We start from the raw sequence: 72,089 nt of genomic DNA, 5'->3' as shown, positions 1-72,089 counted from the left end.
AGACACCCATACTCTATTGAATTCTAGCATGTGCATGTATTTATTTCATATTATCGATCCATAGAGTGAGAGCGGTTTGAAATACAGGCAATGGATGCTTTTGCAATTCATATATAAACATTAATTAGTGCACTCCATGTTGTTAGTGTGAAGCACTTTATACATTTGTCACTTGCATGGATACATTCCAAATTGCTAGCTACGAAATAGAATACATGTCGAATTCAACATAAAGGGGGTTTCGAAGATTCCAATTCATAGGAAGTGCATTCATCTATTTGAACCCGAGATAATGGCATTTGTAAATCAGATGTAAAAGGGGGCATCAATCTTTGTTGTGAGTTTGAACATGCTATATATATTCATACGCATATCTAACTTTTTTTTGCAACCAAGGAGATTATATCTAGAACCATGCATGAACTGAGGTAAGTTGCATATTTTTCGTGTAGAATGTATATTCAAATGTACCCCCTCCATTCCAAAATAATCGTAGCTTTAGGATTTTAAAGAGTAAAGATTTTTGAAGTTTGACAAATCCTGAAAGTTCAATTCAAGAGAACCAAAAACGTTAATGCTTCTGCTCCCAAATATTGAACGAAGCGCCAAATAGGCCTCTGGTCACCCGAAACCGCGCGAGACTAATGTTTTGGTGGTAGGAAATTATTGTTCTGACTCTGGCCCGTGTAGCCTATCGGCCCGATGTCCAAAGGTCTAAACCGGGGTAGGTTTGTAACTTCACCAAGACGCCAGTCTCAACCGCCTCCGAGAAGCATTCATACGCCATGGGCGCCTACCCATGCGCTCGGCCAAAATCTATCCTGCCCACATTTGGGACACCTGACATGACTGTCCTACCCCCAACCCGCAATATGTCCAAAATTTTAGATGGGGGCAAAGTTTGTAACTTTCCCCAAATTTCAAACAAGCGCGTCTCAAACCGAAACATTGTTCCCCCTTAGTTCCCCGCCTCCCTCCGTTTCCCCATTCATACTCCATGGGCGCGGAAACGCCCTCTCCACCAGCCGCGAAACCCCAGCCTCCTCCGTCCTCCACCCCATAGCGGCCAATCCACCGCCGCCCTCCTCCATCACGCCGGAGCCGGTACCCTGACGTCGTCGTCCAACGCAACCGCAACCGCGATGCCCTCAAGGACTTCGTAGCTGAAGCCGAGGCAGAGCTGCCTCCATGACGCCGACGCCGACGTGCGCCGTACCAGAACCACTCCGACCACGCCGTCCTGCGCCTCACTACTGTGGCTCCACTGTCGCAACCGTCCACCGCACCGGAGCTGTTCCTGCTAGAGGTCAGTAGCCCGCCTGGATTTCAATTCAGGGTCAGTCGAACCGCAATTAAAAGAAGCAGCACCCGCTTAGGCGCGCGGAGCACCTAGTCCGCCTGTTCCACGGGGAAGCGGCGCATCGGTGTCTATCATAGGGGTGTGGGGCGCAGGAGCTGCTTGTGCCTGATCTGGAGGTTAGCGGGGCTTGAATGGATGGCCGAGGGGGAGTGCCAAGCACGGCAGTGCGGTGAGGTCGAGGGGAGGGCGCAGGCAGGGGAGGAATACTGGGCCGGTGGTCGCTGGCGTTTCGAGGAAGATCGTCAACACTGACTGGCTGGAGGTAGATGAAGGCGATCTGCCCGTTCTTTGTACATCGGACGATGTAGAAAAAATGGACTGACCTATTTGCTTTCAGTCGACTGTTATTTTCATAGAATCCTGTAGTAATTTAGTGTGCCATGCATGTTGTAGAGCTATCATATGTCTCCCGTCATTTATTTCTCATCGACCTGATATCTGCTACCTTTACACTGTACTAATTGTGCACACACTTCACCCATACTCACACTATTGTTTTTTTATGCATGGGTATTTCAGACTCTGACGCAGTGTTGATGAATGCAGAAAAGAAAAGACAGAAGTCACTCCAGTGTAATTCGAAGATAAGCACTAAGCGTTTCAGCGCTCTAATGGGTGCAGTGTCAGCAGTTGGAGACAGTAAACATAGCTCTGCAGTTGATGATCTCAATTGCCACACACAACCATCCCAGGTGCTTGCTTTAACTTCGCGCTGTCAAATGTGGTTGCATGTTGCATATGGTGTCTAGCTTGTATTGCTTCCAATTTGGTTAAATTGCATCTGCTTACTTTACACATTATACCTTTGATAATGACATGTCTTCCTGTTTTTGATACATACTACATATGTCTATTAACCATGTTCGTACATCAAACTAATGCTCTTTTGTATCCCTCATCAATCACTTATGATGAGACAATCACCCGAGTGGGTTAGTGTGAGACGCCCTACTTGTTTAAAGAGTGCAGTGTCATCCTCCCCACATGATTCTCAAGAAACAGCAAGGCTAAATGAAGATAGTCAACGTAGCTCTCTAGTTGATCACCGCAATTCCCCCACACCACCATCGAAGGTGCTTGCTCTTACTTGGCAGTGTGACATGTGCTTGCATGTTGCATATGGTGTCTACCTTGTAATGCTTCTAATTAGGGTAAATTGCATCTGCTTAGTTAACACATTATACCTGTGAATATGACATGCCTTCCTGTTTTTGGTACATACTACGTCTTTCTATTAACCATGTTCTTACATCAAACTACTTTTCTTGTGTATCCCTCATCAATGCTCCTAATTTGTTAAATTGCATCTCCTTAGCTTACACATTATACATGTGAATATGACATGCCTTCTTGTTTTTGGTACATACTACATCTGCCTATCACACCATGTTCTTACGTCAAACTAATGTTCTTGTGTATCCTGCGTCTATCGCTTATGATGAGACAGTCACGCGCGTGGGTTAATATGAGACGCAATACTCTTATAAAGAATACAATTTCATCCTCTCCACATGATTCTCAAGAAACAGCAAGCCTAAATGAAGATATTGAACGTAGCTCTGTACCTGAAGACCGCACTTCCCCTACACCACCATCACAGGTGCTTGCTCTAACTTCGCAGTGTGATATGTGGTTGCATGTTGCATACGGTGTCTAGCTTGTCATGCTTCTAATTAGGGTAAATTGCATCTGCTTAGTTTACACACTATACCTGTGAATATGACATGCGTTCCTATTTTTGGTACACACTACATCTATGTGTTAACCTTGTTCTTACATGAAACTACCTCTCTTCTGTATCCTGCATCAATCACTTACGATGAGTCACCTTTATTCGTTGCATATTGCATATTATTTCTAGCCTGTTGCCATGTATTGCTTCTAATTTGGTCAAATACATTTGTTAGGGCACCCTTTTAATTTGGTAGAGTGATATTGGTTTCATCTTTCATATGGTTTCTAGCTTGCATCGATTCTAACAAGTTCAAGCACCTTGTGCTTAGTTTACACTTTATACATCATACATGTCAATATGTCACGCCATCCAGTTTTTCATACATATTCCATCCTCCTATCATGCAGCTGCCTTACATGAAAGTAGTGTTCGTCAGTATCATGCATCAGTGAGTTCTGAAGAGCAAATTTTATTCCTTTTTCTTGTGGGTTTGACTTGACAAGGCAAAATCAAGAAAGAGGAAGGAAAAGAGTAAGGAAGGCGATGATGGTGGTCCTCTGCAGCAACGTAAACGGAGCATCTGTACCGATTCTCCTTGTACGGATAGTGCATTACAAGGTCCAAGTCTCCGCTCCCCTACTCCACCATCCAAGGTGCTTGCTCTAACTTGGCAGTGTGATATCTGGTTGCATGCTGCATATGGTGTCTAGCTCGTATTACTCCTAATTAGTGTAAACTGCATCTGCTTAGCTTACACATGATACATGTGAATATGACACGCTTTCCTATTTTTGGTACATACTATATCTGTCTATCACACCATGTTCTTACATGAAACTACTCTTCTTCTGTATCCTGCATCAGTCACTTATGATGGGACACCTTTAAGTTGGTAGTGTGATATTGGTTTGCGTCTTGAATATAATTTCTAGCATGTATTGCTTCTAGTTTGATGAATGCCACCTATGACGAGACAATTTTAACTTGGCAGAGTGATATTGATTGCACCTTCCATATGGTGTCTTGCAGTGTTTCTAATTTGTTGAAGTGCCTTCTGCTTAGTTACCACATCATAGGTGTGAATATGTCAAGCCGTCCATTTTTTCGTACATATTCCATCCTCGTATCATGACTTTGCCTTTCATCAGAGTAGTGTTCGTCAGTATCATGCATGAATGAGTTCTGAAGAGCGAATGATATTCCTTTTTCCTGTCGGTATGACCTCACAATGCAAAATCAATAAAGCTGAAGGAAATTGGCAAGGCATTGGATGATGGTGGTCCTTCCGAGCAACTGAAACGGAGGTTCTCTACAGATTCTACTCTGCCATCCTCCCAACAAGATTCGCAAGACAACGCAAGGCTAGACAGTCAACGTAGTTGTGTAGATGATGAGCACATCTCCCCTACTCCACCATCATAGGTGCTTGCTCTAACTTGGCACTATTATATGTGATTGCATGTTGCGTATGATGTCTAGCTTGTATTGCTTCTAACTTTGTTGAATTGCATCTTCTTACTTTACACATAATGCTTGTGAATATGACATGTGTTCTGTTTCTACATCAGACTACTATTCTTGCATATCCCGCATCGGTCACTTATGATAAGGCACCTTTAAGTCGCCACTTTGATATTGGTTGTGTCTTGCATATGATTTCTAGCATGTACTGCTTCTAATTTGTTGAAACGCCATACAGTTTGAACTTGGCAGAGTGATATTGGTTGCATCTTTCATATGGTGTCTAGCTTGCAGTGCTTCTAATTTGTTAAAATGCCTTCTGCTTAGTTACCACATCATAGGTGTGAATATGTCACACCATCCTGTTTTTCATACATATTCCATCCTCGCATCATGTGTTTGCCTTTCATCCGAGTAGTGTTTGTCAGTATCATGCATGAATGAGTTCTGAAGAGCGAATTTTATTCTTTTTTCTTATCGGTTTGACTTCACAATGCAAAATCATTACAGCTGAAGGAAATTAGTCCGACAGTGGATGATGGTGGTCCTCGGAGCAACTCAAATAGGGGGTCTCTATAGATTCTACTCCGCCATCCTCCCAACAAGATTCGCAAGACAACACAAGGCTGGACAGTCAACGTAGTTGTGTAGATGATGAGCACATCTCCCCTACTCCACCATCACAGGTGCTTGCTCTAACTTGACACTATTATATGTGGTTGCATGTTGCGTATGATTTCTAGCTTGTATTGCTTCTAACTTGAATTGCATCTGCTTACTTTACACATAATGCCTATGAATATGACACGTGTTCCTGTTTCTAGAACATACGTGTACATGATGAGCACATCTCCCCTACTCCACCATCATAGGTGCTTGCTCTTACTTGGAACTGTTATACGTGGTTGTGTTTTCCGTATGATGTCTAGTTTTTATTGCTTCTGATTATGTTGAATTGCATCTGCGTAGCTTACAACTTATACATGCAACGATCACTTACCCATAAGACACATTTAACTTGGGATTGTGATGTAGGTTGCATCTTGCATTGTCTTCTAGCTTGTACTGCTTCTAATTTCTTGAAATGGCACTTACGACGAGACACTTTTTACCTGATAGAGTGATATTGGTTGCATGTTCATATGGTGCCTAGCTTTCATTTCTTCTAATTTCATTGAAATGCCTTCCGCTTACTGTTTTTTCATACATATTCCATCCTCCTATCGTACGTGTGAACATGAAACGCTGTCTTTTTTGTATATATTCCATCCTCCTATCCTGCGCTTGCCTTACATCAAAGTAGTGTTTGTCTGTATCATGCATCAACCAGTTATGTAGAGCTAATTTTATTCATCTTCTTGTGGTTTTGACTTCATAAGGCAATATCAGAAAATAGGAAGGAAAAGAGTAAGTTAGAGGATGTTGGTGGTCCTCTGCACCGACGCAAACAGAGACTCTCTAGATTTGCCACTGCTACTGCTAATGAAGTTGAAGTCCCAAGTCTACATGATGAGTTCATCTCCCGTACTCCACCATCGCAGGTGCTTGCTCTAAGTTGACAGTGTGATAATTGGTTTCATGTTGCATATGTTGTCTAGCATGTATTTCTTCTATTTTGGTTAAATTGCACCTACTGAGTTTATACGTTATACATGTGCATATGACATGGCTTTCTGTGTCTAGAATACACTACATCTATCTATCATACCATGTTCTTACATCAAAGTACTGTTGTTGTGTATCCCGCATCAGTCACTCATGATTGGACGCTTTTAACATGGTCGTTTGATAGTGGTTGCATCTTGCATTGATTTCTACGTTGTACTGCTTCTAATTTTCCGAATTGCCACTTATGACAAGACACTTTTAACTTGGCAGAGTAATATTGGTTGCATCTTTCATATGGTGTCTAGCTTGCATTACTTCTATTTTCTTGAAAATCTTTCTGCTTAGTTTGCACATCGTAGCTGTGAACATGTCATGCCGTCCTGATTTTCTTACATATTCCATCCTCATATAGTTGTCTTACATCAAAGTATTGCTTGTCTGTATCATGCATCAATGAGTTCTGAAGAGTGATTTTATTCTTTTGTGTTGTGGGTACAGCTTGACATGGCAAAGTCAAAAAAGAGCAAGGAAAATAATATAGTAGGGAGTGATGTTACTCGTCGGGTGAAACGGAAAAGGTTCTGCCGTCGAGATTCTGCTGGTACTTATAGTGCAGTAGAAGGTCCAAGTCCACCGGCTAAATCTACAAACACAGTATCACCTGCTCCACCAACTGCAGCATCCGCTTCAACTATACCAGCATCTCAACTAGTTACTCTTTTGTTTGCTCTGGAACTGGCCAGTTCCCAAGCTGCCTTCACACCTAACACTACTTCCGAAGCACTGCTGACACAATAGGACTTGGCAAGATCAGATGAACCTCATGAGCATCAACACCAAGACGGTACCTGACCGAGTCAAGTTGCAGTTGCATGCTCCTTTATATGTACTCTCACAGTTTGATGTACACTAACACTTTCCATATTCGTTGTTGAACTAGCACCACGGCGCAAGCGGAAACAGACATCAGGGATAATGCTTGACAGATTAACAAAATCTAAAGGAGGAAGAATGGAGATCCATTTTGAGGCAGGTTTAAAAAGGCCACGTGATGCTACAGAGTCAGCCAAGTTAGTATCAGAGGCAGCCGTTGCCGTTAGGTGTCATGCACGTATCCTCCCAACGTGGATCCAGTACAGGAATGAGAAAGACAATACCCAGTTTAACACCTTCCTTGACCATTTATCCGTAAGTAATGTTATTCATCGCAATTAGTAATATTGTCTTGCTCTGTCCCATACTTTCTAGCTTCCTCCTAATAAGATTCACATTCTTTTTTCAACAGATGAGGTTCAAGTTGGATCCGAAAGATGATGCAACTAAACAAGCATGCACCCATGTTTTTCAGTCTACTCTGCGACAATATCGGTACCACCTTAGAAAATCTCACTTTGAAGGCAAGGCTAACAATGAAATCGCCCAAACATCTCTAGTGGAATATATTACAGATGAAGACTGGACAGCCCTCGTTAAACACTGGTCTGATCCAAAGTATCAGGTAGGCTATATGTATTTGATCAGACCACATATTGAACTTGTATTTGTGTATGTGCCTTACAAGTGTATCTTCTTCTAGGCTAACTGTTTGAAGAACAAAACCAACCGTTCTAAAGTGAAATTCCAACAGACAACAGGATCTCGTAGCTATATTGCACACTGTGAGGCTCTTGTAAATAGCTGATACTTCCTTCTTTTTTGTGCCATATTATCGTATCTATATTGACTTGTTCCAAATACATAGGAAAGCTCGTGCGGACCAAAAAGAACCTGAACCGAATGCAGTGCAAATCTTCAAGGATTGCCACACCAGCAAGATGAAGGGCATGAGCACACCAGTTCAAGCCGCTGTTGTAAGTCCTTACTCCTCCTGCCTTGAACTGATTGGTATTATGATGTGTTCATTTAACTACTTGGTTTGCAGCCAATGTCAGTTACTCTATTCACTTTTATTCATAGTTGTCTTAACGTATCATTTCACCTTACATGGTTTAAAAAAGATGAAGGATATTCTTTTGGTCTTGATCTGTAATCTAGTTGTTATGTTCACGTGCACACAATGATAAAATAGCATGTTTGTTTTATATTTGTTTGCCCATGATATGAATGATGTCATACTATGTTCATCCTACTTTAAACCATGTCTTTTTATCCTTAGATGTCAACGAATGTGAGGAAATAGACAATATAGTAGGCATGCTACATGGACATATGTTCCGAAAGTGATTTTATTATGTAGTTGGCACTACAATACATGCTAATGTATTACAGTAGTTCACCAAAATAAGTTATGTATAAACATTTAACCTACTTTGTTTGTTTTTGTCTCATTAGTAACTTATCTGGTACACTAATCTACAAGTTTAAACTTTCAGGAAGCTATGGAACAAATGATTGAACAGCCACAACCACCTGAAGGTGACGAGGCTACTACAGGCACAATGTCACCTCTTGCTGCAGTGTGTCAATATCTCTCCACTAACAGTGCAAAAAGCACCTTCCTGCGTAATTCTGGGTTGGTTGTCAAGGTAACCTCGTCCAAATCGCCTACTGAACAAAATCTTCCTGCTAGACGGAGTGATATATCTGTGCTCCAGACACAAGTCCAATCCCTAATGGATGTTGTTTCGGAAACAAGAATAGTGGTTGAGAAATGTCGTCAAGATATGAATGGTTTTGAAACCAAACTATCAGACATTCGCTTCGTTGTTCAAGAGCAATGGCGGAAAAAGGTGGAGATCGTGCTGCTCCATCAGATTCTACAGCCTGAAACATTAGCACTCACGTCAAATGATCTGTGCTTCTATACATCTGATGGTGCTTTTATCTGGAAGGACTGTAAACTTTATGCCAACAGGCCTTTTGTTGTATGGTTGGAATTTATTTTTTTGTGATACAACATTTATGATGCTGCCTCAGGCTGCAGTAATTATGGCGCTATTTTTGTATAGTGTAGGTTTATCTTAGTAATGTATTCGGCCGAAAGCTTTGTAGGTGCCCAACATGCCAACATTCGTCGGGCCCATTCCAATTGGGCTAAAAACGATTACGGACCGAAATTGGCATGTAGCCCACTAAAAATATTTGGGCCTAAATCAGCATAAGCTTTCGTATTGTTCTGGTAGGCTTGTGCCCATAGTGGGCCTTTAACAGGCATAAACATAATTTGGGCCCTCAGTAAAAATAGGCCGTTTATAGGTGTAAATATCTCGAGCCCATAAAAAACATGGGCCTTTAATAGACCGAAAGTGAGATTGGGCCTTGATTGTGCCAAATAACCCACTGGACTTAGCAGGCTGAAATGGTGGCCCATTTACGATGCGAATCTTTGACAGGCCGAAATTCGGACGGGCCGTAAATGCGCTGACCTAACACACGGGCCTTTAACATGCCAGAACTTCGGTCGGGCTAGATTATCGTCATTTTTATATGGGCCATTAATGGGCCCGATATGACGTTGGGCCACATATGGCCCATGGTTTACGTCCGGCGTTAACAGGCCGAAAATGACAATAGGCCGAAAGTGGCCCAAAGCTATAGTGGGCCTCTAACAGGCCGAATGTCAGACATGGCCGAATATGACCCAAATCCATCACGGTCGTTTATGGGCCGAAAGTTTTGATGGCCTGTAAATGGGCCCAAATGAAGCCGGACCTTTAATAGGCCGGAAATACACCAGGCCGTAATTTGGCCCAATTACTTAGCGGACTATTAACGAGCCAGAAGTGACCATGGGCCGCGTTGATGACAAGTTTAGGATAGGCTGTTGACGAGCCGATTTAACAGAGAATGTTGGGCCTTTAGCTGGGCCGGCCCATTGTGGTCCGCAAAATCTTGTGGGCCTTTAGCTGGGCCGACCAATTATGGTCTACAAAATCATGTGGGCCTTTAGCTGGGCCGGCCCATTATGGTCCGCTAAATTTTGTGGGCCTTTAGCTGGGCTGGCCCATTATGGTCCGCTAAATCTTATGGGCCTTCGGTTGGGCCGGCCCATTTAAACTTTGTGGGCCACTTTTGGGCCGGTCCACGTGTCAACATATCATAGGCCCATCTCGACCGTTGGATGAGTGACACATGTGCCAACGCGGAGCTGACACGTGGATCCGTCAGCCAATGAGAATTTTACACGTGGAAAATCGGCATTGGTCGTGGCTATTAACGGGTTATCGGATCCAAAATCTGACCTGATAGCTTAACGGCGTTCCGTTACGGTGGATGCCATGCGTCGGTCACCCTTGACGAAAGCACTTCTGTGACGCGCGATTTATCGTCATGGAAGTGGACACTTCCGTGATGATAATTTTGGCAATGTCATGGAACACTTCTACGACAGCACAGGTATGACTATCTTGATTATGTCATAAATTTGTCATGGATGTACATGCATGACAGAAAAGGCGACCTACTATGACAAACACGTATCATCACGGAAGTCTATTTTTTTGTAGTGTGGAGGAGTACGGCGATGTCGTCCCCGAGCTTCTTGAGGACGGTGAACTTGTTGGTGGTGGCAACGATCATCTAGTCCAACTGAGAGTCGTAGTTGGCGTCGAGGGCGGCCATCCACCAGCCGGTCGCGAACACTGTCTGGAGGCGATCCTCGGCGCCATGCCGTAGGCCGGCGTCGTGGACCATCTGGCACAGCCGCTTGCCGCTCGCGCGCATCACCGCCATGGGTTTGGAGTGAGCACTTTTGCGCTTAGTGCAGGTGCTTAGGCAAATGCTTAGGTGCGTACGATGTGGTAGATGCATTGGAATGGAGGGGCGCCTTTATATGTGTGCAAACTATATTGCATTCACATCGTGCAGCCTCTTTTCCCGGTCCTCCTCCCATCACTTCCCTCATGCATGCACGATGCTAATTGAAGGTGGATGCATCATTGGCCGTTCAACATCCCGGGAACCGCTACCCCTCCCTCGTCTACATTAAAGCCGTATCGGGAACTGCAGCGCCCGCTGTCAAATCGGATAGTACTGCATCGCCCGCTGCACGCCCGACTGAACACGCCTCCTCGCCTCCATCAAACCCCTCCGTTAAAACCGCATGCAAACCGAGAAACCTACTCTGGCCACACGTCCGTTCATGAGTGGGCTGGAATTAAATGCAACACCGACCGAGCACCTCCCATCCGCCCTTAGTTTAAACGAGGCCAGACGCCGGCCAAGCTCCTACCGTCCGCCCTCTTTTTAAACGAGGCTAGACAGACAGCGGGCAAGAATCGCACCCCTCCTCCGCTCCCCCATCTCCTCCTTCACCATTTTCTCCACTCTTCTGATGGCTTCCGAGGAGCCGTTCTCCGGCATACTTCCCGGCTGGGTGGCCCGCTGAGTCCTCCGGATATGGGTGAGGCCGCTTGGTGCTTCATCAACCTCGCTTTGCCCGACGGAGCCAGTTGCCGCCCCAATCCGGCGCGTGGTTCAGCAACTCGCCGCTCTAGTTCAGCTCGATGAGGAGTGGCGAGTTGCTCCACACCGGTACGGCGGTGAGCATGCTGGTACGGGCATCGTCGTTGTTGTGTCGTACTGCGCCACCAGTGTCTGCGGTGGTCGTGCCTCCCGTGTCTGTGGGCGCGCCTCCCATGCCTACGGCAACGCCATGCAGGCAGAGACAGAAGCCGGGTGTGTGGGGAGCGACGAGTCGGTGGCCAGCTTCTCCGTATCCGCCACCATCATCAAGGAGAAGTAAAACACGGGAGGCCGCTGCCACTTGGGTCCCATGAAGGCCACCGATGAGGCGACGATTGCGCATTCAGGTGGTTTCTTTGCTGCTTCATCTCTTCCGAGGACCTTCGTCGACCCCGCAAGTGTCTGCCGGACATGAGGAAGACAAAGGTATCCGCAGGCGGCCATTTAGATTAGGTGCTCCCTCTCCGGCTGGCGGGAAATATTTGTTCTAAGAATGGATAAATTGGATGTATCTATAACTAAAATAAGTCTAGATACATCCATTTTTAGGACAAGTATTTCCGGACGGAGGAGTATTAATTATACCAAGAGAGCCGGATTAGCAGCGCTTAGTTCATGTAAATGTAATGAAATCCATCATGTTTATATGAAGATCCAGCTTTTTTATACGAAATCCTGCATGCTTATATGAAAATAGTCCGTGTTTGCACGAATTTCATCTGGTTAGTTAGAGTTGTGAAAATGTATGCCGCTCGTGTTTGATGTCGTCCTCCGCTGAAGGAAGCGGGAGGAAATTTGCCGGCTACCATTGGAGATGCTCTTATGCTGGAAATAATAGAGTCACATCCAATCCATTTGAGTTAATTGCGTGTATGATTCTCCCTCTATAAAAAGTTAATTGCATATACATTGTACATATGACTTTCAGGGTGGCTACAGCTTCGTACAAAAAGTTAAAAAGAAACAAGTACATCCTTAATCTTGTAATCTAAGTACTCTATGGGTTCCACTGTCAGTACAGTAGTTAAAGAAGTATATATTAAATAAGTAATATATAATATAAAAATCTAAAGTTAAAGACATAATTCGAACTCTGGTCATCGCGTTGCGAGCATCCGGCGCTAACCAGTCCAGCACATTTTTGTTGCAGACCATGCTGGAGATATATCTCCATGTCTACTCTTTATACTCCATCCGTTCCTAACTATTTGTCTTTTTCAGATTTCAAATGGACTACCACATACGGATGTGTATGTAGACATATTTTATGAGTGTAGATTCACTCATTTTTCTCTGTATGTAGTCACTTGTTGAAATCTCTAAAAAGATAAATATTTAGGAATGGAGGGAGTAGAAAACAAAGTTGGTGATGATGGTGTGCGTGCCATCCTGCAATATAGGTCATCGGATTTATATCTAACGGATAGGAAGGAAACTGTGGCAATTTTGCAAAAAGATACACACACCCCTCTACACGTTTGCAAATAAGGCCTTCCCTCGTTCATCCTTTTCTCTACTCTTACTAGCAATGTGCCTGTGCGTTGCAACGGATCCAAAATATAATAATACATGTTCACAAACTTGAGAGAAAAACACTCTAGTTTGGTGTATATATCACTAAAAATATACTCGTATTAGGTTTCACTCAAAATATATTCCTTGTGGCTGTTTTGATGAGGTGGGGGAGGGATGTGGTTGGTTTCAATATACTAAGGGGTTTCTGCAAATTGGAGCAGAGAAGTGGGGTCTTGTTGCAAAAAGGCACGACTTACATCATAGTCATTAGATGCGGATCTGATGGTCAGAAATGATGGATGGCAGACACACCATCATCACCAACTGAGTCTTTTATAGGAGTAGAGATAAAAAACAGAGTTGGTGATGATGGTGTGCCTGCCATCCTGCAATATAGGCCGTCCGATTTATATCTGACGGATAGGAAGGAAACTATGGAAATTTTGCAAAATGATACCCACACCCCTCTCCACATTCGCAAATAAGGCCTTCCCTCATTCATCCTTTTCTCTCACAAGATAAACTACTCATATAAATGCATCTTGATGTTCCATGCAATGCATGGGCATCTTGCTAGTCTCTCACAAGATAAACTACTCATACAAATGCATCTTGATGTTCCGTGCAACGCACAGGCATCTAGCTAGTTTCTTTTAAAATAGTTACTGCGATAATTGGGTTGAAGTGATATATTTTATGTCTGCCCTGAATGATTTTAGATTCACTAGTAGTAACAAAGAAAAGGTTGTCTTGTTAATTAACAGAAAACAGGGTGAAAACTATCACATGAGGCCAACAAAAACAAAGCAAATTGGTTTCAGCGTCATCGTCACTACAACTGTACGCGCGTGAGAAGTCTACATATCGAGGGGCCTACGGAGAAAAGACGTATCGAGTGTGTCTGAGTGAGGCACAGAGACACAATGTTTGAGAGAGAAACCAATTGATAGATACAGATCAGATCGAGTTTTCACCCTTCTGCTGTCATTGTTGGGGTTGGGGTCGGGGTGGGGATGGGGAGGGAGAGAAAGACGTATTGAGAGTGTGCGCGGTATGCACAGAGGCACAACTAGTGAGTGCATGTATCTCTGTGTGTTTGAAATAGGAGTAGATAGATTACTATCTATGAGTTTGGTCTTCATCTGAAACAATGCGGAATAGTTTCACAACTCACGCCACCCGGAACACCATAGCGTAATGGTGTGTCCGAACGTCGTAATCGTACTTTACTAGATATGGTGCGATCTATGATGTCTCTTACTGATTTACCGCTATCGTTTTCGGGTTATGCTTTAGAGACGGCTGCATTCACATTAAATAGGGCACCATCTAAATCTGTTGAGATGACACCTTATGAACTATGGTTTGGTAAGAAACCCAAGTTATCGTTTCTTAAAGTTTGGGGCTGCGATGCTTATGTGAAAAAGCTTCAACCTGATAAGCTCGAACCCAAATCGGAGAAATGTGTCTTCATAGAACACCCAAAGGAGACTGTTGGGTGCACCTTCTATCACAGATCCGAAGGCAAGATATTCATTGCTAAGAATGGATCCTTTCTAGAGAAGGAGTTTCTCTCGAAAGAAGTGAGTGGGAGGAAAGTAGAACTTGACGAGGTAATTGTACCTTCTCCCTTATTGGAAAGTAGTTCATCACTGAAATCAGTTCTGGTGATTCCTACACCAGTAAGTGGGGAAGCTAATGATGATGAACATGAAACTTCTGATCAAGTTACTACCGAACCTCATAGGTCAACCAGAGTAAGATCCGCACCAGAGTGGTACGGTAATCCTGTTATGGAAGTCATGTTACTTCACCATGACGAACCTACGAACTATGAGGAAGCGATAATGAGCCCAGATTCCTCAAAATGGCTTGAGGCCATGAAATCTGAGATGGGATCCATGTATGAGAACAAAGTGTGGATTTTGGTTGACTTGCCCGATGATCGGCAGGCCATAGAAAATAAATGGATCTTCAAGAAGAAGACTGACGCTGACGGTAATATTACTGTCTACAAATCTCGACTTGTTGCAAAAGGTTTTCGACAAGTTCAAGGAGTTCACTACGATGAGACCTTCTCACCCGTAGCGATGCTTAAGTCCGTCCGAATCATGTTAGCAATTGCCGCATTTTATGATTATGAAATTTGGCAAATGGATGTCAAAACTGCATTCCTTAAGGCCTCGTTTGGTAGGAGAGGATCGAGGGGGTTTTGAAGGCAATTTCCTCGTGTGGCCCAGAAACCCCGCAAAACCGTGAGGGCCCATTTGGTACACGGGTATTCAATGGCCCAACCCCCTTTGACCCCCTCTTACACCCTCCTTTCCACGCGGTACATAACCCTCAAGGGGGGGCTCGCGGATTTGGGAGGGACGACACCACGCCGCCGCCGCCTGCTCACCGCACCGCCGCTCGATTCCTCCTCAACATGTCGTCGAACGACATCTCTACGCCGGCGTACCTCCTCCGCCATACTGGCCTTCTCCTCGGTGGTAAGCCCTCGCCTCGCCTCCCCTCCTCTCCCCTCGTCGTCTAGGGTTCTTTAATCCGCCCTGCCATGGTTGTCGCCTCATCTTCCCCGGCGAGCTCGCCAAGCACGACGTCTCCGAGGGCACCAAAGCCATCACCAAGTTCACCTCCTCTTAGATTGTGTCCCCTGTATCTAGTAGCAGGTTACTGTTGGTTTAGTGATTCACTGTCGACTCTGAATCTTGATGTGAACTGCAAGTAGTGGCAATGCTTGATGTGGTTATCTGCAAGTAGTAGTGGTAATGCTTGATGTGAACTGCCGAATCGGTGCCAATGCTTTGTTGGTTTGTTGGCTGCATGCTCATCACGGCCCGATTGGCCATGCTGCTGTATGCACTGGAGCGCGAGCGTTAATTGCTGCAGTGCCTGCGGCTTGACGCGTGTGAGGGGCGAGATGGGCTACCCTAGATTAGTAAGAAAACGACAAGAATACCAAGCCATTCTATTTGGTGCTCAGTAGCTGATATTGTTCCTTCTGAGTTTTTTTGGGTCCATAGTTGTCTAGTGTGTATGTGTAGCCTCTAATCTTTGAGTTGTCTTTTCCATGCGAAGCCGGGCTACTCAAGTGAGTTCACTGGGATTGAATTTGGCGAAGCACAACTTGTCCAAATCAAGGTATGTATTTATGGTTTTCCTCCTTGCATACTTGGATTTCCAGTATAATAATGTTCCCCGTGATTGTTGTTCCTATTTGCAATACATGTCCATGTTTCCTATTTGTATTATTGTATCGTCTGTAAAGTGCTACTCTGCTTTTGAGTTGTAGATAATCAGTGGTGGACTATGGGCCAGCAAAGGTGCGTCTTATATTATGGATCTCCAGAACCTGGGGCGTTCAGCTGAGAAAATTCTAGAGGTTAATGGTGATAAGTTCAATGTTTTGGCATCTAAGTTTTTGTCAACTTGGGTTGGTCCTGGAGCTAGAAGGAGTAAGATTATATTTCAAACTTGGAATGGAGACAAAGAATTTGAACCACGGTTAGAGAATGTAGCTGACGCAATTGTTACTGCAATCATTCCAGGGGTACCGGAATTGAAGACAACTGGAGAGGGTTATGTGCATCATCCTTTATCTGCTAAAGAATCAATTAAAGCAGCGGTTCCATACTTATCCAGAAAGTGGTACTCTCGTGCTGCCTTATTTTGGAGGAACATAAAGCAGGTTTCAGATAATGCCCTCCAACTAATGGTAAGAAGTTTGATCAGTGTCATAAACTCTTTGCATTTGTAGCTCCTTTCCAAAATTTTCTTCTACTGCTGGTCTTTGAAGGATCATGTTTGCAAGTAACAGAAGTGCTAGGTACTATTAAAAAACTGTTAGGTGATTCAGTTTGTTGTATGAGGAGCACATCTGGACATGCAAGCTAGCAATATCATTTGATTGATAAAAGGGATACTTATTAAGATAATTTTCCATGCTGAATCCCATTAAGCGAGATCTTGATTTTATGTTTTGGAGTTGCTCATTCATGACTGGTGTTGTACTGATATTTGTTTCTCGTTTATTAGTCATGCATATATTCTAACTAGGGGTTGATCTTTTCTTCCCATATATGAATGACAGGTCAGATCGAACTGGGATGACTTTCTCCACCTCATTAAGGATCTTCAATTACCAAGCATGGATCATCTTCTTTCGAACATTGGTAATGTTTTCACTTTGCTGCGAAATGGCCACATTCTCTGGTTCTTCCTCCTATAATGGTGCATGTAGAAATTTTAATAACTCTGTCTAGTGGTTGCTAAACTTCGACAGCAAGAAGCATTGTTGGCTTCTTATTTGGTTGGTGGAGATTTCTTGTTTTCCTCTATTCATGTACTGTAGATTATTATGCTGACAGAGGATGTAGCACTTACCGAGATCCAGTGATCAGTCCACGTATTTCCCTGAGTACCATCCCTGAGTGATCCAGTGATCCCAGCGATGTATAAATATGTTTTGCCTGAGTACCTAGTCCATTATGTTTTGCTTAGTATGTGAATCATGTCGATGTATAAATATAAATATTTAAAACATACTTTATAATGTATACAATCCTTCCTCTGATGCACAATGTGGACATGCTCCCCGACCATTGCTGCTGGGAGCTTGATGGCATCTTGCCGCGTGTCCTTCCCTTTTAATGTTGCTCCTTAGAGATCTACACCGCCTTGTATTATCATTTCGGACCAGTGATTGTTGTATCCTTGTTTCTGGAAGTGTCATGTCACTTCACCCATATCGTGTATCAAAACAGAGTTGGGAACATGGTATTTTTTGTTATTGTTGTGATTCGACACTTATGCATTTCATTCATCTAATTACTGTAACCTGTTCTGCCATTCCAAGCCATATATACTATTCAGAGAAATGTATACATTGTAATTGACTTTTCATTCTTGTTTGCATGGTTGAAGATTGGAGCAAGAAGACCGCTATGAAAAGGGAGACATCGCCTAACATGATCAAAAAGGAGATTTTGCATGTAGAAGTAGAGCTGATGAAGTGAAGTGTACCAGCTAATTCCTGACATCTCATTTGGGGACTGCTGTGAGACTCATGTTTACAACTTGCTCAACCACACTTTGGGCAAAATTTGATGGGTGTTTGCTGCGAAAGATTATGTTGTTATGATAAATTATGAATGTTGAGATTTGAGTTTCAAAAACATGTTGTTATGATAAATATGTAGTTGACGTGATGATATATTGATTTCAAGTCATTTTTATCAATTTTGCAGCAAGGATATAAGGAGAGTTAGTTACATTGTAAAGATTGGATTTTTAAATGTTCTACACCATGTTATGTCAACATGACAAACCCTTTCTACCAAAATAGAAATTATAAACAAAGAGGATTGTGAAAGGAAGGGTTTTGAGGATTCAAGGGGTTTTGAGGGGATTGGGTGGAAGAGGGGGATTCACCAAATCCCCTGAAATCCCCCCTCCCAAAACCTCTCAAATCCATTTCTACCAAATGAGGCCTAATGGATATCTTAAAGAAGAGTTGTATATGATGCAACCAGAAGGTTTTGTCGATCCAAAAGGTTCTAACAAAGTGTGCAAGCTCCAGCGATCCATTTATGGATTGGTGCAAGCCTCTCGGAGTTGGAATATACGCTTTGATAGTGTGATCAAAGCATATGGTTTTATATAGACTTTTGGAGAAGCCTGCATTTACAAGAAAGTGAGTGGGAGCTCCGTAGCATTTCTGATATTATATGTAGATGACATATTGTTGATCGGAAATGATACTGAATTTCTGAATAGCATAAAAGGATACTTGAATAAGAATTTTCCAATGAAAGACCTCGATGAAGCTGCTTATATATTGGGCATCAAGATCTATAGAGATAGATCAAGACGCTTAATTGGAATTCACAAAGCACATACCTTGATACAGTTTTGAAGAAGTTCAAAATGGATCAGGCAAAGAAAGGGTTCTTGCCTGTATTACAATGTGTGAAGTTGAGTCAGACTCAATGCCCGACCACTGTAGAAGATAGAGAGAAAATGAAAGGTGTTCCCTATGCTTCAGCCATAGGCTCTATCATGTATGCAATGTTGTGTACCAGACCTGATGTGTGCCTTGCTATCAGTTTAGCAGGGAGGTACCAAAGTAATCTAGGAGTGTATCACTGGACAGCGGTCAAGAATATCCTGAAATACCTGAAAAGGACTAAGGATATGTTTCTCGTATATGGAGGTGACAAAGAGCTCATCATAAACGGTTACGTCGATGCAAGCTTTGACACTGATCCGGATGACTCTAAGTCACAAACCGGATACGTGTTTTTATTAAATGGTGGAGCTGTCAGTTGGTGCAGTTCCAAGCAGAGTGTCGTGGCGGGATCTACGTGTGAAGCGGAATACATAGCTGCTTCGGAAGCAGCAAATGAAGGAGTCTGGATGAAGGAGTTCATATCTGATCTAGGTGTCATACCTAGTGCATCGGGTCCAATGAAAATCTTTTGTGACAATACTGGTGCAATTGCCTTGGCAAAGGAATCCAGATTTCACAAGAGAACCAAGCACATCAAGAGGCGCTTCAATTCCATCCGTGATCAAGTCAAGGAGGGAGACATAGAGATTTGCAAGATACATACGGATCTGAATGTTGCAGACCCGTTGACTAAGCCTCTCTCACGAGCAAAAGATGATCAGCACCAAGACTCTGTGGGTGTTAGAATCATTACAATGTAATCTAGATTATTGACTCTAGTGCAAGTGGGAGACTGAAGGAAATATGCCCTAGAGGCATTAATAAAGTTGTTGTTTATATTTCCTCATATCATGATAAATGTTTATTATTCATGCTAGAATTGTATTAACCGGAAACTTAGTACATGTGTGAATACATAGACAAACAGAGTGTCACTAGTTTGCCTCTACTTGACTAGCTCATTGAATCAATGATGGTTATGTTTCCTAACCATACACATGAGTTGTCATTTGATTAACGGGATCACATCATTAGAGAATGATGTGATTGCCTTGACCCATCCCTTAGCTTAGCACGATGATCGTTTAGTTTGTTGCTATTGCTTTCTCCATAACTTATACATGTTCATATGAGTATGAGAGCATGCAACTCCCGAATACCGGAGGAACACTTTGTGTGCTACCAAATGTCACAACGTAACTGGGTGATTATAAAGGTGTTGTACAGGTATCTCCGATGGTGTTTGTTGAGTTGGCATAGATCGAGATTAGGATTTGTCACTCCGATTGTCGGAGAGGTATCTCTGGGCCCTCTCGGTAATGTACATCACTATAAGCCTTGCAAGCAATGTAGCTAATGAGTTAGTTATAGGATGTAGCATTACGGAACGAGTAAAGAGACTTGCCGGTAATGAGATTGAACTAGGTATTGAAATACCGACGATCGAATCTCGGGCAAGTAACATACCGATGACAAAGGGAACAACGTATATCGTTATGCGGTTTGACCGATAAAGATCTTTGTAGAATATGTGGGAGCCAATATGAACATCCAGGTTCCGCTATTGGTTATTGACCGGAGATGTGTCTCGGTCATGTCTACATAGTTCTCGAACCCGTAGGGTCCGCACGCTTAACGTTCGGTGGCGATCGGTATTATGAGTTTATGTGTTTTGATGAACCAAAAGTTGTTCGGAGTCCCGGATGTGATCACGGGCATGACGAGGAGTCTCGAAATGGTCGAGACATAAAGATCGATATATTGGAAGCCTATGTTTGGACACTGGAAAGGTTCCGAGTGAGTTCGGGCATATACCGGGGTACCGGGGGGGTTACCGGAACCCCCCCGAGGAGTATATGGGCCCTAATGGGCTTTAGTGGAGAGAGAGAGAGGCAGCCAGGGCAGGCCGCGCGCCCCCTCCCCCTCTAGTCTGAATTGGACTAGGAGGGGGCGGCGCCCCCCTTTCCTTCCTCCCTCTCTCCCCCTTCCTTCTCTCCTAGTCCAACTAGGGAAGGGGGATCCTACTCCCGGAGGGAGTAGGACTCCTCCAGGGCGCGCCATAGAGGGCCGGCCCTCCCCCTCCTCCACTCCTTTATATACGAGGGAGGGGGGCACCCCATAGACACACAAGTTGATCATTGATCTCTCAGCTGTGTGCGGTGCCCCCCTCCACCATAATCCACCTCGGTCATATCGTAGTGGTGCTTAGGAGAAGCCCTGTTCCGGTAGCATCATCATCACCGTCATCACGCCGTCGTGCCGACGAAGCTCTCCCTCAACACTTTGCTGGATCTTGAGTTCGTGGGACGTCACCGAGCCGAACGTGTGTAGATCGCGGAGGTGCCGTACTTTCGGTACTAGGATCGGTCGATCGTGAAGACGTACGACTACATCAACCGCGTTGTCATAACGCTTCCGCTTATGGTCTACAAGGGTACATGGAAAACACTCTCCACTCTCGTTGCTATGCATCACCATGATCTTGCGTGTGCGTAGGATTTTTTTTGAAATTACTGCGTTCCCCAACAGTGACACCTAACCAATCTAGGAGACACCACTCTCCAAAAGGTAATAGATGGTGTGTTGATGATGAACTCCTTGCTCTTGTGCTTCAAATGATGGTCTCCCCAACACTCAACTGTCTCTCACAAATTTGGCTACGGTGGAAAGATGATTTGAGTGGAAAGCAACTTGGGGAAGGCTAGAGATCAAGACTTTTGTGGTTGGATTGGAATGCCTTGGTCTCAACACATGAGTAGGTGGTTTGAAAGTGTGTTATATCGACTAGAGGGGGTGAATAGGCGATTTTTATGAAAGTCTTCAAAACGTGGAAGTTATGAAGACTAACGATAGAAATAAACCTATTACCCTGCAGCGGAAGGTAGACTACACTAGGCAAGCCATAGTCAAGTATTCAATAGAGTGAAAGCACAATGACTAATAGCAGCAATGTAGTAAGGATCAGGTAGGAAGATGTTATGAAGCCAAACAGAACACGCAGTCACTCAGTGAAGATAAAAGATAGTGCAATCATACAATGACTTCACAAGGAGTAACAGTACGTAAAGAGAAGGGAAGGATGAAACCAGTGACTCATTGAAGACAATGATGTGTTGGACCAGTTCCAGTTGCTGTGACAACTGTATGTCTAGTTAGGGCGGCTAGGTATTTAAACCTGAGGACACACAGTCCCGGACACCCAGTCCTAAACACGCAGCTCAGGACACCCAGTCCTCACCGTATTCCCCTTGAGCTAAGGTCACACAGACCTCGCTCAATCACTCTGGTAAGTCTTCAAGGTAGACTCCCAAACCTTCATAGACTTCGTTCACCGGCAATCCACAATGTCTCTTGGATGCTCAGAACGCGACGCCTAACCGGCTGGAGGATTCACAGTCCTCAAGTGTAATAAGTCTTCAGATCACACAAACAAGAAGACTTAAGTGATGCCTAATTCTCTTTGGCTCTAGGTGGTTAGGGCTTTATCCTCGCAAGGAATTCTCTCTCAAAAGCTTGGAGGTGGGTTGATCTCAAACGACAAAAGCCGTATACTCACTCTGAGCAGCCAACCGTTTTTGGTTGTAGGGGGTGGGCTATTTATAGCCACTAGGCAACCCGACCTGATTTGTCCAAAATGACCCTGGGTCACTAAGGAACTGACACGTGTTCCAATGGTCAGATTTCAAACTCACACGGCAACTTTACTTGGGATACAAGCAAAGCTGACTTGTCCGACTCTGGACAAGATTCGCTCTCATAGTGTTCACTCGAAGACATAGGTTTTGGTTAAGCATCACTTCAGTCATTCTGACTGGTTCTCTTGGACCCCACTTAACAGTACGGTGGTTCCTATGACTCAATAAAGAAGAAGAAAAAGAACTACGAAAGATCTAAGTCTTTGAGCTCCATAGGCTTCATGCGATGTCTTCTCTTGTCATAGTCTTCAATGTGAATATCTTCATATACCACCTTTGACTTCAATGTCTTCATACATTTTTAGGGGTCATATCTGGTAGGAAAACCGAATCAATGAGGGACTTCTACCTGTGTTATCCTGCAATTCTCACAAACACATTAGTCCCTCAACTAGATTTGTCGTCAATACTCCAAAACCAACTAGGGGTGGCACTAGATGCACTTACAATCTCCCCCTTTTTGGTGATTGATGACAAACTAGTTGAAGTTTTCAATGGGGAATATAATATGTGAAATTGTAAAGGATAAGGAATTGTCTTCATAAGTTGCAAGGGCTCCCCCTGAAGATGTGCATATAAGTAATTTGCTTTTGAAATGCAAATGCACATGGCAGGTTGTGCTTGTGGAGATCCTCTTCAACTTATGATGACAATCCACTATGCATATGAAGGTATGTGAAGATAATGACATGCATAATGGAAAATGGACGTCTGCAAAATGATCTAAGTGCGGAATGTATCATCGCACATGCGGAATTTATCATCGCATCACAAAATGGCAAATAGGTAGCAGACGACCATCGAGTTTAAGTGTTACAACTCAAAGAACCAAATGTATCAAGACGAGAGTTGTAAACACGAAGCAAAATATGAAGAACCTGCCCATATGGACCCGCTTGAATACTATTAAACTCATATGCTTCTCCCCCTTTTGTCAGTAAGGACCAAAAAGGTTTGAAGACATAGAGCCTCTACTCGTTCCCATGAAGAGTAGGTGAAGCAGCAGGGTTCTTGGTGGTGTTCGGCGATGCAGAAGAGCTTGGAGCAGTGTCGAAGCGTGCTGAAGGAGGCGGCGGTGAAGTAGCATCGTCGTCATCCTCGATCACTCTGGCATTTATAGTTGCAGCAGAGGAAGAGAACTCAGAGTCTTCAAGAGATGGAGTTCGTCGCAGCACTGCCCTTCGAGGAGGTGTGGAGTCAAACTTGAAGCGCTCAGAGAAGCCATCCTCTTGAAGATCATCTTCAGAACACATCAGCGTCAGCCCTTTCCATGTGCGTCGAGAGGTTTCATGAGCAACAAAGGCATTCTTGGTGGCAAGATTGCGAATGCGATTAACATCCACCAAGAGGCTTTGCATTTGACGCTTCAGCCAGTCATGATACCTATCCGGTTTCTGATGAAGAGCCACAAGAAGCTCTCGGTCATTGAGAACACGAGTGCGCTTCTTGGGTCGTGGGACAGTTGTACTGTCAGTGGCTTCAGTGAGAGCAGGATGCGGTGCACGTGTAGTGCCAGCCAAAGGATACACACGAGTGACTGCTTCAACTCCTTCAATGTTCTGAGAAAAACTTTGATGCTCTGCATTCTGAAGACTTAGAGGTTCCTTGGCAGGCTCAGGATAGATGACTTCAATAGACATATCCACATCAGGCAGAAAAATCTGATGATTGCGAGCAGATGGCTGATATGAGATAGCGGAGTGAAGTTTGATCAGCCGCATTACCCATGGGGCGTAGAACTTCAAGCCAAACAGATCAGAGCCTGATGCAGCAAGTTGGCGAATGAAGAAGTTCTATGCATTGAAGCATTTTCCATGAAGAATATAAAAGACCAAAGTCTTCATTGCACCTTCCAGCTTGGCATGTGGAGAGTGCCCTTTGATGGGCCAGAGAGTTCGCCTTATGATGTGATAAATAGTCCTTGGCAGATACTCTAGGTCTTCAACAAGGAACTCTTTGGGATATGCAGCATCTTGGGGTAATGGCTTCATCATACTGAGCATCTGACTCATGTTAGGTTCAGGCTTCTGACAGATGCTCTCCACAGCTTCACTGTGAAGTTGACAGCCAGATTCGTAGAGATCGCCGGGAGTGGGTAGACCAGTGAGCTCAATGATGTCAAAGTCTTTGGCTTCATGATGAACGTTTCCTGTCATCCACTCTAGGACCCAAGTCTTCGGATCTCTGTTATACCCACGGATGTGAAGTGTGGCATAGAATTGGAGCAACAACTCTTCATTCCAATGCTCTTGGTCAGTGACGAACGGCAGCAACCCAAACTCTTTGAAGCAATCCAGAGCTTCTTCCAGACAGGGCAGACCAGCTATTGCTTCAATGTCAAGACGCTTGTGTGGGAAGATGCGACCTTGATTGTAAAGAATGCAGGAGTAATAGCTTCGCTGCGGATAGCTCCAGAACTAATCAGATGATATTCTTTCCCTTGAGTAGGGGTTCCTGGAGCTATTGAAGAATGTGTTGTCTGCTCTGAAGCCATTGATATTGAAGAATCCAGGTGCTGATACAGGACCTGGGAACCTGGGCAATCTTGGGATTGGCTTCTGTACCTAAGGCCTGTGCTCAACATGATAGTCGAACTGAGGACCGGCAGTAGGCGCGGGAACAGAAGCAGTGGGATCAGTGGCTTCGCTGACTTCTGGTGCTTTTGTTGGGGAGGGCTCCACATTAGCTTCAGCCATGACAGCGTTAGTGGCTTCATTGGTGTTGGTGGTGGCGGCCTCAAGATTTTCAACCTCCACTTGACGAGCTGGAGGGTCGGTCACAACCACGTTCTCCTTGAGAACCGCTTCTTGGTGGGACAGGGGAGTAGCAGCTTGTGGGACTTCTTCTTCATCGGCTGATGCGGCCGGAATGTCTTCAGTAGTTTCAGCTTCAGACGCAAAGACTGGAGGCCTTGGTCCTTTGCAAAGCCTGCACAACGCAGGCGACGCCTGTGTAGTTGGAGTTGGCTGGGCCTCAAAGTCTTCTTCCTCTTGTGGGCGATCAGCCCATGAAGTATCCTGAGCAATTGGCGTCAGAGGACGACCAATGCTGATGAGTTCGCTGTGCTCGAGCTGAGGAAGGAATGCACCATCTTCTACATGGTCATGGTGACCAATGTCTTCAGCAGCGATGGGATCAGCTGCTGGAAAGTCTTCAGCTTCATGAGCCTCTGTGAAAGCAGGCTCATGGATTGTCAGTTGGCGTTCAGCGTCAGGACGAACCATGGAAATGGGTTCAACAATCAAAGGCTCTGTGGGAGCAGCCCGTTCTTTCTTGGTTTTCCTCTTCTTCTTGGAGGGGGCAGTAGGAGACGCTTCAGGATGTTTCCTTTTCCTGGCTTCAGCCTCAGCAGTCCTTGTCTTCTTCAGCTCTAAAGTGGTTGACCGGGCTTTTGGCTTCGAGTCAGTCATTCTAGTTGGGAAGACAATGGGATCTGCTTCCTGCCTGGGTGCGAGAGGTTCGGCCACAATGGGCTTCTTCTTCTGCTTAGCAGCCATCCTGGGATCAATGCCCGGACGCCCAAGGGCCTTGTGCTTCTCAGCTTCGTTGTAGCCTTGCACACATTTGTCAGTCAGGCTCTTCATGCGCTCCCGAGAACCCTGAGCTTCTGCGCGTTTCTTGAGAAAGGCTTCTTTCAGCTCGTGCAGCATAATCTTGAAGTTTTTCACCTCTTGCATGCTGAGCTTGGCCATATGCTTCTTGAACTGAGCCTTTTCATAGTCAATCTTTTGCTTCAGTTCGACGATGCGCTAAGCGAGAGCTAGCTCTGAAGCAATGGCGCCATGGAAGGAGACACTGAGGCCAATGGGTAGCTGCAGATCTTTGAAGCTGATGTTTGGCGTGTCAACCCACTCATCAATGAAGTTGTGGATGATTGTCACGTCAAAGAGTGGCATATCATTGAAGATTTCTGCTTCTTCTTTGCTCTTGATGAGTTGCTCAAGAGCGTCATCTGCAAGATCTTCATCACTTGACAGATCAATGGCATCATTGCGCAGAATGGCAACAGCTGTTAGCTCTTGGCCGGTGTGTGGCAGATGCATCTTGACCTTCTGGGGCTTGGAGATGCGTGACAAATCTTCAGACTACACACTATCTTCAGGAGGTGCAGTTGCCAGTGGCTTCGCCCGTGAGATTTTTGGTGCAGAGGCCGGCTTTGAAGCTTTTGGCTGCTTCAGCTTCTTTGGCTTCGGCACTGCAGGCGCTTCATCTGATTCAGCGTCATCTACAGGCTCATTCACGGTTGTCCCTTGAACCAAGATATGGGTAATGAGACCTTCAAGGTTGTAGAAAGGACCGACGACATTGGGTTCTGCATCACGGGTGCCGTCAGCCCTTGGAGCAGAAGGACCAGGGTTGAAGTCTAGTCCCAATGTCTTCTTGTTCTGCTTTGCTGAGTTCTGGGCAAACTGGAACTTGCGTTTAAACAGATTGTCGTCACGACACCATAGTAGAGACGATGGGTCAGCATCTGCAGGTTGTGGTCCACGGACCATGCAGGGATAGAAGCCTTGTTCAATGGCTTCATCTCTGGTCCTGGGTTGAAGATTTTTGTAGAGGATGTCTCCCCATGGTCGCTTGATGGCATTCTTTTCAGCATATTCCTTGGCCACAAATCTGTACTTGAACCACTGTTCTGCCCAATAGCGTCGAATCCACTGGATTCACGTCTTGCGCTGATTGTAATCCTCTTCAGGATCTGTCTTGTACAGCTCTGAGAGGTCATCGGGCAGATCTCTTGATGTTTCTCCTCGACGCTTTCTGCCACCCTTCCTTGCTGATTTTTCTGAAGCCATGAACCTTAATCTGAAAGGCTTCAATACGTTCAGAGGCTTCAAAGGTTTTCGCTTGCTGGACAAACAGGAACTGACTTCGGGAGAATTTATGTGATGCTGTAAGAATTCTGCAAATGAATGCAGACTATGAGAACCAAGGGATTCTCCCACGGACATGTACCTGTGACAGCATTAAGGTGCGAGGGAAGGGGAAGAGGTCATATGCATTCTCAGAAGATTTTGAAGTTAAATCAGTTTAGAAGACATTGACCTCATCGTGCGAAGACATTCACTCATAGATAAGGAGTTGGTTCCAGATTTGTACGAATCCACGGATCAGTACAAGTGAGGAATCTAACTACTTTGTGAAGCATAAGTGAATATAGTAGGCATGTTATGAGATGCCGTATGAAAGAGATCCAACTTGTGTGAATAGAAACTGCTTGTGGTAGAAAGTGATAAAGCTATAGGATCAAAGAGGCTGTAAAAAGGAGGTTTTATTTACCACACGAAGAACTGCTAGACGGAGTGGAAGAGGAGGCCGAGCAGTTCGATCGTCCGTGCCCTAACTTGGCGACGGAGGACACCTACGATGACGGCGGAGAAGGCGATGTCTGTGGTCGGTGTGAAGATGGTGTCGGAGAGGTTGCGGCAGCGAAGCGCTTCGTCGCCGGCGTCGTCGAGGGCTAGCGGTGGCGCTAGGGTTCGTGCGAGAGTGGAAGAAGAGATAATGACTGCTGTGAGGTGTGTATTTATAGGTACAGGGGTAGCACTGCGTTATTACACAGGTGCCCCTGGCGATTCGCATCTGAGGAACACGTGGCCATCATGCAGCATATTGGGGTTTGTTCCACGTCCCACGCACGCCTGGATTGTCGGGTGGTCGTTCCCACTTCTCAGGGTTTCAGGTGGAGGAATGCGCATTGAAAACAGACTTAATGGTTGTCTCTGTATCTTCTGCTGACAAGGACGCAGAGAAGACATTCGACAGTTTCAATAGAATGCATATGATTTGGAGAGATAGAGTTTGAGATAGAAAGCATAGATAGGTTAGGGTCCGATCACATTCACTTAGTTCAAAAGATTCAACAAGAAGACATAGCTATAAGTGAATGTTGTAGAGGACAGAACACTAGTATATATATACTCAACATAGTGAAGATAATCATGAAGATATGTTGAGATTTAAGCCAAATCAAATGTGAAGACATAGCAAATGTAACGCCATGAGTGAAACACTTCAAACAGAACATTTGGTGGTGGCGTTACCCACCGTATAGGAAGTATTAGACCCAGACACGGCGCACAATTATCGTGGCGCTCCGAAGTCAAATTCCACATTAATGTATTCACACTTAGAATGTATGTCTTCATTGATTGAAGATATACTTTACTTCGTGTGTTGCACATCTAAGTCATCAATATGCATAAGTGTTAGGATGTGTGCCTGATCACAGGACATTTGAGGATTCCAGGATATTTAGCTCACACCGTAACTTGCAAAATCTCTTCTCATCCAAGGGCTTGGTGAAGATATCTGCCAATTGCTCTTCAGTGTTGACGTGTATAATATCAATATCTTCGTTCACAACATGATCTCTGAGAAAGTGATGACGAATTTCAATGTGCTTTGTCTTCGAGTGCTGAACTGGGTTGTTGGCAATCTTGATGGCGCTTTCATTGTCGCAGTAGAGTGGCACTTGCTTCAGATGAATGCCATAGTCCTTGAGTGTTTGCTTCATCCACAGAAGCTGAGCGCAGCAAGATCCAGCAGCAATATATTCAGATTCAGCAGTGGAGAGAGATACACAGTTCTGCTTCTTTGAAGACCAACATACAAGTGATCGTCCCAGAAAGTGACATGTGCCTGATGTAGACTTGCGATCCACTTTGTCACCAGCATAATCAGCATCTGAGAATCCAACCAGATCAAACTCTGAGCCCTTTGGATACCATAATCCTAAGGTTGAGGTGTGAGCCAAATATCGAAGAATTCGCTTCACAGCTAAGTGATGCGACTCCTTTGGTGCCGCTTGAAATCGAGCACACATGAAAACACTAAGCATAATATCTGGCCTAGATGCACATAGATAAAGCAAAGAACCAATCATGGAGCGGTATACCTTTTGATCGAACTCTTTACCATTGTCGTCAGGACCCAGATGATGCTTGGCTGGCATTGGCGTCGTGAAGCCTTTGCAGTCTTGCATACCGAACTTCTTCAGACAATCTTTGAGATACTTCTCTTGCGATATGAAGATGCCGTTGTGTTGCTGTTGTATTTGGAGACCGAGGAAGAACTTCAGCTCTCCCATCATGGACATCTGATATTGCTCTTGCATCATATATCCAAACTCTTCACTGTACTTCTGATTGGTGCAGCCGAAGATAATGTCATCCACATATATTTGGCACACAAACAGTTCACCATCATATGTCTTCGTGAAGAGAGTGGGGTCTAGGGAACCAGGTATGAAGCCTTTGCTCTTCAGGAAGTATTTGAGTGTGTCATACCAGGCCCGAGGGGCTTGTTTGAGGCCATACAGTGCCTTGTTAAGCTTTTATACCATGTCAGGATGTTTTGGATCTTCAAAGCCAGGCGGTTGTGCAACATACACTTCTTCTTCAATCTTGCCATTGAGAAAGGTGCTCTTCACATCCATTTGATATAGAAGTATGTTGTGATGATTGGCATAGGCCAGTAGTATGTGTATGGCTTCAAGTCTAGCCACAGGAGCAAATGTTTCATCGAAGTCAATGCCTTCCACTTGAGTATATCCTTGAGCAACGAGACGAGCTTTGTTTCTGACAACTTGACCATGCTCATCTTGCTTGTTGCGGTATATTTATTTGGTGCCTATTATGTTGTGCTTCCGAGGATCAGGACGCTTAACCAGTTCCCATACATTATTCAGCTCAAACTGTTGAAGCTCTTCTTGCATAGCTTGAAACCATTCAGGTTCCATGAAGGCTTCTTCAACTTTCTTGGGTTCTGTTATTGAGATGAATGCGAAGTGCCCACAGAAATTTGCCAGCTGAGTTGCCCTTGATCGAGTGAGCGGACCGGGTGCATTGATGCTGTCAATTATTCTCTCAATCTGCACTTCATTGGCAACACGAGGATGTACAGGGCGAAGGTTTTGCTCTTGCTGATCATTGTCATTGTTAGTGGGATTGTCTTCAGGCTGAGCATTGTCTTCAGGTTGATCAGGTGCGGAGATGATAAGTTCCTCTTCAGGTTGAGCTTCAGAGGGTATGATTTCTCCGGTTCCCATAAGCTTGATTGATTCGCTGGATGGAACTTCATCTAGCATATTTGGGAGGTGCTCTCTTTGTGAACCGTTAGTCTCATCAAACCGCACATCCACTGTTTCAACCACTTTATAATTAAAGAGATTGAAGACTCTGTGGGAGTGCGAATCCTTTCCATATCCAAGCATAAAACCCTCATGTGCTTTTGGTGCAAATTTTGAAGTGTGATGTGGATCCTTGATCCAGCACCTGGCACCAAATACTCTGAAGTAACTGACATTTGGCTTCTTGCCAGTAAGGAGCTCATAAGATGTCTTGTTCAGAAGCTTGTGAAGATAAACATGATTGATTGTATGGCATGCAGTATCAATGGCTTCAGGCCAGAATTTTCTTGGAGTCTTGTATTCATCAAGCATTGTTCGGGCCATCTCAATGAGTGTTCTCTTGCGTTCGATGACGCCATTCTGCTGTGGCGTGTATGGGGCTGAGAATTCATGTGTGATGCCCAAGGTATCAAGATATGTATCAAGGCTGGTATTCTTGAATTCAGTGCCATTGTCACTTCTGATGTGCTTTATCTTGGCGCCATAGTTGTTCATTGCTCGATTGGCGAAGCGTCTGAAGACATCCTGCACTTCAGTCTTGTAGAGGATTATGTGCACCCAAGTATATCTAGAATAATCATCAACAATAACAAAGCCATAGAGGCAAGCAGTAGTAGTAAGAGTTGAGTAATGAGTGGGACCGAAAAGATCCATGTGGAGCAGTTCGAAGGGTCGAGTGGTTGTCATGATTGTCTTCGAGGGATGTTTGGCCCTCGTCATCTTCCCTGCTTCACAGGCACCGCATAAGTGATCTTTCTTGAACTTGACACCCTCGATGCCTATGACATGCTTCTTCTTTGCAAGGGTGTGGAGGTTCCTCATGCCAGCATGCCCTAGCCTCCGATGCCAGAGCCAACATTCTGAAGCCTTTGCTAGAAGACATACGGCAAGCTGTGGTCCTGCCGAAAAATCTACCACGTACAAATCATCTTTCCGATACCCTTCAAACACTAGAGACTTGTCAGATTCCAATAGTACAAGGCAACAATATTTTCCAAATATTACGATCATGTTCAAATCGCAAAGCATTGAGACAGACATTAAGTTGAAGCCAAGGGATTCAACAAGCATGACTTTATCCATGTGTTGATCCTTTGAGATTGCAACTCTACCTAGACCCAATACCTTACTTTTACCAGTGTCAGCAAATGTGATGTGACTCTTGTCGGATGGACGTAAGGTTAAGTCCATAAGAAGGCTTCTTTTGCCAGTCATGTGGTTGGTACACCCACTATCAATAATCCATTCTGAAGACGCTGGTGTCGTACCCTACAGTGCAGTTAGGGGGATAGGCTTCACGAATTGTGAAGCAAAAACATTTGACGAACCAGTGGGTTATGAAAGCTTAGATCCAGATTAGGACTGATAGGGAGAGTAGCAAACGATTCAGGAATGAAGTACATAGTAAGACCATTCGGGCATTTGATCTTGCGCCCTACAAGATGTTTAAGGTCCCCAGCAATAGCGTCAGACGATTTTGGTTTTCTGCTGGAGACCTTTCCCTGCAAAAAAGAGTTAAGCTTTCTTAGCCACCCACATCTTGAAGGGTGGCTTAGAAGCAATAAGTCTAAGTGCAGCATCTGAGAACTTTGGCTTTGGAGCCCTAGCAAAAAGTCTTGCAGGCGGACAATAGTACTCATAAGAATAAGCAGAATAGTTCTTGGTCTTATGAACATGGCGGTTTGATGAACCGCGCTCATATTCATAGGCCTGAGTATGGTTTCCCTGCAAAATATTTGCGTTAGTGCGACTCAGGTGAGTCCTCTGTCTGTATGAAGCCTTTGGACCGTATGAAGCCTGTGGTTTGAGGTTTGTCTTCTTCACGTGTGGTGTCATGATGACATTCACAGGAAGATTCTCCAGACACTTTTTCGGAACCCAGATCTTCTTCATAGGCGGTCCATTCCTGCAGTCAGTACCAATGTACCTGGCAAATACTTCACCATTCTGATTCTTAAATAGTTTATAGTTTGCATCAAAGGATTCATCAATGACAATGGGGTTTGCACAAGTGAAGCCAGATAGATTGGATAGATCTGCTGAAGATTCCTTTGCAGCAACCCATGTGGTTTTGGGGTACTGCTCAGGTTTCCAGTAAGAGCCATCAACATTCATTTTCCTTACGAACCCAACACCCTCTTTCCTCGGGTTTCGGTTCAAGATCTGCTTTTTGAGGACATCACATAGTGTCTGATGCCCTTTAAGACTTTTGTACATCCCTGTTTCAAGCAATGTCTTCAACCTAGCATTCTCATCAGCAATAGCAGTGGAATCCTCAGCAGAGGGGTTAGTTCCCACATCAACAGTTGAAGATATTGCAACAGTAGCAGCAGTAGAACATTCAGCAACAGTAGTAGCATTATCACGCTCAATGCACTTAAGACATGGTGGTTCAAATCCTTCTTGAGCGGAACCGATCTGTTTGGCGTGAAGTGACTCATTTTCCTTTTGAAGATCTTCATGAGCCGCTCTCAATTTCTCAAGATCTTGCTTCCTTTGAAGATAATCATAGGAAAGCTTTTCATGAGTTGTTGAGAGCGTTTCATGACGACTTTTAAGTTCCTCATACTTAACGTGAAGATTTTTTATGTCTTCAATTAAGGACTCAGGTCGAGTCATTTGAGCGCCTAACAGATCATCGCTTTTGTCTAACAGTTTTTGAATATGTTCCATGGCTTTCTGTTGTTCAGTTGCAATTTTAGCAAGTGTTTTGTAGCTGGGTTTTGAACCACAATCAGAGTCATCGTCACTAGATGTTTGATAGTGAGTAGTGCGTGTGTTTACCTTGGCACCGCGTGCCATGAAGCAGTAGGTAGGAGCGGAGTAGTCCTTGTCATTTGCATCGGTGTCGGTGATGAAGTCATTGTCTTCAGTGTTGAAGATGGACTTGGCAACGTATGCTGTAGCCAGACTTGCGACGCCAGAATCGGACTCCTCCTCAGACTCCACCTCCGCCTCCTCAGAAGCGGACTCCTCCTCTGAATCCATTTCCTTGCCAACAAATGCACGTGCCTTGCCAGATGAGCTCTTCTTATGTGATGAAGACTTTGAAGAAGACTTGGAAGAAGACTTTGAGTATTTCTTCTTCTTCTTCTTGTCGTCAGAGTCATATTCCTTGCTCTTCTTCTTTTTGTTCTCATTGTCCCACTGTGGACACTCAGAGATGAAGTGGCCAGGTTTCTTGCACTTGTGACATGTTTTCTTCTTGTAGTCATGAGCAGAAGCTTCATCATTCCTTGAGCTTGATCAGGAAGACTTTCTGAAGCCTTTCTTCTTGGTGAATTTTTGGAACTTCTTCACAAGCATAGCAAGTTCCCTTCCAATGTCTTCAGGATCATCAGAACTGCTGTCAGATTCTTCTTCAGATGAGGAGACAACTTTTGCCTTCAAGACACGAGTTCGCCCATAGTTTGGACCGTAGATATCTCTTTTCTCAGAAAGCTGAAACTCATGTGTGTTGAGCCTCTCAAGTATGTCAGACGGGTCGAGTGTCTTGAAATCAGGACGTTCTTGGATCATCAGGGCTAGGGTGTCAAACGAACTGTCAGGTGATCTCAGTAGTGTCTTGACGACTTCATGCTTGGTGATCTCAGTAGCGCCAAGGGCTTGAAGCTCATTCGTGATGTCAGTGAGTCGATCAAATGTGAGCTGGACATTCTCATTGTCATTTCTCTTGAAGCGGTTGAAGAGGTTGCGAAGGACACTGATTCTCTGATCTCTCTGGGTTGAGACGCCTTCGTTGACCTTGGAGAGCCAGTCCCAGACTAGCTTAGATGTTTCCAAAGCACTCACGCGGCCATACTGTCCTTTGGTCAAATGACCACAGATGATATTCTTGGCAGTAGAGTCCAGTTGAACGAACTTCTTGACGTCAGCAGCAGTGACACCTTTTCCAGCCTTGGGAACGCCGTTCTTGACGACATACCATAGGTCGATGTCAATGGCTTCAAGATGCATGCGCATCTTATTCTTCCAGTAGGGATATTCAGTTCCATCGAAGACGGGGCACGCAATGGAGACTTTGATTATCCCTGCAGTCGACATAGCTAAAACTCCAGGTGGTTAAACCGAATCACACAGAACAAGGGAGTACCTTACTCTGATACCAATTGAAAGTGTGTTATATCGACTAGAGGGGGGGGTGAATAGGCGATTTTTATGAAAATCTTCAAAACGTGGAAATTATGAAGACTAACGATAGAAATAAACCTATCACCCTGCAGCGGAAGGTAGACTACACTAGGCAAGCCATAGTCAAGTATTCATAGAGTGAAAGCACAATGACTAATAGCAGCAATGTAGTAAGGATCAGGTAGGAAGATATTATGAAGCCAAACAGAACACGCAGTCACTCAGTGAAGATAAAAGATAGTGCAATCATACAATGACTTCACAAGGAGTAACAGTACGTAAAGAGAAGGGAAGGATGAAACCAGTGACTCGTTGAAGACAATGATGTGTTGGACCAGTTCCAGTTGTTGTGACAACTGTACGTCTGGTTAGGGCGGCTAGGTATTTAAACCTGAGGACACACAGTCCCGGACACCCAGTCCTAAACACGCAGCTCAGGACACCCAGTCCTCATCGTATTCCCCTTGAGCTAAGGTCACACAGACCTCGCCCAATCACTCTGGTAAGTCTTCAAGGTAGACTCCCAAACCTTCACAGACTTCGTTCACCGGCAATCCACAATGTCTCTTGGATGCTCAGAACGCGACGCCTAACCGGCTGGAGGATTCACAGTCCTCAAGTGTAATAAGTCTTCAGATCACACAGACAAGAAGACTTAGGTGATGCCTAATTCTCTTTGGCTCTGGGTGGTTAGGGCTTTATCCTCGCAAGGAATTCTCTCTCAAAAGCTTTGAGGTGGGTTAATCTCAAACGACAAAAGTCGTATACTCACTCTGAGCAGCCAACCGTTTTTGGTTGTAGGGGGTGGGCTATTTATAGCCACTAGGCAACCCGACCTGATTTGTCTGAAATGACCCTGAGTCACTAAGGAACCGACACGTGTTCCAACGGTCAGATTTCAAACTCACACGGCAACTTTACTTGGGCTACAAGCAAAGCTGACTTGTCCGACTCCGGACAAGATTCGCTCTCATAGTCTTCACTCGAAGACATAGGTTTTGGTTAAGCATCACTTCAGTCATTCTGACTGGTTCTCTTGGACCCCACTTAACAGTACGGTGGTTCCTATGACTCAACAAAGAAGAAGAAAGAGAACTACAAAAGATCTAAGTCTTCGAGCTCCATATGCTTCATGCGATGTCTTCTCTTGTCATAGTCTTCAATGTGAATATCTTCATATACCACCTTTGACTTCAATGTCTTCATACATTTTTAGGGGTCATATCTGGTAGGAAAACCGAATCAATGAGGGACTTCTACCTGTGTTATCCTGCAATTCTCACAAACACATTAGTCCCTCAACTAGATTTGTCGTCAATACTCCAAAACCAACTAGGGGTGGCACTAGATGCACTTACATGGTTCTCTCTCAAAAAATGAGTAGTGGAAGTGTAGGCACGTTCTTATGGCTCTCTCTTGAATAGAGAAGGGGTGGAGGGGTATATATAGCCTCCACACAAAATCTAACCATTACACACATTTGACCCAACTCGGTTAGACCGAATAGGTGAACTCGGTGAGACTGATTCAGTTCAAAATTTGAACATTAGGATTCTTGATGGGACCGAGATGATCAACTCGGTGAGACCGATGCGCTAGGGTTAGGGCAAAACCTTATCTCGGTGTGACCGATTACATGAACTCGGTGGGACCGATTTCTGCAATGAGCAAATCGAAAGTTGGTCAGGCAAACTCGGTGGGACCGATCGCTCACTTCGGTAAGACCGAAACGTTACGAAGGGAAACAGAGAGTTTGCATTGCGACTCGGTGGGATCGATGGCTCATTTTGGTGGGACCGAAACATTACGAAGGGAAACACAGAGTTTGCAATCCCATCTCAGTGAGACCGAAATCCCTATCGGTGAGACCGAAATCCCTATCGGTGAGACCGAACTGATTAGGGTTTCTGGCAGTGGCTATGTCAAAGGAACTCGGTGGTGCCAGATAGATCAAATAAGTGGGGACGGGTTTGACTTTAGGTTTTGGACATATTTGGAATTGAGAAAGTGGTTGAGGGCTTTGGAGCATATCACTAAGCATTTTGATCAAGTAGATCATTAAGCAACACCTCATCCCCTTTTAATAGTGTTGTCTTTTCCTATGTACTCAATGTGATCTTGGATCACTAAAAATAGAAATGAAGAGTCTTGAGCTTTTGCCAATATTTGTCCTTAGCATTTTGAGGGGTCTACATCTCTAGTCCATGCCATGCCAATCATTGAACTTTCTGAAATATTTAACTTGAATAGATATTAGTTCAACGAGCTATATGTTGTTATGAATTACCAAAACCACCCGGGGATTAGTTGCACTTTCACATAACCCTCAGCGTACTCAAGATGGAATCTTTCAAAGACTTGGCATACACTTCAAGACATATTCAAATATTCAACAGGATTATCTCTTGATGCAACCGACCATGTGTAATCCTAGGTACCCCCTGACCCCTATATAAGCCAAGGGGTTTAGCCCGTAGAGGCAAGACTTTTAGACTCATTCATCCGATCTCGAGGTAGATCACGTGTACTTTGTACTCCATCACAAAATATAAACAAGAGCAGGAGTAGGGTATTATCTTTACGAGAGGGCCTAAACCTGGGTAAACACCGCATCCCTATTCTTCATGTTACTATCTAGCCAAGACCACCAGCTCGGGACCCCTTACCCGAGATCTGTCGGACTTAGCTCCGACAACGGGCGCGCTTAGGATACCCTGAGCGTCCATAACTGCGCCACCCCGGATCTTCTGGCTTGCGCCAGAGCCTTGGCGGCTTTCTCATGTGCGACCTCGTCTTCCTTCCGGGCGCGCTCGGCATGGTCATGGAAGGCTTTCCATGCCTCATCTTGGCCCCGACCGCTCTCGGCCAAGGCAACTTTCTCGGCCGACAAATCAACTCCCAGCTAATCAATTGCCTGATGCGCCACCTGGATGAAGTCCCCGGCGAATAGCTCGATACCATTGCTCCCGGTTGCAAGATCATAGATTTTTTTTTTTGCATTAGGTCGTAGCCGTGGACAGGGCGGAGCGGGAAGGACATGTGGGCAATGGCTCCGCTGACCACGATAGGGAGAAGGTTGGACGCAAGCCTCGACACCGGAGGAGCTATCTCGTGTAAGATGGAAAAAGATGCATCACGCGAGAGGTGATTGACGAAGGCAGACGATGGGAGAGAGAAATGAAAGAGATAAGATTGTACCACGAGAGCACGTGTCGTCTTTGAATTGGCTCATTTCCATCGCATGACGAGGCGCCTGGTGAAAAAAAGCTCTACAAGTCGATCGGTCGTAGTAAATCGTTTACCATGGTACTATATGGTAAAAAAAAAAGAAAAAAGAAGAGGAAAATAGAAGCGCTCCCTGGCACGGTTCATCCCGATCGAAGAGCTCCGCACCAAAAAGGCCCAAACCCACTCCCACCCCCCCGTCACGCGTCTCCCGGACCCTTCCTCGTCTCTCTCTCTCTCTGAACACCCCCACCCAGCCGACCAAATCGCCGCACGAGGGCGCGCCATGGAGCCGGCGGTGGAGAGGAAGGTGCCCGAGCAGGAGGAGCAGCTGCAGCCGTCGCACGCCCGGGCCGAGGACGCGCCGCCCGCCGCCGTCGAGGAGGAGGACGAGGCGGAGGCGGAGGAGAGCGAGCGCCGCAGCCGCGAGCTCAAGGCCGGCCTCCATCCCCTTAGGGTAAGACCCGCCCCCCGCCGCTAGATCTAAACCTTTTCCCCGTTTCCCGTTCCAGAAATGCCAAACCTTTGAATCTCAGAGAAAGCCGGATGTAATAGCCCTTGTTGTCCGCAGCGCAAGCTCGTGCTCTGGTACACCCGCCGGACGCCCGGGACGAGGTCGCAGTCGTACGAGGACAACATCAAAAAGATCGTCGATTTCAGCACTGTACGTGTCTCCGGCACAGCAGATTGTTTCCAGGGTTTTTTCTTACTTCTGTCAGTGGAGCTTACTGATTGATGTTGCTGTTTGGAATTGGATGGCTTTAGGTCGAGTCGTTCTGGGTTTGCTACTGCCACCTCGCACGCCCGTCCTCCCTCCCGAGCCCCACGGACCTGCATCTTTTCAAAGAGGGTGTCCGTCCACTCTGGGAGGTATTGCTCGGAACAAGCTGTTGTTTTTTCAGTCATGGCTGTGTTTAGTATTGGTGTCATGTCTACCCATGCTTCTAGTGGTTAATGCATTTGACTGGGCAGGATCCTGCAAATCGGAATGGTGGCAAGTGGATTATACGGTTCAAGAAGGCTGTTTCTGGGCGTTTCTGGGAGGATTTGGTAAGTAATCTATTTGTGCTTTCGTTGGGCTGTAAGATTTGGTCATCATACAAACTTCGGTTGTTGTTCTATAAACCCTCAACTAGGACTTCCCTTGCCTGTGCCACCATGAAGTACCACACACTAGCCTACTTGATTTGTGGAAAATTCTACTAGTTTTTATCATGGGATTCTCAAGTAATGTTTTTATTTTGTTCATGACTGGTCTTTGATTGCATTATAACCATGTGGATGCCGTGAGGAGTTAGTGATGGATCAAATATTTCACTACTCAAGCGAAACAGGAACATTAGGTCTAGATTTGAAACAGGATAGTCCTTGTTCCGTTTATAGAGTGGAATTGTTTTTTCCTTCAGAGCGGCATTCCTCATGAGTCATGACCATAGTCTCTACTATCTTATAAATTGGAGTTAGTGGTGGTGGTGAGTTCACTCCCCCACTCCACCCCAATCTCCCTCAGTCATCTAGAACCCACAAGACCCCTCCAATTTGAAGAAAAAAAAACATAGCTTGCAATGGTGCTCACCAAAGAACTAGCTATGGACAGGGGTGCGTGGAAGCTTGCTATCCATGTGCCCGGACCATGAGTTGGTCGTGAGATCTTATGGGTTTCATCTCTAGCCTACCCCAACTTGTTTGGGACTAAAGGCTTTGTTGTTGTTGTTGTTGTTGTTGTTGTTGTTGCAATGGTGCTCTCATTGCTACCGCAGTTACGCAAGTGCAGTGTTGGCTGCTTGATTGAGTTTGAGTTTCTTCTCTGCAGTGTTGCACGTGCATTGGTTGTTATATACTACTAATCCAATACAACTGAATCATTTTTGCGGTTCCGTAGCAATGCACCGATGTTATGCCATGCCAATAAACGATGGAGACTAGGGCCATGACATGAAAACATGGGATTACCCATAATGGGCCTAGATCTCCCTGTATAAGGCTATCCCTTAAACCAAACAGCTTTGTAGCGCGTTGTGGTCTGGCTCCCTGTTACCCGTACCAACATAAGCCTGAGATCTGAGGTAGTATTATTGCTATTTCATGTTTACTGTGTGCACTTCTGATTTGAAGCAAATGGTTCAGCATAGAAGAAGTTGACGCTGATCCATAGATGAATTAGCAGCCTTCCAAGATGCACTTTTCTGCGGTGACAGTCGACTGCTTTCTTAAGCATGCATGCCATATGCCTATGTTTTTAAGGCGTCTCTAAGGCGACGCCTAGGCGTCGAGGCGCCCCCCCAGCGCTTTGCAAATATGTCCGCTTTAGGCGCCTAGGCGTCCGCTTTAGGCGCCTAGGCGTCGCCTAGGCGTCGAGGCGCCCCCCCAGCGCCTTAAAGCAACACGTCGCCTTAAAAACATGTCTGCTGAGCAATACTTCTTGATCACCATTTCCTTTTCTTTAATTTTGTATCTTCTTTGTTGAAGTCCCTTATCTCTAACACTTGATTTAGTGTATAAATATTTTAGTTTGGCAGTCTAGTTTCCCTATCAATATTTATGAAATTAAAGATTGCAAATAATAGCATGCGTGCCTCCTATTAGTCGATTTATGCATCACTAGTACAATTGGGCGCAGTGGGTTTTAAAATATGGAACAAGATTAGTACCTATGCTATTGTTCCCACAAACAAAACCTTTGGCTTTGTTACCTTGTGAATGTTTGCCTCGGGAAGTGGAGATTCTGTGTTTGTGCTGCATTAAAAACGAAGGGCTATGGGAAACATTTGGATGCATAGATGCCCTCTATGAGTTGTTGTCACATCCCATCCCACACTCTTCATGTTAATATGCAGTGCCTGTTTAACATCATTTTGTTTCTTCTTATTTATTTGTCTGAGTAAACTTGCGGATATTGCATGAGTACGAGAGAGGAAGATATGTGTTGCATTTACATTTACTCATAAATTGGCTTTACTAATGAAATGGAAATGGCACCCTTGTGTTTTCCTACTGCAACTGTTTGACTTTACTCTCATTCTGGTCTCCCACCATGAGCCCTCACATCTAGCTGATTTTACATGCTATGTTGTACTTGCAACAAGTAGGTTTTTTTATCATTATTTTCTGCTACTATCTTCTTTTCTCTATCATGCCCGCTTTTCGTTGATGCCACATTCACAGCAAGCTCTCTGATTTTCTTTGCTCATTCATGTTTCATTTCCTGCCTTTGTTCTGCTTTTCTCTGCTCTCCTTTCCATTGCTGTGCGGCCAAGGACATGTTTATGCCATGTGTGTTCTTCTTTAGGCAGCCCATTTAGGTTTCCATTTTCTCCTTTCAGCATGGCATGCTTTGCTTTGCATACTTTTTGACGTGGCTGTTCATTCTATGTGATCACAGTCATTCAGTTATTCAGTCATGGGAGCGATTTCAAACCAAGGCTTGTCTTCCCCTTTTCAATCCATGGGATCACAGTCATTCAGTTACACAATGCCTCAATAATGATACCTGATTGTCCTGAATGTGTTCTGTTGATTAACAATTTGTACAAGGATTACTTGGATTAAATAGGTCCTGCAGCTGTCCATGGCTTAGATTTTAATTCTTTTCGCCCATCCTGTTTATTTGTCCAGGTGCTGGTTCTAGTGGGTGATCAACTTGATTATAGTGATGATGTTTGTGGCATTGTGCTAAGTTGTCGTTTCAATGAAGACATCCTGAGCGTCTGGAATCGGAATGCATCAGACCAACAGGTTTGTGACATCACCTGATGCTTCTTGACTGTGTTGTTTGGAATTGACGGTGTTATCACCAGTGAGAAGTTTTTTCTCTCTCTCTGTTATTTGTTCACTCATACTCTTGTGCCTTGCAGGCTGTGATGACATTAAGAGACTCGATTAAGAGGCACTTGAAGCTGCCACACACCTATCTGATGGAGTACAAGCCACATGACGCCTCGCTGCGAGACAACTCGTCCTACAGGAACACATGGCTGAGAGGTTAAGCTTTATGTCGTCAAAACTAGTCATGGCCCTTGTTCCGAACTAAATCCTTGTGGATTTCCAGTTCTGACGTTTCAACCCAGCCATGATGTATGGTTGCTCTTTGTCATGCTACTATGTACTCTCCAAAATTTCAAATGCTGAAGTATCGACTTTCATGATATTCTTCCGTATGCCTGTATTGGTCGACTCGTTTTGGCAACTATTTAGGTGAAACCTCGGACTTGCTCTTTGGATTCTGCTGATAAATATGGCAAACATTACAAGTACATCAGGATGATAATTGAATCTAGGGAACGTCTGAACACACGGTTGGGTCTTTCAGACGGCACCGGTTACTCTTACCAGCAAAACAAAAATTTAAGCACATATTTTTAATCAGCAGCATAGCAAAAACAGTTCTTATAAGCAAAGATCTGTGATATAAGAGGGTTGGCCAAGAATTACATTTTGTTAGGGTAAGACCAAACTTTAGGCTGTGTTTGACAGCCAAGTATTTTTGCAGTATTTCTAGAATATTGTGTTGTTTAGAAGCTTTTCCCTTTTGAGAAACCATAGTTTTGTTAACTACTGTATGGTGTATTTGGCACATAGCTTTAAACCACAATATTTTTTAAAGGCGTCTTGATGTCTTTTTCTAAACCAAAATTATAAAACCGTGGTTTTTTAAAAAATAGAGCATTCATCACCCAAACATTGGAATACTGAGGTTTACATTACCACGGTTTTAAAAACAGTTTTGCTAAGTCTTACGTCTCAGTCACTTGTATATTCCTTTGATCTTGCATGGAGATTCATAAAAAAAATATTTTTAGTTTTTCTTTTTTCTCTGTTCTTAAATATAAGTATTTTTAGATATTCTAACAAGTGACTACATACGGAGCAAAATGAGTGAATCTATATGTAAAATATGTCTACATACATTCGTATGTTGTAATCCATTTGAAATGTCTAAAAAGACTTATACTCCCTCCGTTCCTAAATATAAGTCTTTTTAGAGATTTCAAATGGACTACCACATACGGACATATTTTAGAGTGTAGATTCACTCATTTTGCTCCGTATGTAGTTACTTGTTGATATCTCTAGAAAGACTTATATGTAGGAACAGACGGAGTATTTAGGAACGGAGGGAGTATATCGCTTGATTGAGACTTGGTTAAGTCTCAGTCGACTGAGACCTAGACACACCCTTTTAAAAACTTCAAAATTACTTTGCTCCCAAACTTACCCTGAGGCTTTACATTACCACGGTTTTAAAAATACTGCTGCCAAATTAGGCAATCCAGGATTAGCAGTCAAAATAAAAAAAATAAAAATTCTATCACCAGGGGGATTGGGTAAATGGGCCAAGCCCGCGGTGTAGCCTTCCTTTTCTACCCAAATGGCTCTTGCCGTCGGCCTTGTTCCCAGCCCACTTCCCAGAAAAAAGGAGAGAAAAATCTGAGTTCGTTTCCCCGTGCCCGATCAAAACACTGATACCCCAGCTAAAAAAACCCACCACTGATACTCACTTTACTGCTCACGATTCTGTCCTTACCGTAGCGCCGCAGTGCGCCGCGCCAACCTCTTCCCTCCCCTGGCGCCCGCCCAAATCCGCCCCCCTGCGCGCGCGTCCGCTCCACCGCGCGGGAAAAACGTGAAGCTAATCCATCCAACCCCCATCTCCCGCCCCTCCCAGCACTGTCATTCCGAGCTCCCAAGCCCCAAACCCTAGCCCCGGTTCCCCGCTCGATCCCGTTCCGATGGGCGGATCTGCTGATCCTGAGGAGCCGGCGCCGACGCCCACGCCGTCACCGGCGAAGCCGTCGCCGACGCCCACGCCGTCACCGGCGAAGCCGTCGCCCAAGCGGCTCAGGCGGTGCGTGCAGTCGAGGCTCCCGTTTGGGTCGGGCAGGCCGGGCGGCGGCGGCGGAGGAGGGGTTGCCCCTCCCGCGCCAGCCGCCGAGGAGCCGTCTGGAAAGGAGGCCGCGGAGGAGCCGGAGAAGGGTAAGAGGAAGGCGAGGCCGCGGAGATCAGCGGCCGCCAGGAAGGTACTACATTGCTACAATTCGCCCCCGTTTCGGCTGTTGTCTGGTGTTTGCTCGGTAGCTGGACTACTTTAATTCGCCCGCCGTGTTGAAATTGTGGCTTCTCTGTGCCCGCTTCCGTGTTGATAAATAAGTTCCTTCTGATTTTCAATTTTAAATAGTTTGGAATGCACATAACTTCTTATACCTTGTTGGGCTGAAGCGACGTAGTATAAGTAGAGGTGCAAACAGATCGAGTAGTGACTCTACCACATTAGTATCAATTTGAATATTGTTGAATACCTGTAAATGGTAGTACGAATCTGAACCAATTTTCTGCTCGCATTAATACAACATGAGCATGGCAGGAAGTTTGTCGTCGGTGTCTATAATAGCTAAATTACAGAATTGAAATTCAAGCTACATCACTTTGATCTGAAACAAATGGGCTGGCATGACGGATTTAAAGCTACGTACATCACTGTATGTGGGTTGGGTTAGTCTGGGATAAGGTTAGCGTTAGACATAGGGGCTGATTGGTTTGAGCCCCAACTTGCCTTACCAAAATTTTGGCATGACCAAAATTTTGGCAAGTTGTTTGTGTTTGGATTCTGACCATCATATCCTCCAAAATTTTGGCAAGTGAGACCGTTGCTTTGTTTGGTTTGCGACCAACTGGCATGACGATTATGCTAGTCCAAAAATATTTAACTGCATCTATTACAAAATTGAGAAGAAATACATTTCAATACTTAGATGTGTTTTTTCTGTAGAAAACTTATATTTAATCAATGTTAACAGAAGTCACCAAAAGAATGACACTGCATGCTGCATGCACTTCGTTTTGCTACTGTTTGGATGCTGAAGAATTGCTGCATGCGGTTGCTAATCACGCACAGGTCCGCATATCTTTGAATTAAGAAGCGCCGCTGGTTGGTTACAGCAAAAAAAGGCTTATCCTAACTGCATGCATGCGGCAGGGCCCACCATAACAACCAGGGTCACAGCGCCAAAATATTGGCGCAGCTTTCTCGCGCCCTCGTGACGCCCACGCGTTGGCGAGAATTACATGGAGAGGCGCTGGGCAAGTCGGGCGAGCCAATTTTTTGGTGCAGATCCAAACAGCTACCAAATTGCATGGGCTAGCCAATTTTTTGGCAGGGTCAGCTTTGGTAGCAATCCAAACAGGCCCATACATCAAATGTCCAGTCTGACGTAACCTGTAGAGTACCTGGGCTGCTGATCCCAGTCTTGATGTGAATATGGAAATTGGCGTCATTTCCCATTGCACATCGCACTCTACACAGCAAAAAAATCCACACAGTAGTCATGTTTCATTTGAATGCTGGTTTTTTTCTTTCCATTCGCGTTTTAGGGACTCTTAGTATCGACTAAAACAGAACATCCATTTTCCACCCCTAGGTATCAAAGAAGCTTTTACATTGCCCTTCCTTTTATTTGATGACAGGCACTGCATATTAAGTACAGAAGATAAGTCTACCCCGCAATCAAGACTCCTCTCTTTTGCATGCTGTGCCTATGCCTTGCTAATTTTTGTGCTACAAATTTAGCAAGTATCATACCTGAAGGGTTGTAATCTTAGGCTTTTAGTAGCGCTGCCTGTTCCATCAAGAACATTCTTATCAAGTATGTCTCTTCCCATCACCATGCATATGTACTTGTATGGAGCTGCCAACTTTCCACATTTCCCAAATCAAACAGAGAAAAAGGGGCGCCTCTAATGCTCTACCTTCTTTGTGGAGTCAAAACAACTGCGCATAACTAAGCTAAGTGAATTGAATATGTTGACTCTCTGCTTACTGTTTACTTAAGGAGTGTCCACCCTTTCACTGTGTACCCATTTAATCTTCAAGAGAATAGTTTAGAAAGGATACAGCACAGGTTAGTTCTTTTCTTTCCACCAGTAAATTTTACCATCTATCTCTGTTGGATGGCTTTGACTAAACTGTCCATGCCATCCAAATTATCTGAAGTGGATAAATTGAATTTGCCAATGTGATAAGCTACCAAACAAAAACATTATAGAGAAGAAAAAACCCCGTAGATGGTCAGTTGCAACCAGTGGCATGCACATGCTCTCAGTTGCAACAATGGGTGATGACTATGTTTACTTTTCGTGTTAGTTCAGACTCTAGATCGGTCGTTTGGTTCAACTTATATGCTATATATTTGATTAATAAGCACATCTGCTGTTCTGTTATCTTTCCTGATATGCAAAATACTGATTTCTTTAATCAACCTTCATGTAGCCATCTTCAAATAAAGAGACAACTGGGTTGGATCCAGGTAGCAAGGATGAAGTTACTTTGGTTGGTATGTCAACCCCATACAATATTCTTGCCATTTCTTCAAGTGTTTCACTGGCCCATTCGTAGTCAAGTTTTCCTTGTTTATTTGCTACACTGTGAATGAGAATTGATGAATATTTGTTTTGTTGGATGTCAGATGAGAGCCCTCAGAAAAAACAGCGGAAAGGTAGAAATCAAGATGCAGCACGGAAGGCGCCTAATAGAAAGCGCTGCAAGGTGTTGGAATCTCCTGATGGTTAGTCCTCTCTCTCTCTCATCCCTATGCTTACAGTTGGTTAAAAACTTAAAAATCTATGCATCAAATACGAGCACCCCTTTGTATCAAACTATGCCTGTGTATCCTAGTATGGTATGGCTTAGTTTTTCTGAAAATGTACCCTATCCTGTTGATTTTTAACTGCATACCATGGAAGAAAAAAAGGTACCAAGTTCTCAAATGTTGACATATGAGAAAAATGATACACCTATATTGAGTTTGAAAGAGTGAAAAATTTACTCGTTGAGTCGGATAATATTTCAGTTGTTTGCAATATAAATTCAATTTTTTCATAGGCTGTGTCACATAGTGCATACTAAAAGTAGCTTAAATGTATTATTCTCTCACAGATTAAGAACACTATGTGCATTGGTTCTATATCCTCCTGAACAAGTTAGCTAAATATTTATTTACTTGTGATTTTACGTATTTATTGGTTAACATGTACTCTACTTTGACAGAGGTGTAATAATATTTTATTTATTTATGAAGGGCACGCAGGCTGTCAGCAACTGCATAGCAGTCAAACTGAAGCTACCTTACCTGAAGGATCTCCTGTCAAAATTGATATAGATCTGAATAATGTGCCTTCTGAGGCAACACAGGCTAATGCCAACGATGTATTAGACAACGAAGATAAGTCACAGGTGATAGTTGACCTAAGGTCAGAGGCAAAAATAGCTGCACAGGTACGCTCCAGTATCATTGTCTGCATTGCTGGGATATGCTGTGTGCTTCTTGTCTCGCGAGGGCACTTGCTACCATCAAATTTGTTGTGAGTTCATATTTGCAACTGCTTGAATCTCACTTTCTCATCCCAAGAAAGAGGGTAGAGTAAGATGGTACTCATGCAAAACATCTGATACTTTTACGGATTGGTGGTGGTTGTCTTACGATACATTCCAACTCTTATAACGATGACTTCACCCCTAAGAAATAATCTCTGTTATGGAAACAAACTGGCCAAAGATATTATTCCAGCCCCTAGTTCGTGAAACTAAGAACGCTTGAACACTAAGGGCATGTTTGGTTCATGCCATAGCATATGCCCTACCAAAATTTGCCAACCATTGGCTAGCGAAAATTGGCTAGAGATTCCTTGACTCTTTGCTGGCCATAAACTTGGTGAGATTTGTGAAGGGAATGTGAGGAGAGTTGGCAAGATTCCATAGGCAACCAAAATTTGGGTAACCAACCAAGTGAAAGCCGCAGAGAGGTAGAGACCTTAGTTGCTCTGTTTATTTCTTGTTGTAATCTGAGCTGTATGGCCATGGTCTTGCTTGTTAGACTTAGACCTTAAAACACTAGCAATTACTTAAGAAATGGTCTTTATCATTGTTAAAGATTGCTGCTGTGCATGCAACAAACCATCTCCTCCTTTCTGGTTAAACGTCCTCATTGACTTAATTGTTGAATAAGGGCTTGTTATCTCAGTATATCTATCACCATATCGGTGATGTGGTTATGGATCCAATATTTGAGGATTTGATTTTTGCAGGTGCACTAGTTTTAGTCGACTTCATGTTTATCCTGCTGTTTTCTTAAAATGTATATTCTTTGATTCATTGACAGGAAATCCGGATGTTATCATCTGGAAAGAAATTGCATCCATTTTTTGCTTCCCGGAAAGTAAACAAAGGTGCTGAACAAGATGCATTCAATATCGAAGATACAAATTCCCTTTGTGCTATTGAGAGGGACCCACCACTCTGGCCTGTTCATGTCGTGTACCAATTGGAGGTGTGCCCAGCACATATTTCCATACATCTAGCTGTACAACATCCCATAGTTTGTGGTCTATTTTGATGAGGTTTATTCAATGCGATTGTAACTGTATTCTTATTATTATTTTGACAATGTTCCCTTTCTTGCTCTGCAGACTGCCATACCAATTCATTGGAGTAAATGGCTAATTGGGGAGGGATCTTTTCTTGATACCAGTGCCTCCGATACACTTGAAAATCCTGTCTCATTCTTTGAGGGCTTTGTGAAACCTTTGACAATAGAGTCTAATTCCAAGAGGATGTGCCTAGATCAGTTGGCTGAGCAGAATATTGCAAATCACACAGCTTTGGGAATGGATTTTCCTAGCTTTCCTAAAGAACAAAGTGAAAGCAATCTATCTTCTTTGGATGTGGTATACGCTATGTTTTCACCTCTTTTACGAAGCATTCAGATGAACCTGCTTTGTGCTTCTATTACTCAACCTGTATAGCCACTAAATTTCTTGTTCCAACCATACACTAATCTAGATTTAATCTTGACCATTTGCATTCCAGATCCATCTTGATGAAGAGAGCTCTCCTCATGATTCTCTTTCCTATAACAAACACCCGGAAAGGATACTGCAAGGAAGGCCAGAAGTCGACCAGAAAGGGTAACAAACACTACCTAGTACCTATATTGTTTGCCTAAATGTATGTAAGACTGTTGGCTTTCTGCTAGCTACCTTGGTTTTGCCTTCATATTGAACTTGGAGATTTTGTAAATCATTTGAACTTAACATCATAGTTTCTTGAGCTAAACGTCATTGGAGATGACTAAGCGCAAAAAGGCAAACCATTTTGTTAATGTCCGCTCAAGCGGTGTCAGTCATCAGGATACTAATTGTTTTTTATATCTGTTATTTTTGTGCTCTTTTTCCTTGGCATCTAGGATCTTATTATACTATTTGAGTATTTGATAGTATATGTGGCAGAGGGAGTAAGAACAATAGTATACCAGTGCCTTCGATAGTGTCAAAAACGTTCTTATATTTTGGGACAGAGGGAGTAACAAATATCAGTTGTTTATTTCTGACGCCCCTTAGGCCTTGTACAATGCAAGGTGCTTAGGGAGGTGCTCGTAAGATAAATCGAGTTTTCCTTAAGCATCAGTGCTTATTTCTACAGGAGGTGCCTAATTAAGCGTCTACCCTCTACAAATAAGCACCGGTGCTTAAAGAAAAACTGGTCTATTTCTCTAAGCACCTACCATAAGCGCCTTGCATTGTACAAAGCCTTATACACATTGTTGTAGACACCGAGCAGGCAAGGCTAGTGGTCCACTAGTTGAACAGGTTGTTTTGTTAGTATCAATTTTATTAATTTGGCCTCTTCTTGTAAGGATTAGAGCAACATACTATGGCAAGAAGTTCCAACTAGAGAAATACATATGGTGTCAAAGTGGGGGATCTGAAGGAATCCATGGATGATGGAAATAAGAGATCAAGTGCGGTTCCAGAAAGATTGTGTTAGATATTGCCTACTTGAACCACTCAGACCCAACGCAGTTACAGCATAAAATCAATCTGCCAAGCTCTAATCTACATGCAAATAAAAAACTCAACCACATTTATGCTAACCTCAAGTAATTCTAAACTACATGCCATCTAAACATCTTGTCTCTTGCTTCTGATAGCAAGCCATTTCTCACAAGCTGACCCAGCATGTCCCGTTTCGTGCAACCGATACTGTGCCAATTTTGTTATGCCGGACGATTGGATCTAGTGGAGGATGACAGTGGCTCATGGGAATGTAAATTCGACGGCAGCAAACAGAAGCAAGTGGTGTGCAAGATGATGAGGATGAAAATGGAGTCTGTGGGGGAGAGAGAGCATGAGATGGATGTAGGGAGGGTCCTTGTTCAGATGTTCAAGACTGGGGTGGGCCAGCTAAGTTGCCCCTCCCATTTTTTGTCAGCTTTGTTGTCTTAAGAATAGCTGACTGTCTCGACAAAAACGTGTGGTTCTCTGATTTTAATACACTTTGTGCCTTTAGTTCTGGTTGTACTGCATGTGAAGTCTTGTAAGTGAGCCAGCTGCCTAAGTTGCTGGTTCTGTTTTCCCAGTTTGAACACTGCTCTGTTCTGAATTTTTAAATTGTGCTGGCTAATTACTCAAAATTGTTAAACCTAAAACTCTGACTAACAGTCAAACTTTGTGGCTGAATTGTTTTTCTATAAGTGATATATATCATAAAAAATCTTATTTCATTGCTGATTCTAGCATTAAAATTGTCATTCAATTACCTTTTAACCAGTAGGCGTTTATCAGTTTTGTTAAGCTAATGTTGCCTGCTAACACTATGGGTGTGAGCTCTCCTGATATCCCATTAGGCATGGACTTTCCATCACTTGCATGAATGCCAAGCAGCTAGATTTTGTCTTTGATATTATTATATCCATTTCCAATTGGCGTCTCATGTCATTGTCCATATGAAGCTGCAAGGTCATTTAGGCTTATACCGTACGCATCATGCAACCTTTTTTGTGAATGGAATCTGAGACAAAGCATGAACATGGTTTAGGTGTGGCTAGTAAGGGTTTATAGCTTTACATATTTCTGAAATATCATATTGACCCCAAAACTATCTATATGCAGAAGTTTGCCGATCCTTCTATGTTTGTGACCCTAATCCCTCACCATCCTTCTATGATAGCCCTATTAATTATTCGTTGCAAGTACCGCTCTTGGAGGTTTGGTTAGTTAGCATATCAAAGTGTAATACCGCATGCTAACCAAGTTGGTTTCTTAAGAACTTATTTACTGACAGAAAATGAGTTGGTTTAACTAGTGTCTTATATCTTGTGATATCTACTGTTGCAGCAGCTGTCAGCCGGCTTATTACCTGTGGACTGACAAGTACCGGCCTGAAACTGCTGCCCAGGTGAACATGAAATTTTATTTTTATATTGACAATTATGCATTGCATTATACCTTTTCTGTTTGTTTCTTGTACTTGATTAGCTTTTTGGGTCAACATGCCTCTTAGGAAACACAAATACTACATTACGCTTATATTTGTTCTGGGATTTCCACTATTTTGGTTGATAGGTCTGTGGAAATATTGAGCATGTAAAGTTTCTCAGTGAATGGCTCAAAGGGTGGGATGAAAGAGGCCACAAGAACAAGCAAACTGGAGTTGCTAATGAGAGCATCAATGCCAGCTTCTGTCAAGATGAATCTGACACAGATTGTTCAGAAGATGCTTCTGATTATGAAAATGTACTTCTGATTACTGGACCAGTTGGGGTGAGTACCATGCTCAAGAGTACCTGTCGCTACCATTGTACACTGCTTAACATGCTTTTCAGCAATCAATCAATCAATCTGCACTTTATTTTGAAGCTGTTGAGTATTTTCTATAAGTAATACATTTGTGGTGTTGAAATTGCTGTCGGTAAGTAGCATCATCCTAAACGCAGCCACTCCCACCAAAAGATTGAAATAGGATTACATACCTCTGACACTAACAGTATAGAGCTTCCCATTTGTTACCACAGGAAACACCTCTTTTTAAAATATTAAAACAATGTAATGGCAACTTATATCCAGTTAGTAACTTAGTTTGAACTGGAAAGGCTTACATATGATGCTATTCATCAGAACTCTAAAAAATAAGGTTGAGCCCTGTAGGTTGTTCAGCTACTAATTTTGTCCTAGCAATTGGTATTGTCTGTATTCATTTAACTGGGCACAGAGGTGTACAAACATAAATTTGCAGTCTATTGATTCTGTTACTATGTTCTACTCCCTCCGTTCCCAAATATAAGTCTTTCTAGAGATTCCAACAAGTGACTACATACGGAGCAAAATGAGTGAATCTACACTCTAAAACATGTCTACATACATCCGTATATTGTAGTCCATTTGAAATGTCTAAAAAGACTCATATTTAGGAACGGAGGGAGTAATTTATATTTTTCAATTGTCCCTTCCACAAATTGTATACTTGCATTGTTACGCCCTTATGTCTATATATAGACATACAGCCTAGATGTAGTCTGATCTCTTTGTTCTTACTCCCAGTGTGGAAAATCAGCCGCAGTTTTTGCTTGTGCGAGAGAACATGGGTTCAATGTAATTGAGGTATATTTTTCTGCAGCTTTTCTTTTTAGAAACAACTCGGCTTCCTGTACTTTTTCTTAAAAGTGTGAATTTATAGGTAAATACATCTGATATGAGAAATGGGGCGTATGTAAAGCAAAAGTTTGAGGAAGCAACTAAATCACATGGCCTTGAAAAGTGGTATGTCCAATTTCTTCTCCGTGTTCTCACTTTTTGATGAGGAACAATAGATGAGGAAAATAAAAATAAAATCATATGTCAAATCTGTTTGGCTACTTCTAGATACTTCTACTCTAGTCTAGTACTACCTCCGTTTGAACTAAAACCATGTCACTTATTTTGGGACAGAGGGAGTATTTCTTTTATTTTCTAAACCCTAGCTACTGTTTTCTAGAGTCTTCTAGCTATGAGTAGAATGGTGAATCTTAAGTAATGTGTCTAATCTGTTTGGCTACTTCTAGATACTTCTACTCTAGTCTAGTACTACCTCCGTTTGAACTACAACCATGTCACTTATTTTGGGACGAAGGGAGTATTTCTTTTATTTTCTAAACCCTAGCTACTGTTTTCTAGAGTCTTCTAGCTATGAGTAGAATGGTGAATCTTAAGTAATGTTTCTAGAGTGTTCTAGCATAAGTGGAAGTGAGATGTCAAGGCTTCCCAAAGCCCTATAAATAGAGGTCCCCGCCTCTAGTTTGTAACCAGACTATGTACCCCACTACGTATATATAACTTGGTGTCCTTATCTAAGATCTTGGACTAGATCTTGTGCTCTAAGAGTTTTGGATTGAACTCCCGCTGCCTTATCTCCGCCTCTAGAGTAATATCACAGCATGTTGAAGTTGTTCCTAAAACACTTGTGCTGTACACATCGTAGCAGTAACCTTGTGCTGCTTCTCCACAACCTTGTGCTGCTTCTCCACAACCTTGTGCTGCTTCACTTTTCCTGTTTATGATGGACAATAGTTGTCTAATTGACTTGGCATTCCTTTATTACGAGCTCTACTCTCTTCATGATGCAACTTATCATGCACCTTAGTCCACGGGGGAAATACTGGACTGTGATGACTTGAAGTGGGACCTTAGGGGTGTTATGAAGAATAGCAACTTGTATTTCCATGAGGCCATAGGCCAGTATATACACGTACAGGCGGAGTAAATATGCAGGAAACCCCTTATACAGTGGGGCATGAGCTAATATATGTGAAGTATATACATCTCTTGAGAAGGAGAAAAATGAGACCATAGGCCTGAATGACCTTTTTGCTCTTTCTTGTTCCTTAGAGATGATCCAATTTGCCATACCTCATATATACAGATAGGCCCTAACAATATACTATAAGAGGTGATATTGCTATCTAACACATCCAAATTGCCTACTACTACTAACTCAAAGAATTGTCGAGCAACAACGAAATCTGCTGCTATAGGAATTATGGTATTAGGGCACATGCAAAAACCAATGAGAACTTGCTTATAATCATATGAAGTTCTGCTCATTATTTTTTGGCAAGCACCAAGTTGGCATGTAGTCAAATGCAGTTTAAATGCCAACCTAAGCATTCTTGTCTAAACCTTTATAGGCCTGCCTTTTTAGAGTGTACGTACATCAATTATCTTTTTGTCTCCCATACAGGTCACAAGAGGAGGTCACCACTCCACCAAGAATAGATTCTTTAGATCCAGCTTTAGAGACACCTGATAGGACTGAATACAAGCATTCGGTATCCTGCTCTACAAGAAAAGCATCTAACGATGATGAGCATATGCTACCTGTAAAATGCTACTCAAGTTCAAAGCTGAGTGATGAAGCCCCTAAACAAGTTATTAACAAGACACTTATCCTATTTGAGGATGTGGATACTGTCTTTGATGAGGATCGTGGATTTATTTCGACCATACTTAAGATTGCAGAGACTACAAGATGGCCAATTATACTGACCAGCAACAGTGAGCCTTTTTGCCTTCAGGATTTTGCATTTCTCTATTCATCTTTTACAGTCTCATTTGATGTTATATACTAAAGTGTTTGTTATTCATTACACTTGTTTTGTGAAGAGAAGGATCCAGCTTTGCCTCATCTCTTGGATCAGCTAGTTTTGGATTTCAAATACCCATCATCCGGAGAGCTACTTTCACATGTTGGCATGGTAAAGAATTATTTTGTGGATGGAAACTTATGTCACTTGTCTGACTTGAAAGTTGACTATATCCTAACTCTGCGCAGATCTGTAAATCTGAGGGAGTGGACGTCACTGCTCCTCAATTGAAGTATTTTATCAATGCTTGTTTAGGGGATATTAGGAGGACAACAATGCTTTTGCAATTTTGGTATCAAGGCAAGCAGGAATACACAGGTTGAATACTTTGGTGTGCTTGTGCTGTCCCATACTTGCAAAATTTGAGCCCAAGTGATATACTATAGCTTAAAATGCTGTATTTTTTATCTTATTCCCTGAAGTGTGACTGGCTAGCTGTGTGATTCGTATATTATGGCATAATATGTTTGTTTCTGTAATTGTGTGACCACTGTTAGACTTGCTGTTATGATCATGGACTGTTAGACACTTTAGACATCTCATATCATTTAGTTGGAACGTTACCTGGTACTCCCTCCGTTCCAAAATAGATGACCCAACTTTGTATTAAAGTTAGTACAAAGTTGAGTCATCTATTTTGGAACAGAGGGAGTAGTCAATAATGTTAGTTGCATAATTATAGGATTCCTTGTTTTGTAATAAGTTTATTAGTGGTCAAACCTACACATGGCTTATTTCATGTTCTCTTATTGACCCCTAAGTAATAACTTAAAGGTTACCAATCTGATCTAACTCTAATCTTTATGTTTTTCCTATTTAAGTAATGTTCCATATCTGTTTGAATATTACATAATCCTGTACTCGTGCACATAACACACCCATGCTGTGAGAAATGTTGTTCCGGTTCTTTTTTTGCGTGGTGTCTTTGTTTAATTGGTAGTTTTTCGCTGAAGATTTTGCGTTTAAATGTTGTATTCAATGTAGAACTGCTTAGCATATCATTTTAGCTATTCTAATCTATTTTCTATTTTCAGAGAGGTCAAACAAATGCTTGTCTGTTCCTTTTTCACTTGACTTGGATGCAGTACATTCTACCGTGCCAAGAATGTTGCCTTGGGACTTCCCCTGTAAATTATCAGAAACAGTGTGCTTGGAGATAGAAAAAACAATCCATTTAGCTGAAGAAAAGAAAAGGCAGATGGAATTATCAGAGTTTGAAGCCTTGGAGTTACAAATAACAGCACCTCTGACCAAGGGAAGAAGTGCAGTTAAAACAAGAAAGATTAAAAAATCCAAGTTAAAGCATGGCCACACTACTGAATGTAATGATATTTCACCTTGTAAGAATGATCTTGATGATTTTGATGATGCTCCAGATACCTCTCTTCTGTCTGATCAACAAAAAGCAAGAAAGAAGCATGGTGTAGTGTTATTATCTGAGTCCGATGATGATCAAGCGGATGTATATATTGCCAAAGATGCCAGATTTACTGTGCCAGAAGGTGATTTATTCCCACAACCTCCAGAAGTGCCCCATATACATGGGCAAGGAATCTCAAATCAGTTTTGTTTTCCAAGCGAATCAAGGGAGACTTTTGAAATAACTAATTCTTTCCAAAACCAGTTCGAGAGCAACTTGGTTGGGTCCATTTCACAAATATGTGATACTTTTATCTCACAAGGCGTGTCGTGTGTGCCTGAGTCATCCCTCGCAGTTGGAGGTGTTTCTGCATCTGTTAGCAGCGATGACCTTTTATCAAGTATGGTGTTCAATGGCTTGTCTACCTTTAATAATGATGGTGTTTGCACTACGCCTATGACGGCACTAGAAGACAGTAACCATGCGAGGAATCTAATGTCTGGATCGCAGAAATGCATGGAAGATGTGGTTGGTGAGACATGTGAAGCTTATGCAGAATCATTTGGCAGGAATGAACAGGAAAGTTGTTCAACTACGGGGTATCAACTGATGGATGAATGCAGTCGAGCTGATAGCATTTGGCTGCTTTCTGGCAAAAAAACTAACGACTGTTGCAAGGTTGAATGCGTGCAGGATACTTGGAACAGGCTACGTCGTTGCTGTCCTGTACTTCCCTGTGAGACCAACCACAATAGAACTGCTTCTGGAGCTTTGAAGCTTGCTTCCAGTGTGTCTGATTTAATATCGGAATCAGATCTTATGCTCACCCGCTGCTACCCTCTTACCAATGTAAGTACTCTTATCGTTGGTTTCTTTGTGATTCATGTTTGTGCAATATAGTCTTGAACCCTTGATGTATTTTTTTTATAAATTTGTGCAGGACATTTTGGATCCATCTTCATCCCCGAGTGCTGAGCCTGATGACCTCTCCTGGTACGATAAGCAGCTTGAGATGGGATCTGTCTATGCGCAGCATGCTCTTTGTGTTTTCTCAAGGGACTTCCAAGATAAGGAGGATGGTTCCATTGATTTGTCACAAGAGTTGTTGTTTGCCAGTACAACTGCCACATCTCTTGGTAAACTTATTAGTTCAGGAATAAACAGTGATGATGGATATGGGAACATTTCCCACATGAAAAATCCAACAAGCTGTATTTCTAAGGGGAGGTAAGCATCGCATTTCCCATGTACATTTGTTGCATTTTAACATATCTTGGAGTTCTCATGGTATTACAGTTTAATTTTTATTCATTTATGCATTTAATTTAGAGTATATTTTAGAAAACATTGGGGTCCTAGTGACCATAATGCTGTGCCATAGGGTCATTTGATTTCCTAAACACAACAAAAAATAACCAATTCCCACCTGGGCTAATGTTCTAGCCCACAACTCCACATGCAACGCTGCTTCTGTATTGTTGGCCAATCGACCTTGCATGCTGAACATGAACAACACTGCTCATCTACCAGAACTGTAGGTGGGAAGAAATTGAAGGCATGTTGATTAGATTATTTTAGGGGTCAACTGGTCATACCTCATGATAAATATTTCAGCTATATTTGCATATGTCAACACAATATAGAGTTTTCCACTGGTGCATAAACAATGCACAACTGATGGAAATGCTAGTGATGTTTTTGGTGGGTGACATATGTGCATATCTTGGAATACTAGTCAGCATGCATTTATGGTAATAATGTCACTTTTCGTTGAACCAACATGCTATATTTTGCACCAATGAGTATTATGTGCACATGACACTTTCACGTGATAGTGATTTTGACCATAATTGAAAATTCTTGTTAGCCTTGTTCTATTGCAACTTCAACAGTGGTTACGAGCCTTTCCCATGTTCAGAACTTTCTTAAATAATGGATTTCATATAGGTTGTACTTGTTACTCAATAAATTTGACTGAGTGGAATATTATCTTGCTAAATGAATCTTTTCCAAGACTGGTATCAATTTGCTTATAGTCTATGTATGTACCAATGGAGCATCCATTGAGACACTGAACCTGCAATTAACTGTGCAGGGAGCAACTAGTTCATCTTTGTGACGCACTGCTTCCGGTAGTTCCTTCCAAGCTATCTCTATCACTGAGAGGACCCGCTTTTGTTGATTATTTGTCTTCGACTTGTCAGATTTCGCAGTTAGAAAACTTGCGACTCACTGAGAGTAAAGTTGCAAACAAGCAAAGAAGGTAGTCCCTGTCTTTCAGTTCTATAATTTTTTTCTTCCATGCACCAAGTATGATGCCTAACATATGTTCTTTTGTGTCAAGGCATATAACCAAGCCAAACATTGCCAGCATCATCTTTTATCTAAAATTGCCGTAGCACCGTAGCTGGTCATATTTTTACTCTGGAATTCTGTATTTGCACCATGTAACGTTCTTACTTTAAAAATGATTTTGGCCGCAACCTGGTTAAACGTTTGCAAGATTGGATACCTTATGTGAACCAGCATGCTTCTCTCCATTACTCTGAAATAGTGTGTTACCCATATCAGTTCAATTGAGTGTTTGAGATATGGATAGCGGCCTGCTGCTTGATTAGAGTTTAGGGAATTTCACCTGTTCTCATTTACATTAGAAAGGAATGTTTTGGCACAAATCCATGGTATGCCCTATTGTCCATGTGCTCTGTAATCCCTTAAACCAACTGTTGGCGTGAACATCATGTGCCATTTGCATTATCAGGGTTCAAAATGTCAACCAACGAACACTGACTGCTGCTCTTTGTGTGCTGCAGGTGTCGTCAGTCAAGACATTACTTAAGTTCTGCTGCACTTTCGATGTCACCTGAAGGCATCGAATTGTTAGCACAAAGCAGCTGTTTTGGTGAAAGGCGCGAGAAGGTTATAGACCAGACGATTGCCTAGAAGTATAGAGTTAATAATATGGTTTTAGAGGCGGCAGAGTATTTTTGCTATAGCTTGATTAGAGTTGGCCGAGGCGACCCATTTTTACTCACAGCTCATATCTGTAGTAGCTCAGTGGTAAGTTATGGTCCATGATTGGGCAATGCTGATGTTTCCAGACATCCACTGTGTAGTCCTGTATAATGTAAATGCATGTTGTCATCTTAATTTATAGTGTGGTGTAGCTCAGTAGTGGTGTAGCTGATGATTCTAACAAGTTTATACATGTTCATCCAAATAAAACTAGTGCACTCAGGTGCCTGTTTTTCTCATTCTCACAATGGTGATACGCACAGTACATCGAGAGATTGGAAAGAGTTTGAACTATTCAGCTATTTCGAGATCTAGCTCTACAAATACAATCAGATATCAAACTTGCTTGGTCTCGTTTTGCTGCAATTTATTTACCTCCCTCTTTGGTGGAATGCGTGATGTTCACATCTCTGTTCTGTTCATGGACGGGCTGGTTCCAACCCGGCCGAAACAGGCAGCACGCCGCTAGTAAAATGTGTTCAGTTTTTTTTGCGGGTGAAAAAATGTGTTCAGTTGTCACGACCGTTAACAAGCACACCTCTAGTTAGCCCCTTCTCTCCTTGCCTTGTGTTGGCAAGGCTGTGGTTGGAGATGGTGGCCATGGTGTTCTGGTGAGATCGCGTGTAGATTAAAGACTTAATTGTATTTTTAGTTCTTTTATTGGGTCTTGAATGTATAACTGAAGGGCTTGCTTGTAAGTTTTTGTTTTCATTCGGGTCCTCTATCCAATGCTGTAATACTTATGTTATTGCTAGCTTTGGAACCTATTGGATTTGCCTTCTTTTCTGAGAAGATCCGGGACTATGTACAAGTTCACTGACTACAAAGCATCCCAAGTACTCTCACCGTCTGAAATTACTTGACGTAGGCATGAATGTATTTGAACATATTTTATTTCTAGATCTATCCATTTCTATCATTTTTACGACAAGTAATTCCAACCGGAGAAAGTATAATAAAAGTTATATTAGTCCCGTGGTTGGTAAACGTAAACATAACTCGTTCCTCACAGTACAAGAACAACCCCTCCTCATGTCTCACTCTCATCTCACGTTTTGGTCCCGTGGCGCATGGGCCTGCCTACCGTGCTTCGGTGCCGCCGCGTCGTAGAGCTGCACGGCAGTCGGTACTATGCTATGCTCCTCCCATCGCATGGTCCCATGATGATTCATCCAACAAATCACAAACGAGCTGGATGCCACTCCTTCCCTTCCGTCCCGTACGGACACCCACCCAAGCGGAGCGGAGCGGCAAGTGGAGCACCGTCTTGTGCTGACAGCTCCACTCTGGAAATCTCCCGGGTCGCTTTCCGCGAACTACTGGCGGCCTGCTCGTCCCTTTTCTCCAGCGCGTTCCTTCCTTCGGCCTAGCGTGGAACGGACACGTACTGTCTTCCAAATCGTGATGCCGACGCGCCGAGCCTTTCGGTCCGGTCCGGCTCGATCGGCAGAACGAAGCAAGCATCTGTTGATGCGTCCTCCGGTCCGGTCCTCCCACGTGGCATCGCACATTTGCATGAGCTGCTGTGGTACACTAGTAGTACTATTTTTTTGTATGCTCGGATTCGGAGCAAACATTTGTTACTATTTTCAAGAGATTTTATTTCGTTATTAGTATCAGCACTGTTTGGTTCATTCTGTCAAGAATGCCATACGGTGACTCATCCTTACCTGTTTCCTAGTACTAGTTCGTGGCGCCGCCGCTATTTTGAGCCTCGCCGTGCGTGTGCGTGGCATGGTATGCTCGTTTTCTCGTCCACCTTCTTGTGCTCCTGCGCCTCCGCTTGACATGTCCTGCGTTTCTCCTTGCGACCTTGCCGCTAACTTGTGCTTTTGTTCGTCGATTTCCAGGTGGCTTCCTTTCAGCACTTGGCAGGAGCATTCTTCTCTGAATGGCTATCTTCTATCCTCTGTATGCGTGCGCTTTCCGGACGTTTGTGTTTGCTCCATGTAAAAGCAAGTACAATAAGGTAACTTAAGCTCGCTATAAGAACTACTTAGAGCAACTCCAACGGCCGACTCAAACGGACGGCGATTTCGTCATTTTTTATCCGTTTGGGTCGGCTAGACGGACACGGATGCCCGCTTTCGCATTTGGGTCGACGCGTGCGTCCAACACTGGCCTGAGACCCATTTTAACGGCGCCAAAAAAATGAACGCATGCATATTAAAAAAGAGAAACAACATTAATTAAACATTAAAGCCGGCTACGAAGGCCGGGGAGAGTCCACGCGTCCACATTTGCATTACAGAAAATAAAAACAACCTAAACTACGAGGCGGCGCGCTGCTCTAGGCGTCGTCGTCGTCGTCGTCCTCAGGGTCCGTGAGGTCGATGAGCGTAGGCGCCGGCCTGGTCCAGGCGAACGTCGTGTTCCAGAGCGCCGTCCTGTCGGGCTGTGCCGGCGCAGGCAGTGCCGGGGCGGGGGGGAGGGGGGGTGCGGCCGCCTGTGCAGCAGCGGCCTGGCGCGCCTCCTCCTCGGCCTCGCGCTCCTCCTCCTTGAGGTCGCGCTCGAGCATCTCCTCGTACTCGCCGCGACGACGCTCCTCTGCCAGCCGGCGCTGGCGCCACATCTCGAGGTACGCCTGCTCCTGCGCCGGCGTCGCCCCCAGCCAAACCGGTGGCGTAGGCACCCACTCGCGCACCACTCCCCTCTAGGAGAAGCGCGCGATGGGCTCGGGCTCGGGCTCCAGCTGCGGCTCCGGCTTGATGGGGGACAGCGGGGCCACTGGCGGCACCACGCGGTCGCCCGCCGCGGAGAGGGCAAGGGCCCGCGCCATTGCCGCCTCGTACCAGGCCTCCTCTTCCGCCTCCGCTCTACGTCGCTCGTCCTCCTCGCTCTCCCGGCAGACGGCCGCAAGGGCCGCCTGGTAGGCGTCCTTCGCCGCCTGGTCCTCCTCGCGGACGACGAGCGCCGGTGGCGGCGACCTCCGGTCGACCTCACGCACGCTCCGTCGCCTCGCCTCCTCGTGCTCGAAGGCGAACCACCTCGCCTAGTCGGGCGAGTCGGTTGTATAGGTGGGGTCGCTGCGCTGCTCCGGCGTCAGCAGCGCCCGCCGGTGCCGCACCTCCTCCACGTGAGCACGAGCCGACCGCGGCGCCGCCGGCATTGGGATCCTATCTGGATCCAGATGCCAGTCGTGCGGTAGCATCACGTCTGGATACGGCAGAGGCGCCAACGCCGGCGGAGGCGGGAGGAAAGGGGTGGCGGGGGACTTGTCCTTGGCCTTGCTGCCGCTGGCGCCGAAGAAGAGGCCCATCTCGTTGTGGTTGTGGTGGCTAGGGTTTGCCGGCGACGAGGGAGCAAAGGTGGGCAAATGACTAACAACGAAATGCTTTCGCCGGCCCTTGTTAGGATCCATCAAAAGGCCACTGGAAACGAGGCGGACCTGCGAAAACAATCCTAGATGATTAATATGAACATTTGATTCCCTCGAAAGAAAAAACATATGATTGCACGCAGGACATACATAGGATTATTCACATAAGATTGAGTAGATAAAAAAATCCCTGCAAAAACTAGTGCAAACGAATTCCTCAAAGAAAAAGACACATGGATTGTAATCCTATGAAGAAAAAAACAAAGGATTAAACTTCTAGAAATTTCCCGCAAAACAAGAAGAGGTCCTAATTAACTGCCCTAGCAGCCGAGAGACCAGGTAATGATCACCTTCCCGTGCTGATGGGCATGCACGACCAATTCAGGCCCCGAGACCAGCGGTCAACAGGGCTGTAAGATTTCCTATGCCACGGTCAGGGACTTGTTAATCGGACGTACGTATCTTCAGCAGGAGGCTGGAAAATATTCTCTGCGCAGACGTGCAGGCGCGTGTAACGAGCTGGCAATAGATGCGACGACAGTAACCGCGAGAGTTTTGCCGTGCCAGTACGGCCAACTTGTTTGGTCTAGTGTGGGTAAAATCGTTTGACAGCAGCAGCGAGTCAGCAAAAGTATAAAACTGCACGTCGCGTCCGGGCAGATCGATGCCTGTCCATTGGATTGGATCATCGACTGCGTGCCAGAGACTCTCGAGATCGAGTCCTGCCGGTAAACGTCACGATTCTTTTTTTCTTCTTGGACATAAGGAGGGTCCAGAAGGACCTAGAATTACATATAAAAATTATTAGGGCATCTACAGTTGACTCATAAATTTGTTTCCGCATCCGTCCTCGTACATAACCAGTCCGTAGGCGCAGATGCCGAAGCCACCTATCCAATGCTATCCACGTACATCCGTCTCTAAATTTTTGTTAAAGCCCACATGCTCAAAAAGCCGCATATATAATCTATGATAGTTCAAACGTTCAAATGCAGCATTAACCCTAATTTAAATAAGGTTAAACATTACACTCCAACATTGTTGTTTTTTTTACCGTTCACGTATGCTCAATCAGATCTTCGTTCAATGGCCCATGTTGGAGTCATGACCATTGACAGTATAGTGGGAGGAGTTTTTCTTCAGTCAGCCTAGCAAACAATGGTGAACGCGGGGACAAGGATTTAGGGTACTCAAGTGCGGGGGCACATGGATTCTGTGTCGTTGATCTGCGCCAAGATTCACATATTTGGAGATGTATAGACTGATTTCTATTTTCACTTTTATCTGTATTGCGTTCGTATATCATGGAGATATACCTGTTCGTGTGGGGTCGTATACCTGTTCCGTGGAGTGCCTTACCGGTGAAAACAGAAAATAACAAACACTTCTATAATAGATAAGGAAAATGATTCAACTATCCTAGTTCTGTTACTCTTGTTGCTTCCTATTTGTTCTTCTCTCTTGCTCATCAAAACAAAATATCTACTTTCAACAATCATTTGAGTACTCTAAAGGAAAGAGTTCATCTCGTGTCCTCAGAAATTAAAGCCTTGAAGATAAGAAGTCCCACCACCGCAACGGTGGGAAATTTTTGTTCTTGCCATCCAGATTTTGCCAATTTTTTTTATGCGACTCTAAATTTTGACATTTCACTTTTGCCACTCTTAGTTTTTGACAATTATCACAATCGCCATTCTGTGGCAAAAGTGACAATTGTGATAATTATCAAAAGCTATGAGTGGCAAACATGAAATAAAATTATTTTACTTTCGCTACAATTGTGATTTTTTTTATTTGAATTTGTTTCAATCGGAATCATATGATGCATCTGTAAACAGTGGGAACACATGTATGTGTATTAAATCTATTTTCGTAGGTTACAACAATGAAACTAAATTTTATGAACGACAAAATCCATGTTTCTTCCCATGAAACTTAAACATTACATAAATTTAAAGTCGTAGATCATTATTGTAATTGTTGGGAAACGTAGTAAAAAACAAAAAAAACTGCTCTACGATCATAATCCCATGAACACTATGAAGATGCATTAGAAGTTTAGATCGAATCATTACGAATTTTGAGTTGCAGCGGAAGAAGAGTTGGTGTAGATCGTTCTTGAAGTCTCTCGAAGCGTTCACGAACGATCCCTCGAACTTGATGAAGGTTGTCGATGAAGTCAATCGAACAGTTCACGAACGATCCCTTGAACTTGATGAAGATCGTTGATGAAGTCTCTTGAACCATTCAGACGATCCCTTGAACTTGATGAAGATCGTCAAAGAAGTCCCTTGAACTGTTCACATATGATTCCTCGAACCGAAGATCGAAAGCACGACCTCCGTACAGATTGTAAGCGTACGGTCTTCACAATCCGACAGCGCTTCGCCTTCCAGAGCTAATCGTTGATACGTATCCAACGTATTTATAATTTTTATTGTTTCATGCTATTATATTGTCAATCTTGTATGATTTATATGCAATTTTATATCATTTTTTGGAACTAACCTATGAAACCAATGCCTAGTGCTAGTTGATGTTTTCTGCATGTTTTTGGTTTTACAGAACATCCCTACCAAACGGAGTCCAAACACGAAGAAACTGTTTGACGGTTTTTTCTGGACCAAGGACCCTAGAAGCTTCGAGGAGGACCAGAAGCCAGACGAGGAGACGACAAGGCATCAGGGGGCGCCCCAGGGGGGTGGGCAAGCCCTGATGTCTTGTGGGGCCCCCATGACTCCGTGTGACCTAATTCCAGCACTTTAAATCCCCAATTATTCCAAAACCCCCATAGCGAGGCCCGAAACATTTATTTCGCCACCGCAAGCCTCTGTTCTTCAAAGATCCCATCTGGAGGCCTCCGTTGGTAATCTGTCGGAGGGGGAATCGATCACGGAGTTCCTATACATCAACATTGCTGCCACTTCGATGATGTATGAGTTGTTCCTCACCGGACCTATGGTCCATAGCAGTAGCTAGATGGCTCTCTCTCTCTTTGATCTTCAATACAATGTTCTCTCCGGAGATCTATATGATGCAATCTTTTGTGGTGCGCTTGTTGGGATCTCATGAATTGTGGGTTTATGATCACATTGTTCACTGAAAGTAATTGAGTTATTTATGAACTTTATTATGTGTGATTATTTATAGCTTTGTATTTCTCTCTGATCTATCTATTTACTTTGGCCAACTGATTGATTTATCTTCAGTGGAAGAGGTGCTTGATGGTAGGTTCAATCTTGTAGTGTCCTCGCTCTGTGACAGGAGGGGCAGCGAGGCACATATTTGTATTGTTGCTACTAAGGATAAAACGACAGGGTTTGATTATATTGCTTGGTTTTATTCTGTCTATGTTATGTCATCATGCTTAAAGCATTACTCTATTTGTCATGAACTCAAAACCTAGAGAGGCAAGCATGGAAGCGCTCTCGAAGTGCAGTAATAGTAGTAGGTGTCAGTAAGTTTAACGGTCTACTTGTCACGGATGTAATGCCCATGTATCGATCATGCCATTAATAAAATCATAACTATGCGCTTTGCTACCAATTGCCTAACATTAATTTGTGTAACGACTATTTACTATGTTCTTGAGAGAGACGCCTCTAGTGAAAGCTATGCCCCCCGGTCCATTCACCTGATATTACTAAAACCTTAAAACCTTGCCGCAATTTATTTACTTTTACAATTTATATATCTACCACAATCAGAATTAATCCTTTCAATTAATGAGTGCAAGGGGATTGACAACCCTCTTGCCCGTGTGGGTTGCAAGTATTTGTTTGTGTTGTGTGTGCAGGTACTGTTGACAGCCATTTGCGTGAATCTCCTATTGGTTTGATAAACCTTGGTTCTTTACCGAGGGAAATACTTTCTGCTACTATAATATTTCATCCTTCCTCTTCAGGGAAATCCCAACGCTTATCACAAGTAGCACCCGTGAATGAACAACTTGTTTACCATGCCAGTTTCCTCGTTACTGGTTTTGCTATCTTTTGTCGTTCCCGCATTTCGGCATCCCCGTGATCAAATCACATTGTGTCTGGTCAGACGATGATGGATACCATAAAACCAAGAGGGCCCAAAGAATATTTGTCCATCGTCGGAGGAGCAAATCCCAATCTTGAGCTATCAAGTCCCTTGTCACACCTTTTCATGAACATGAAAGCCGTCGTAATAGCCACCGATGACCCACAAGTATAGGAGATTAATCGTAGTCCTTTTGATAAGTAAGAGTGTCAAACCCAACGAGGAGAAGAAGGAAATGATAAGCGGTTTTCAGCAAGGTATTCTCTGCAAGTACTGAAAGTAGCGGTAGTTTGCTAGTAAGGTAATTCATAACAAGTAACAAGTAGCAATAGTAACAAAGGTGCAACAAGGTTGCCCAATCCCTTTTATAGAAAAGGACAAGACAGAAAGTTCTCTTATATAAAGCAAAGTGATCTCAAGGACACATGGGAATTTTTGCCTCATCACGTTCATCATGTTTAGTTGATTCACGTTCGCTACTTTGAGAATTTGATATGTGGGTGGACCCGTGCTAGGGTGTTGTTCTTACTTGAACAAGCAAGCCTCTTATGATTACCCCCTCTCGCAAGCATCCACAACTATAAAAATAAGAATTAAGATAAATCTAACCATACCATGAAACATATGGATCTAAATCAGCCCCTTACGGATTAAGGCATAAACTAGGGTATAAGCTTCTGTCGCTCTCGCAACCCATCATCTACTTATTAATTTCCAATGCCTTCCCTTAGTCCCAAGTATGGTGAAGTGTCATGTAGTCGACGTTCACATGACACCCACTACAAAAAAATACACTTCCGTGATGATACGTGTTTGTCACAGTAGGTCGCGTTTTTTGTCATGCATGTACACCCATGATGATTTTATGATAGGATCAAGATAGTCATACCCGTGTTGTCGTAGAAGTGTTCCATGACATTATCAAAATTATCATCACGGAAGTGTCCACTTCCATGACGATAAATCACGCGTCACAGAAGTGCTTTCGTCAAGGGTGACCGACACGTGGCATCCACCGTAACGGAACATCGTTAAGCTATCGGGTCCGGTTTTGGATCCGATAACCCGCTAACAACCCTGACCAATGGGGATTTTTCACGTGTAAAATCATCATTGGCTGGAGGAAACATGTGTCGGCTCACCGTTGGGACATATGTCATCCACTCATTGGACCGAAGGCGCCTATAATACGTCGACACGTGGCACGGCCGAACAGAGGCCCATTCCTGTGAAAAGGCCAGCCCGTTTGACTTGGGTCAAAAGGTGGCGGGCCGGCCCAAGGAAAGCCTATTAACGGCCTGTTCGCATATAGCCCATTTACAGCCTGCTAACCCAGGGCCCATTACGACCTATCCGAATTAGGCCCAGTAGCATCATCTGGGCCGTCCAATAAGATTCCAGCCCATTTTAAGTTCTGGCCCATGTATGGCCCATGATGTCTTTCGGCCCATATGAGGCCCTTTGTAACTCTTGGCCCATTAACGGCCCGTGGTGAAACTGGCCCATAATGAATAGTGTATCACTTTATACCCATTAATGGCCCATTAATCCATTGGGCCGTTTGCAGCCCATGTTATCTTTCGGCCTTCTCAGGGCCCATTTATTCTTGGGCTTATTTCCAGCATTCGGTTACTTACGGCCCGATTCTGCCATTTTCTGCTTGTGGGCCAAATTCAGCCCGTGGTTACAGTCGACCCGTTTGTGGCCCGTTAATACGTTGGGCCATTTTCATAGCGTCATCAAATACGGCCTATTAACGATGGCCCATTATGGTCGGCCCATGAATGGACGACTCCAACTCTAGCCTGTTTACGACCATAATGCGGTCTGTTTTTGGCCCATGTTTGGCCAATCGATCATACGGCTCGTATAAGGCCCATTGATGATACGGCCCGTAGAAGGCCCATTGTTTCTACGGACTGTAGAAGGCCCATTGTTTCTACGGTCTGTAGGAGGCCCAGTGTCACTACAGTAAATATAGGTTTAGACCTTCTAATGGCCCAAGATGATTATAGGCCCACGATTTGTCCCATATGAGTAACGGGCCGGCCTGAAGACCGACAACACTGAGATCCACTGAACCTTCCGGCCTAAATTACAGCATACCGACCAAAGAATAAACCTAGACTATACAATAAAGAAATTACGGCATATTACATCCACTAGGAATCAAAGTTCGCTACCGGTGATAATAAAGCGCAACATGACTGCGGATTACATACACTGGGCATCAAAGGTCGCCACCAGTGCATATAAACACGCCAACAAAAGAATATACAAAGCTGAGAGCACTTCAAAAGGCAATAGACCTGGCAAGGTCGGGCCCCGCAAGCAGCCGAACAAGCTGATGAGACCTCAGTTGTGTCAACGATAGATGTTTCATCCCTAGCTGTATGGCACCATAGTGCGCAAGGCAGTCCCCTGACATCTTCATTACATCTTTGACTTCAAGTCGGAGCTGAGCTGAAGCAAGCCTTTCCGCTTTAAGTTGAGACTGAAGAAGTCGAACTGATTGAGGCAGGGACTGCACAGAGGTTGTCTCACACCTGCTGGTGAGTAGCTTCAACTCACTGTCTTCATCAAGACAGGACCTTGGGGTCATCTCGCTGTCCTCAAGATGGTTTGGCTCACTATCTTCCCTAAAGTTCTGCCTGGCATAAGAGATACGACTCTGAAAGAGAAACAAGGAGACACATAACAGGTTTCACAATTATATAAGCAAATAAATGGATCTATTCTGCATAAGGAACATGTTTTTACAACTACAATTTAAAACTGGTAGTTGTTACAAACATCCAATCAGATGTAAACAACAGTGGAGGAAATGATGCCTATCCAACTCTATACTAGAACAAAGTTTGAAGGCTTGAGAAGGATGAACTTACATTACATGTTAACACGGGCTGGACAAAGCCCTTCTCCATGTTGATGGAATGATAATTCAATAAATTCCCCAAAGAAAATTCTTTATAAGCGTTGCCATTATTCTACATTTTGCAAAGAGTAAATATAGATCAAATAATATTTGAAGAAATAGAGGATAATGAAGCTCAGGTGCAGACTGATGATACATAATCAAATAGCAATTAATTAAGTACATCGTTACAAGGCAAAAGGTACTGACAAGAGGAATGCAGACATCAACGTGTGCAGTGGCATTGGCTTTATTCAACATTTTGGTAAGAGTAAATGTAGATATGATAATTTGGAGAAAGTGGAGGGCAGGGCAGATAAGATGCAGACTAATGCTAGACAATCAACTATCTCGCGATGCATGTACAGTAATACCACCACCGTCTATTATTACTTGTCGCTCAAATGGATGTATCTAGCACTATTAAGTTCTAAATACATCCAATTAATCAACAATTAATTCGACATAGAGGGAGTACATGATAACATGTACTTACATGAGCAATCCAAAACTTCATAACCATTGTGTTAATTCTACATTTATCTAAGAGTAAATATAGATCTTATAATTTCAAACAAAGGGAGGATAAAGAAGCGAACATTTACAGTGATGCTACATAATCAAACAGCAATGAGTGTAAGTATGCTGACAAAGGGCAAGAGGTACTGACAAGAGCAATGCAGAGCCCAGTATTGTCATGAGATCCTATGACCCTTTGAGCAAGGAGATTCATCTGGAATTAGTTTTCATACAAGAGAGAAGGTAAGGCACATGCAAAAATTTAGGAGTTCAAATTTTGAATTGGTATCATAGACGGCACCTGATGCTGGGCTCTCAGCAGTTCTAATAGGGGTTTGGCCACTGGAGTAGGGGTAAAGTCTGGTATAGTTGGGCCTGTGTTTTCCGTGGCTGCTGATCTATCTGATTTAACAGGTATCACTACCTTTTCCAAATACCTAGTTTGTACTCCTTGAGGATCTGCACTTACCCTCTTCCTTTTGGACATCTATTATGAAAGAACAACATTTGACTGAAAAAACATAGTATGACGACACATGGAATAAGTACAGAAAATGGATAGGTATGGCATATACTCATATATGATGCTTAAACTAAGAAGATGGTGTAACAAAGTAGAAGTAATGCAAGAGGTCAGATGCAAAATATGTGCGACCAATACAACCTTGCCAAGTTAGAGCATGCACCTTGATGGGTGAATAAGATAGGCCATCCTCCACCATGCCAAGTTTGTTAGCTAGTGGATTGTTCCGCAATATTCCTCTCGTGCACCCATTCTCATAATAATTTTGATAATGTTTAATACCTGACATGCATGAAAACATAAAAACAAGTGAGATTATCTTTGTAATGCAGAAGTGATTCTAATCCAATACTTCCTCCCTGTAAACCCCTTGGTGCTATCTCTGCAATTCTTCTAAGAGGTGCCATGCATGCTGTAATTTGGTGTGTGCATTAATATAATGTGGCCTACTACTCAAAATATGAGAGCTCCAGAAGTGATGATACTTTGCAGATGACAACTTCAACATATAGTAAAGAAGAACAAGTCAACCTGATCTGACAAATTCAAAATATACTAAGGGAGAATAACTCGACCTGACCAGTCGACCGCAAGAGAAGATGATCATCTTAAAGAAGAGCAGAAGAGCAAGCAGATTGAAGATATCACAAGTCTTTCTATACAATGTCGGTTGGCCACCCATGATGAACCAGAGCGCATAGAGAAATACTATTCCTTCCGGTCTCTCCATATGTGGCTCACATGCATTTCGAAACTAAAGTAGGAACATTTAGCTGACCAATTAAACATCTCTCAGTTTTACTAATATCAACATAATATCAGATTTGAATTTGTACAACTAAGCTTGTTTAGCTTGATGGGTGGAGCAGTGCTATTACGACACGCACCACGTAGGCTGATCGTGGTCATCATAAAATGGGGAAACCGTAAGCATGATGAGTATAGTGTTGACCGTGGCAGTGGGATGGCAGATCTGAAGCTGCAAACCGCGCAAAGGGTAGTTAGCAACCGATGTTTGCTTTGAAATAACAACTAAGATTTGGTATGGACAAGAAAGTACAGTCAACAAGTGACAAAAAAATGCAATTCTGCTGTCTCTCTATATGTCGCGACATGCATTTGGAAACTCAAGTGGGACCTTTAGCTAACCAATTAAATGTGTTTGTTAACTAATATCAGTATCATATCACAATCATATTTGAACAACTAAGCTTTGGAATTTTGAGTGTTGTGTTGTTTAGCTTGAAGGGTGGAGTAATGCTAGTATGACAGAAAGCACCTACACACATCATAGTAGAGTAGATAAAAGGGGAAAACCCTAAGCATCAAGAGTAAAATCAGGAAAGTGGAACTAGCTGGACCAGTGGGTAGCGCACATGCTTTTCGAAACGAATATAGGAACATTAGGTGACCAATTAAACGTTCTCTATTTTAGTAATATGAGCATGATATCAGATTCGTATTTCAACACGGAAGCTTTGGAATTATGAGTGGCATGTTGTTTCGCTTGATGGGTTGAGGTCTTGAGGAGCAATGCTAGCACGACACGAAGCAGTGAAGCACCTAGGATGATGGTAGTGAATATAAAGGGGGGAAACCATAAGCTTTACGAGTATAGTGACATGGCGAATCTGAAGGTGCAAACCGGACAAAGCTACTTCGCAACCAATGTTTGCATTGAACTAGCCACTACGATTTGGTACGGACAAGAAAAGTACAGTAAACAATTTAAGATCTATTTTCCGGGTGAGATCAATAACTTAAGCACATATGGAAGAGTACCACCTCTCTTGCGATGCCGTGTAGGCCCCTGT

The 72,089-nt window shown here is 43.7% G+C and overlaps 3 protein-coding genes across 4 annotated transcripts; all 3 read left to right on the top strand.

The window, feature by feature from the left end:
* The first annotated feature begins 15,945 nt into the window (after window positions 1–15,945).
* Window positions 15,946–18,040, top strand: LOC119283432 (membralin-like protein At1g60995). Its single transcript, XM_037562985.1, has 6 exons — window positions 15,946–15,963; window positions 16,104–16,166; window positions 16,318–16,480; window positions 16,574–16,740; window positions 17,116–17,197; window positions 17,949–18,040. Exons 1-6 carry the CDS (start codon window positions 15,946–15,948, stop codon window positions 18,038–18,040), a joined length of 585 nt encoding a protein of 194 aa, XP_037418882.1.
* A 20,300-nt stretch (window positions 18,041–38,340) lies between these two features.
* On the top strand, window positions 38,341–42,319 carry LOC119285186 (eukaryotic translation initiation factor NCBP-like). The gene is made up of 6 exons (XM_037564419.1): window positions 38,341–38,611; window positions 38,726–38,818; window positions 38,920–39,024; window positions 39,127–39,204; window positions 41,770–41,889; window positions 42,009–42,319. Exons 1-6 carry the CDS (start codon window positions 38,441–38,443, stop codon window positions 42,138–42,140), a joined length of 699 nt encoding a protein of 232 aa, XP_037420316.1. The 5' UTR covers window positions 38,341–38,440; the 3' UTR covers window positions 42,141–42,319.
* Window positions 42,320–43,708: 1,389 nt separating this feature from the next.
* Window positions 43,709–59,213, top strand: LOC119285185. 2 transcript variants are annotated; one of them, XM_037564418.1, is made up of 18 exons: window positions 43,709–44,171; window positions 46,418–46,481; window positions 46,614–46,712; window positions 47,226–47,422; window positions 48,306–48,473; window positions 48,613–48,870; window positions 49,013–49,110; window positions 51,322–51,379; window positions 51,547–51,744; window positions 52,522–52,581; window positions 52,658–52,740; window positions 54,197–54,510; window positions 54,619–54,710; window positions 54,788–54,917; window positions 55,634–56,808; window positions 56,900–57,186; window positions 58,055–58,222; window positions 58,773–59,213. In XM_037564418.1, the coding sequence occupies exons 1-18, from the start codon at window positions 43,884–43,886 to the stop codon at window positions 58,900–58,902; spliced, it is 3,867 nt and encodes a 1,288-aa protein (XP_037420315.1). In that variant the 5' UTR covers window positions 43,709–43,883; the 3' UTR covers window positions 58,903–59,213. The 2 variants fall into 2 exon arrangements, with proteins under 2 accessions (XP_037420315.1, XP_037420313.1); XM_037564416.1 differs by having other exon boundaries at window positions 51,319–51,379.
* Window positions 59,214–72,089: the final 12,876 nt, after the last annotated feature.

This window comes from Triticum dicoccoides, chromosome 4A (assembly GCF_002162155.2).
Source record: "Triticum dicoccoides isolate Atlit2015 ecotype Zavitan chromosome 4A, WEW_v2.0, whole genome shotgun sequence".
Lineage (NCBI taxonomy): Eukaryota > Viridiplantae > Streptophyta > Magnoliopsida > Poales > Poaceae > Triticum > Triticum dicoccoides.
This window is presented reverse-complemented; position numbering and strand designations above follow the sequence as displayed.

Coding starts and splice junctions, on each gene's coding strand:
- LOC119283432 (XM_037562985.1), top strand. Junction 16,481..16,573: donor TGGTCCTGGAGCTAGAAGGA/GTAAGATTATAT, acceptor CAATCATTCCAG/GGGTACCGGAATTGAAGACA. Junction 17,198..17,948: donor TCATCTTCTTTCGAACATTG/GTAATGTTTTCA, acceptor GCATGGTTGAAG/ATTGGAGCAAGAAGACCGCT.
- LOC119285186 (XM_037564419.1), top strand. CDS start 38,441: ATGGAGCCGGCGGTGGAGAGGAAGGTGCCCGAGCAGGAGGAGCAGCTG. Junction 39,205..41,769: donor GGCGTTTCTGGGAGGATTTG/GTAAGTAATCTA, acceptor TTATTTGTCCAG/GTGCTGGTTCTAGTGGGTGA. Junction 41,890..42,008: donor GGAATGCATCAGACCAACAG/GTTTGTGACATC, acceptor TGTGCCTTGCAG/GCTGTGATGACATTAAGAGA.
- LOC119285185 (XM_037564416.1), top strand. CDS start 43,884: ATGGGCGGATCTGCTGATCCTGAGGAGCCGGCGCCGACGCCCACGCCG. Junction 52,582..52,657: donor ATGGGTTCAATGTAATTGAG/GTATATTTTTCT, acceptor GTGAATTTATAG/GTAAATACATCTGATATGAG. Junction 57,187..58,054: donor AGCTGTATTTCTAAGGGGAG/GTAAGCATCGCA, acceptor TTAACTGTGCAG/GGAGCAACTAGTTCATCTTT.